General features: G+C 37.5%; 1 protein-coding gene across 1 annotated transcript; it reads right to left on the reverse strand.

The window, feature by feature from the left end:
• Positions 1-13,533: 13,533 nt before the first annotated feature.
• On the reverse strand, positions 13,534-38,485 carry LOC149289265 (beta-galactoside alpha-2,6-sialyltransferase 2-like). The gene is made up of 5 exons (XM_089490907.1): positions 37,576-38,485; positions 27,923-28,020; positions 23,561-23,662; positions 22,718-22,892; positions 13,534-13,796 (listed from the first exon to the last, which is right to left on the reverse strand). The coding sequence occupies exons 1-5, from the start codon at positions 38,483-38,485 to the stop codon at positions 13,534-13,536; spliced, it is 1,548 nt and encodes a 515-aa protein (XP_089347033.1).
• Between the last annotated feature and the right edge of the window lie 33,604 nt (positions 38,486-72,089).

Here is a 72,089-nt window from a genome sequence, read left to right on the forward strand (position 1 = left end):
CAAAAAAGTGAATTGGCAGTGGCTAACCTGAAATGACCACTTGAGGATTGGCAACAGTAGCTAACAGACCAGAATGCACCTGTGCAACCTGAGAACTTTAGCTGGGGTGGTAAAGAAGGCTACTGTTCTATGTACTCATGCCTCAAGAGGTTCCAGAGTAGACTGTTATTTAATCCCTCTCCCGCTGATTTTGTGTCCAATCCCGCCCGCTCCCGCAACATATGTGTCCAGTCCCGCCCGCTCCTGCCACATATGTGGTCAATCACGCCCACCCCCTTACGTGAACTGCATCTCTTTTCTTGTTCCGCCCAGGAACACAGCGGAGTCACGGGAAGTGACTCTGCTGTGTTCCTGGGCGGAGCAAGAGAAGAGACACTAAGTGAGCAGCGCGAAGGCAGCCTTGCGGTATTACGCGGCAGTACCGGGACCCCCAGGTACAGTGTCTGACCCGCAACACCAGCAAGACCGCCCACGCCAGCAGGTTTTTTGGTGGGTCCTCCCAATGCAGTCCTCTATTCCATGGTACAGGGCCAGTACTTAAGAAGCACTCCTGTCATCCACCAAAACATATCATATATTTTTTTAATTTAGAATGCCAATGTTGACATAGTTCTCTTTTGCACATTGCCCACATTTTATTTAGGATTCCGACTAACTTGTTACTAACATGTTACTTATTATTACTCTTTATTGCGCATGACCCAGCTTACTTGTATTACAAGTACAAAATTATATTCAAATACAAATATACAAATTCAAACAGGTAAGAAAACAAGATTCTAACTGAACAATAACCCAAGGTTCACCAGCTCTAGATATGCAATCTGCATGCGACTATGAACAATAGCCCAATGTTAGCATGTGTGTTACTATTGTATATTGAGGCCAAAAAGCAAGGAGTAAGAGAAAGAACAACAAAAAAAGATAAGAAAGAACAGAATAGAGAAAGAATAGCTGCATGAGCACCATGGAGTCAAAGAACAACAACCCCCATCACAACATATTACAGTTTTCACTGATTAACAAATAAAATGCATAAATTATAGCTATTTTTTATAAATTAATTCAGTTATGCTAAATTGTGTCAGATTTAAAAAAAAATAGAATATGAGATATATTTTCTACAAAAACATTAAATATGTATGGTTGACTAATGTAGGTTTACTTGAGTCAAAATTTCTGGAGAAAAGTACCGTATTTGCTCGATTATAAGACGACCCTGATTATAAGACGACCCCCCAAAATCTGAATATTAATTTATGAAAAAAAGCCTGAATATAAGACGACCCTATAGGAAAAAAGTTTTACCAGTAAATGTTAATTCATGTAAACTACGTGAAGAATTGTTTGTTAATAAAAGCTACGATTGGGAAAAATATTTAGTTTTTATTTCCTTTTTTTCAACCTGCCCCCCCCAGTTATGCACATCTTCCCCCAGGCTTGCCACTCTGCCCCAGAAATGCCTTATACCCCATATATGCCACTGTGCCCCATGATATGCCTTTTAACCCTCTAAATGCCACTGTGCCCATGATACACCTTTTAAACCTCTATATGCCACTGTGTCCCATGATATGCCTTTTGACCCCCTTTGTGCCACTCTGCCTCCAGAAATGCCTTAGTGGCATTTAGGTGGTTTAAAGGCATATTATGGGGCAGAGTGGCATATAGGGAGGTATAGGGCATTTCAGGAGGCAGAGTGGCCTATAGAGGGTTAAAAGGCATTTCTGGAGGCAGAGTGGCATTAAGGGGGTTAAAAGGCATTTCACAGAGCACTCTGCCTCCAGAAATGCCTTATGCCCTCCATTTAACACTCCCTCCCTCCTCCAAACTTACCGGTGCTTCTGAGTCCCCCGGTGCTTAGTCCGGGCAGCGTGTAAAGCTCTATGCGATTCGCGTAGAGCGGAAGTTGTCTACGCGAATCGCATAGAGCTTTACACACTGCCCGGATTGCCCGGACTAAGCATCGGGGGACTCAGAAGCACCGGTAAGTTGGGGGGGGGCATACACAGGAGGATCCAGGTCCCCTGCATCGCTGCAGGGGATCTGAATCTTAGTCTCATAGTCAGACCTATTTGAGGTCTGATTATAAGACGACCCCAATTATAAGACGAGGGGTATTTTTCAGAGCATTTGCTCTGGAAAAAACCTCGTCTTATAATCGAGCAAATACGGTATATAGGTTCGTCTATAGAAAAAAGACGGGTATTCTGCAAGGGCAACCATATATAGCAGTCTTTGGTCTTCTTTCACCACAAAAAACAGCAAAAAGCTCTCATTAATTATACTGGCAGCAGCAAGGAAGTCAGTTCTAATGAACTCTAATCCACCCTCTGCGGCCCTCCTTAAAACTAAATGATTCCACACCTGCATGAATTTTGTGGAATGTACCAAAGCCACAGAAATTAAAACCAAAATTTTTTTCAGCTTTGGCGACCCTATCTGAAAACCCCAGATAAAAGTACTCTTCTACAAATTCATAGCTCATTAGAAATACACATCATGGTATACCGTTCAGGTTCTGGCAAGGGAAGATCCACTGGGAAGGGATGTCGCTGCAGGGTCCTCATTATGAGCTGAGTGAAGACAAGGGAAGTTACTAACCTGAGGATAGAGTGAGGAAGAAAGTAAAGTATGGCAAATAAGGGGCATTGTCTATCTTGGTTTGTCCAGTTGTTTGACTTACTGTATTTGTTTTATTTGTTGTTTTTTTTAGTTTTTTCTTTCCTTTCTTATTATAATTAACCAGGTCTGACCATACTATTGGCAAGCATCCAAAATACTACTGGGCCAGTGTCATACATATAATTTACCTAAATGTAGTGATCTCATGGAACTTACAAACAGATTTTTAAGTCAACCGCTATTATATGTACATATATATTGGTGGATAACCTATTGATTTTGTTTGATGCCACTTATGATGGCATATATACCTTAAGTATTGCTGTAATAATGATCTAGGTTTCTGTGTGGAGGATACTTATGTATGGACATTTATCATCTTTTAAACATATGTATCAATAAACTCAGAAATAAAAATATTGGTATAAAAATATATATTGTTGATTAATGTTATGTTTTTTTGTAGGTATTGTGTCACTTATCTCACTGGCTATCCTTTCATATGAACGATATACTACTCTGACTTTGTACAACAAATGTGGACCTACATTTAAGAAAGCTTTGCTTGCTGTGGCCAGTTCCTGGATATATTCATTGATATGGACAATTCCACCTCTTCTTGGTTGGAGCAGTTATGGAAAGGAAGGGGCAGGAACAAGCTGTTCAGTACGTTGGACCTCAGAATCTGCTGAATCTGTTTCCTATATCATTTGCCTTTTTATCTTCTGCTTGGTCATCCCTGTACTGGTTATGGTATATTGCTATGGAAGACTGCTTTATGCCGTGAAGCAGGTAAAGTAATGCATCACCTAAGCATTCAATTGCAAATCAAATTCATCACGCTTAAAAATGAGGTAGATTAATACTACAGTATCTACATTTTCATTTACTCTTGCCTAGTGTTCTGTGACTTGTGACTAAGCTGCTGGCCATCCCGCGCGGAGATCCCTAGCGGCGTGTACTCACACGATCCTGGCAGGCTGCGCAATCCCAGACATCTGCGCCTTCCTGCCGACGGGGGAAATCTGTAGACGCGCCAGTGACACACACCTGGAGACGGGGCAAGTTGGGTGCCGGATTTAGAAAATCCGGGACTGCTCAGCACAGATACCCTTGTGTGGTCCTGCTATAGTGTTTGCTGCTTTGGATTTGTGTATGCTGTTCTTGATTTGCCTGACTACTCTCCTGCCTAGTGATTCTGCTACATTAATCTACCTGTGTACCATACCTGGACTCATCAACAACATATGCTTGTACATACAAATGCTTGAGATGGCTAAAATTGTACATGAAATGAGAAGTTTGCACTCCTTCGCTTTTAAAAGGAAAACCTTCCAAAAGGTACAAGATGTGCAAACCTTGCATTTTTCTTTAAATAATTGTTATATGGAGGAATTCTGAAATTAATGATACCCTAACATAGATAAACTACTGTTAGGGAGGAATGTAAAGAAATATTAAGTAACAATAGTAAGAACATTGTGGACACAGGGGCATAATTTGCCCAGTAAAATGTGTGCCTTGATACTCCTTTTCTATGTAGTTTTAAATGTTTTGGATTATTTAACACATGTGCTTTATAAACAATGAACGCATGTGTTATTTTGTTTGGTTTGAGACACCATATACACTTGTTTTTTGTTTATTTTGTATATTTTTGCTGATGTTTGTTATTATATGTTCAGATGCAATTTATTTCTACAATTGTGATACATTTCCATAGCGATTTTCTTTTTTTTCTTCTCCCTTACCAATGATCTCTGAGCAAAACCAAAAATATGAGTTTCACACATTAGTTATTTTTATAATTAGTGTCTGCCTGCCATAACTTCTTTGCTGACAGCTGCCATGTGCATTGAATGTTAAGTGTGTCACAGAATTTCACTGGACCCTGTAAGTGGCTAAATTAGAATAACAAAATCAAAATAATTATTAAAATCTTTAATCATAATGCCCATGGATGCTGAAATAGTTAAGCAGAGAGCAATTCTAGCTTTTAATTGCTTAGTTATTCAGCCTAATCAAGATAGTAGAAATTAAAATGACTGATGGTTAGAAATGGGGATACTCATAGGGTGCTTGCCCATAAGGACCTGGATTTAGAGATACTGGAGGTAGGTAGGGTTAAATTTTTTATGTTATATAGGAGTGGGGATAAAGGTATTGAAACTTGAACCAAACCAAACTATTGGAAAGAATAACTGAAAAGTCCTCACTAATCCGTTTAAACATAATCTTTAATCATATATTTAAAATCACTTAAATAAAAACAAATCTATTCCTATTAGTGACCTTCCCCCTATCGAAACACTAAATTGACAGTACTAACCGGAAAATAACTAGTATTAATGGGAAACTAACTTTTATTGACTGCATCTACTATAATAATCAGCCACTGAACTTCATGGGAATTGTAGAAATAGATTGGGGTTGTGGTGGCCTACACTACACAATAACTTTTTTCTTTACTGCAGCTATGATATACAGTTAGCCATTACAGGCTAAACACCATATGAACCGTAGACTGTGGTAGTTATGGTTAATCTCACGTTGCGCAGGATCATGCTGGTCTGTTAGCTACTAAAACCATGACCATGTAATTTTTCCTATTAATGAGTAACTAACATTTGCCTCCCACCAGGAAATCCCTTACCCGAACCAACAAAGGTGGGCAATTGGAAGGTATTGGGGTGGGAGAGGGGAAAGGTGGGGAGGTTATTTTTCCACTCCCGGGAAAAAATCGTGAGGTTTCGCCCCCCTCACGGCGTCGAATGACAACTCAGCGTTGTCAGATAGATGTAGGACTCTTGATCTGATGGCTGGTAGAGGTCTTCTGCTGCCACCTGGTGGCAATATTCAGTACTTCCTGGGCACGCACGAGTAAGGCAGAACCTCTTAAAGGCACCGCTTTCCAATTACCCAGCATGCTTAAGTAATTATATAAAGGCATTTGGCGCCTTTACTGGTTGCTCAGTTGTTTATGCCTTGTTAGTATTGCAACTTAGTGTCTTGATACCTACTTCCTGGCGTATGTTCCTTGTTCCTGCTCCCTGAACTAGTGATGGGAAGTTCGGATCATTAAAGTGAATCGGATCATTTCGATTCGTTCACTGAAATGATCCGATTCATGATCCGAATCTTCGGATCACTCAGTGTGCCTGCACGGAGTTACTTTTTTCCAGTAACTCCGTGCAGGCACACTAACGATTGGCCCCGCCCCTTTCATTATGAATCCTCCCCCCTGCCTCCAGTGATGTCAATGAAGGCAGAGAGTCGTTCAAAGATTCGGATCTTACAGGGATCCGAATCTTACAGTGATCCGGATCACTGTAAGATCCGGATCATTGTAAGATCCGGATCTTTGAACGACTCTCTACCTTCATTGGCATTCTAATCATTCAGAGAATATCACCATACTGTTATAAATAATACATTAATAATCACTGCCCCCAGGATTTACATTCCCCTTTACCTGCAACTGCACCTTAAGCTAACTTTATTAAATTAATTAAATTAACCCTCACCATTAAATTAACCCTAAACACCCCATCAACCATGACTGCCCCTAAAATTAACCCTTAACACCCCATCAACCATGACTGCCCCTAAAATTAACCCTTAACACCCCATTAACCATAACTGCCCCCAAATTAACCCTAAACACCCCATTAAGCATAACTGCCCTTAAATTAACCCTAAACACCCCATTAAGCATAACTGCCCCCAAATTAACCCTAAACACCCCATTAAGCATAACTGCCCCTAAATTATCCGTAAACACTCCATTAAGCATAACTGCCCCTAAATTAACACTAAAGACCCCATCAACCATACCAATTTATTAGGTAATTTATCTGGAGTACATGCAATTAATTTAGGGGCAGTTATGGTTAATGGAGTATTTAGGGTTAATTTCAGGGGCCGTTATGGTTAATGGGGTCTTTAGGGTTAATTTCAGGGGCCGTTATGGTTAATGGGATCTTTACGGTTAATTTCAGGGGCAGTTATGGTTGATGGGGTATAAGGGTTAATTTTATGCTGATGACTGAGGGTTAATTTAATTAATTTAATAAAGTTAACTGTAGGTGCAGTTATAGGTAAAAGGGGGCCAAGTCAGGGGAATCTAAATCCTGGGGGCAATGTGAACATTATTAATGTATTTACCGTATTTGCTCGATTATAAGACGAGGTTTTTTTCAGAGCAAATGCTCTGAAAAATACCCCTCGTCTTCTAATCGGGGTCGTCTTCTAATCAGACCTCAAATAGAGGTCTGATTATGAGACTAAGATCCAGATCCCCCGCACCGCTGCAGGGGACCTGGATCCTCCTGTCTCCCCCCCCCCACACTTACTTACCGGTGCTTCCTGCTGTATTGCCGGGGCAGCGGGTTGACGTCTACGCGATCCGCGTAGACAACGTCCGCTGCAGCCGGAAGGAGGTGTGGCTAGCAGCGGGGGTTGTCTGCGTCCGTCGCGGATACCTTCCCCGACTGTCAGAAATCAGAGTTCCCCGCACAGGTGCCGGAACTCTGATCTCTGACAGCCGGGAAAGGTATCCGCGACGGACGCAGACAACCCCCCGCTGCCAACTCCACCTCCTTCCGGCTGCAGCGGAAGGAGACGTCAACCCGCTGCCCCGGCAATACAGCAGGAATTTGGAAGCACCGGTAAGTGTGTGTGCGTGTGTGTGTTAAATGGGGGACATAGGGCATTTCTGGAATGCCTTATACCCCTATATGCCACTCTGGCACTTAGGGGGTTAAAAGGCATATTATGGGGCAGAGTGGCATATAGGGAGTTATAAGGCATTTCAGGAAGCAGAGTGGCGTTAAGGGGGCATTTAATAGAGCGCTCTGCCTCCTGAAATGCCTTATAGAGTGCGCTATACAATGCCTTTTAACTCCCTTAATGCCACTGCCTCCTGGAATGCCTTATACCTCCCTATATGCCACTCTGCCCCATAATATGCATTTTAACCCCCTAAATGCCAGAATGGGATATAGGGGTATAAGGCATTTCTGGAGGCAGAGTGGCACATAGGGGGTCAAAAGGCATACCATGGGGCACAGTGGCATATAGAGGGTTAAAAGGCATATCATGGGCCACAGTGCCATATTGGTGTGGCAAGCCTGGGGGCAGATGTGCGTAACTGGGGGACAGGTTGGAAAATACAAGGAAATAAAAACAAAAAAAATATTTTTCTCAATCATAGCTTTTATTTAAAAAAATAGTTTACATGAATTAACATTTACTGGTAAAACTTTTTTCCTTTAGGGTCGTCTTATATTCAGGCTTTTTCTTTTTTTCCTAAGTTAATATTCAGATTTTGGGGGGTCGTCTTATAATCAGGGTCGTCTTATAATCGAGCAAATACGGTATTTATAAAAGTATGGTATCAGTAATATTCTCTGAATGATTCGAATCTCTGTAAGATTCGGATCCTTGTAAGATCCGGATCCCTGTAAGATTCGAATCATTCGACTCTTCGGATCATTCGACTCTTCGGATCATTCGACTCTTTGAACGACTCTCTGACTCTATGAGTCATCGTTCCTGTGTGAATTAATGAGCTGTAACCTGACCCCAGAGTCTGTGTCTGAGTGCTCTGCAGATGACTCACAGGTCTAGGATCAGGTTACAGCTGCATGATTCACAGACTGAACCGCTACAAATGAATCGTTCAGTCTAGTGAACCGATTCATCCGGATCACTAAAAAGAACCGGATCAAATGAACGATTCGTTCATGATCCGGACATCACTACCCTGAACCCTTCGCCTCCTGATGTGCTCATTATTGTCTCTCTGGCTATCAACCTCAGCTTGTTTTTTACCATATATTTTACCACCAAGTCCCTCCTGCTTATGACATCGGTTTTGACTTCCCAGCTGATGAAAGTGATTAGTCTGAGCCCACTTACTTGACTCCCCAGTCCATTCAACTTCTGATATTTTGAGATTCTGGCGACTGACCCTGATTTGTCTGCCACAATGTCCTTGTCCACTTCCTCCCTCCGGCTGCTATCCTTGGGTTCTGATGCTGGCTTGTCTGTAATCACGCTTGGAGTGACCCAACCCTTTTGCCTTTCTCTGCTGCTCCTGTGGCTCAAAATTTTTCATTCATGCATTCTGCAACCGTGAAAAGTTTTTTGGAGTACTTAGAAAGAAAACTCTATACTTCAGCTAACAGATGAAGAATGCTAATGCCTTCCTTTAAACAAAAGGTCACACTCCCTGAACAACTGCTGCATATGTTATTAAAGCATTACATGAACAAATTTAGAAAAATGTAAAAAAAATTTTTAGCTCAAACTAAGTAATGTCAAGTGCACCATCATGGAGAAACCTTTTATACGGGGGCACCATTACGCAAGTTAATTATAGATTCTTAAGCACGTTATCAGTATGTTACTGAAATTATTAAGTATCTTCAAGCTAAAAATGTTTCTGTCCTTCAAGAAAAGTGCTGGATGCATGTGCATGAGTGAATTACATTATTCATCAGAATAAAATCATATTTGAGATCTTCTTTTGGACAATAAAGGTTATTGAATGTGGCTATACGTTGATTTGGAAATTAAATTAAAAAAAAACAGATTTCATTCAAGTAGTCGACAATTTTGGAGCAAGATAAAACTTTAGAAGAGGAAATTCAGGAAGGAATTGAATAATGTTATGCTTTTGACTATTATTTTTGGGTTTCTGCAATGGTGATTTTTCGTTCCATTTTATTCCAGTACTATAGATAATATTCTGTACTATGGTACTTTTTCAGATTTCATAAACGCCATAATTACCCTTTTGTTTCCATGTTAATGTTTTAACAGACATTAGGATTTCACCAGAGCTAAAATAAATATATTCAACGTTACCTTCTTGTTCATTATAACTAGTATTCTTGACATATGGTGCTGGCTCTGGGATGCTCTTCTCATTGCCTGCCCTATGGGCTAACTGCAGCTTCATCTTCCTGCTATGGTTACAGGATCCACTTTTAGATCTAATGGTGTGCTGTCTATACTCTATTCACATAGGCCAAAGGAGACAAGGAATTTTTAGGACAGAATTAGCCATGATTATTTATGAATATTGAAGAATATTCCATTGGCTGCTTTTGCACCACTTTTTACACTACTTTTTACTTCTGCCTTGCACACCCTCTATTCTTATACAGTTACAGAAAATGTCAATGAGTGCTAGATATGAAAATAACATTTAACAGAAGGAAAAGTTCACAATTGGTCATCATACATAAACTAATTTCACAGATAAGCTGTGAATTTAAAATATTCATAATTTAGTTTTGGTTCACGAGCTTGTTCTAATTGTGCTGCTGGAGATCAGAATGTTTAAGGTTTGGTAGAGGTTCTTTTGCAGGTCATGGTGGGTTTGAACAACTTCAAGGGCAGTTACTAATAATTACAAGGAAGACATTTCCTTTGCAAAAGCCAAGATTTGCACACCCTCTATTCTTGTACAGAAAATATGAAAATAACATTTAACAGATGGAAAAGACAAATTATGCACCTTATCTGAATATGAAAATACCATATATTCAGCTATATTTAGCTATGCAAAATATTGCAATACGTCTGTAGTTTACACCTAGTTTAGCACTATAGATGGATTAATATCACAATGTTTTGAAACTTTAGAAAGTTTATTTTATCCATTCTATTAACTCTCTGATAACCTAACAATACTCTTAATGTATCCTGTCTTCAGGTTGGAAAAATAAGAAAGATGGCTGCTCGCAAAAGGGAATACCATGTGCTTTTCATGGTGATAACTACTGTTATCTGCTACCTAATTTGCTGGATGCCTTACGGAGTAATTGCCCTGCTTGCAACATTTGGGCGTCCAGGAGTGGTAACCCCAGTGGCAAGTGTTATTCCTTCTATTTTGGCGAAGAGCAGTACGGTATGCAATCCAGTCATCTACATACTTATGAATAAGCAGGTATGTCATCTTCACATTTTTATGGATATTTTAATTACGTACAATTTCAAAACCCATATCTTGCTAAATGATTATGAACCAAAGTTTTGGCGGTTTTATTACTACTAAAAGTGAGAGCATTTTGTTTATTACTGCAAACAGAAAAAGGTAGTTTCTACTCACTTCTAACCCTGAGTTCACCTGCATGCTAAACATTATTTGGGGTTGGTGTTTGACAAAGCTGAAGCCTTAGGAAATTTATTTTGCGCCAAATACAAGATATTATGGAGACAAGGAGTTAGGAGACACACCTTGATTATTGTTATGAAAGCTGTAAGCGGTTCTAGCAGCATGCATTATGTGCGTATGGTTAATGCAAATATTAAAATATTTTGGAAAATTTAGAAAGTTCTAATCCTACGTGTAATCTTTGAATTTGGGACAGGGGTTTAATGTTACCCAAACATATGAAGTTAATGACTAATAAATAAAAAGGCTGTCATGGATACAATACAATTTTGTATTTTGGTATTATATGTTTAAAAACTGAGACAGATACGCCACCCAGTGGCTACATTGTATAAGACAAGCTATACTGTTACTCTTTAAAGCAGGAATAATTCATGCATGTGCATTCTATGTATATATACATGTACCTGGTGACCGCGTTAGTAGTTTTTATCACTATGATAGCTTAATGCCAGCCTAGCAATAATAGAGGGCAATTTTTAACCCCTTAAAACCTTCATGACGTTCCATAGCATCTTAAATACAAGTGCCCAAAAACCTACCACGACACCATGGAACGTCATGAAGAAAGTAGAGGTGTGTGCAGGGCACTGGCTGAGGTAGTCTACAGGAACCGCCATTCATCCTTCCCATGCCAGGCGATGGGGAATGACCTGTATGAAGTGTATTATGTCGTTTAACCCTTTATTTTCTATGTGCCTACCCTGTCCTACTCTGTGTGCTGTCATGGCATGAGCGTGCCATGTAGTGTGCCCTGTAAATTAGGCAATAACCTATACATGTAGGGTATTTCTGTAATCTAGCGAGGGAGCTGAATACATTTTGTGGGTTTTTAATTAAACATAATTTATTGGCGTTATCGCTAGATTCTAGAAAACAAGGTTTTCATGGTCGTATGGTAGTCTTTCTTTCACTCTACATTGTGGTGCTTTCGCAACTAAGGCACCTGTAGTGTGCAAAACTACCACTACATTTTCAAAATGCGTACTCCTTTTTTTATTGTACTGGCTTGTTCATGACGTTTATACAACATTTCAAACATATACAGTTCTTTGTTTTGGTGATAACTTGTTAATTGGATAAGCCTTCACTGTAACAGGTCAATTTTAGAACATACACAATTTTATTGTATTAATGATGTCTTGTTGATTGGATAGGGTTTCACTATCCCAGGTCCATCACTAAAATCTATTAAACCGGTACCCAAATTATTTCACTAATTTTTCCCAAGAGGTATAACTGACTGTATGTCAGAAAACATATACACATACAATACAAATAAAACAAATCATTTATTTACATGAAATAATCTTTACATTGTACATACATAAAAATATACAAAACTAAAATAGAAAAAGTGTTAAAATATGTACAAACACTGTTCAAAAATGGAATAAAATTTCAAAAATTGTATCGGATGGACAATAAGCCAAAAAGTTTTAAAAAAAAATCATTTACCAAAACCATCAAAGCTAGTAAAAAAATTAGCCTGGTTTCTAATTGAAAATATTAAGAATACAAAAAGAGCATTTAAAGTTCTTGATCAGTAATCCAAGAACAAAGTCTTTTATGGTGAAGTAAAGGTTTTTTGATGTACACGTTTTTTTTAAGAAAATCCCATAGAAAACAGAAGATTCCAGTGAAACATTGATACAAGTATAACACCCAAGCTGAGGCTCATGTTTGATGCAAGGTCACTCAGATGACTAAATACTATTCGATTTTATCTATGACTTGTATTATCTGAATGCCGCCTATGATAATATGGCCGCACAGTCACATGGCTGCCTTTTATTTTCGAAGTTCTTTTTACGGGTACGTGTTACTGCTGATTGTGTAAGAGCCTCAAAAAACAAAACGTGCTCAGCTGTGAATCCACATCCCCTCAAAAAAAAAAAATCACATATGAATTATCCGCATTAGAAAACTTTATGATTGCTAATTATAATGCTTTGGGTAAAACATAATATGATAATATTTTCTGATGTAAGCTTTTTTTCAAAAGGTATAATGACATTAAGGCTATCTGGATCTTATAATTATTCGAGTTACATCTGGCATATTACATGACACTGGCTAGATGTAAGAAGACTGCTTGTAATGATACGGGTGATCCACATGGTGGCGAGGAACAGTACAAATGTAATATTCATGTTAAATAATGCATTCGGAATTTCCCATATACATCTTCAGAACTTTGTATAGTATGTTTACTATACCATATATATATATGTATATACCATTTTATCTTTATTTCCTCTATCGTGCCCTTCTTTTACATATAATATGCAATATCTTCTTGAAACTATTATAATGAGCTACATAAACATTTCATGAATTTAACACATTCCAACTACAGAATATCAAGGTCACACATTCTGTGATAAATGTTGGTTCATGTCTAAAATACATAATGAGAGCTGACAACTTCCTAACAACATGGTAACAGTTATGGCACGTTATAGATAAATCAACGCCGAGATCCACATTATAATATTTTTTTCTGCCTAACTAGCAAACATTTGCAACTTTCCACACCCATCAGCTAAGCTTCACTTGATTTCAAACAACTTCTAAATAGTCAATGGCTTAGACAGACATTTCTGTGTCCGTTAAAAGTTAATGACCATCTTCAATGATCCCAATTATATTTTCAAGTATTTTTGTTGACAGAGCAGTAGCAACTTATTGCACATGATTTTCAAGAAAGTGACTCTGTGCCCTTAGGTAATTTGGTCATGTGAGGGACACTGTATTGAACCTAAGCCTGGCAAAGTGACTTTGCCTTTCCGGAGAAGACTTTCTTCCGAGCCTTGGTTTAACCTTTGAATAAACATTTTCTCGTAAAGCAGAGGATGATAGGCTCCCAGGGTGCACGCTGCATCATAGTATTGCTCATGATAATGACAAAGGTCTGTTTGTCTGAAGGATGGGATATATTCGTATACATGTACTTTATGGCACATTGACATCATTATAAGGATTCCTTAAAAAAAACAAAAAAAACCCCATTAATACTGCAGAAGCTAAAAAAAATAAAATATAATTAAGGCATATGCATTTTATATACATAGGTCCTATATGAGAAGTGAAATGTACAGCTCACATTTTTTTTTCTTAATCAATGGTGTCTTTGGAACTGTCTGGCATCATTTATCTATCTACCTATCTTTAGAATAATTGAAAAATAATACATAGAAAACCATACCGAACGTGATATAATTATCTAATTGATACAACAAGCATCAAACTCAGTTCGTTCCATACCAGGCTAAAGAACGAAAGTCCTTACAAGGAGGAGTGGGAGATTTCCTGAAACAAAATGTGTGCCTTTGTATTTTTACAGTCACCTCTCTGTTTGCCAAGCAGGGGTTCAGGATAATTGGCCTATAAAGTTCAATAGTCCAGATGCTAGATTATGCATTATTCAAATAAGGTAAATAGCATATAAACTCGTGCCAGGAGCCATTAGCAAAGCGTGGGAATGAGGAGATGGAAGGCACCAAAGGTCACAGCAAACATTTTATATTTATCGGCAGGAAATCTAATGACATTTTACGGATGCAGATAAAATCTAAGAAAAGTAATGTTTACCATCATTTCACAACATCCTAAAAATGTAGCAGCATAATTGAATAAGGAATGTTTAATACAACACAAAAAAAATATTGCTGTGTTCAATACAGTGAGAAGAATGCACTGTTACATTACAAGACAGAGAATTTGTACTCCAGTCAATAAAAACTCTACTGTTATTCCAGGCAGACCATGCAAGCTGAGTTTGGCGCAATCTACAGCCCGTCTGCTGCTCTTGGACGACAGCCTGCATAAAGCTGAAGTGCTAAAAGCTGTTCAATCACTCATTTGCATTGTATAAAGACACCATATAATCACTCAAAGCTCACAACATCACATCTATTCAATGTGTCTTTGAATTGAGGATAAATATATTAAAATTACTTAATAGAGGAGATATTAGGCGTTTATTCACACATTAATCATAAATGAAAGGCAGAATGAGACAAAAACAAAATGTAAATGTACTTTCCAGAGAGGGGAAAAGAAACAGATGCAGAATATTGAATGTAATTCAATATTTAAATGATTATGATGTCATAAAATTGTTTATAACTAATTGCCCTGTGTCTTTTCTTTCTACAGTTCTATAAGTGTTTTCTCCTGCTTTTCCACTGCCACCCTAAATCACCAGTAGAGGGGAAATCCCAATATCAATCTAATCTGACTGTTATCCAGCTGAATCAAAGACTCAATAGCACAGCGGGAGACCCTGCAGGCACAAGATTACCAGTGAACTCGGAAAAGGTGCCTTGTATTCCAAAGCCAGACAAGCAGACAACGTCCGACCCAACTCTGCCCCTTTCAAAAGAGAGCTCTATTTCTGCACCTAAAATAGCTCTGTGACAATGCATTCGTCCAGTTAGGTATTATAATTTGTGCGTTTCAAGAACCAAAGAGGTCCAAAAAGATACTGACTCAACATTGAGAACAACCATTATTTTATGGACATTCCAGGGAAATATAAAATGGTATAGTTCTCTGCAAGCTTTATGGATATTAATATGTGAGCTAATATGTTTTTGTTATGGTCAAAAATTGATAAGGCAAATAGAAATACAAAAAAGGGTTTTTATTGATAAAATCACAATTAGTTTGGAACAGTAAACAAACAGGAATGCCATGAATGGTACCTCATCTGGAATGAGTTTGTACACTTATGGGACAGACTGCGTCTAAGAAGCCTTTATATTGGCTCATGACTGTGAATGGCTGATGTGACATACTTTAACACTTTACTTAACTGATACTTGAAATGCAAATTGTATGTAAATCGTAATGGTGAGAAAATAATTATACCTGACATTTATGTTTAAGTCCACTGTGTAACCCAGACGTACTGGACCTCCCTTCCTAAGAGAGACAATACAGACATTCTGTTTTGTGTATGCGCTCCTCCCGCTGTACATACTAACATTAATGTTATGTAGTTTGTGTGCTACTGGTCAGGTTAAGAGCAACAACTTGTGTTCACAGTTAAAAGGTACATGAATACATCTACATAAACGCTTTATACAGAGGTGTCGGCAAACAGTAGATCAAGGAATAAACAGAACTGCCTGTGTGATTGGAAACTACATTCACCCCATACTCGGCTCCAAGTCATGGTAGTTATTAGACTTGTGCATTCGTCTTCGGGCGAACATGAAAACGAACACGAAGAGTGCGTTTTCGTGTTCGTTCCGAAGACATGAAGAAGAGAAGACAGTGCCGGTAAAACGTAGGCGAAGACGAAGACTCACACACGAAGAATCTTCGCCTTCGTCTACTATTCTCCCCGGTCCCTTCCCCATCTAACTTACCTTATCTTCACGGCATCGTGGGAGTTGACTGAAGTGGAAATCCGCAGGTTCGTCGTCAGGGGTTACAGGGCAGTGTGAGTGAGCCTATTGGTCACCTGCAGGGTCTTCCTCTGGCATCAACCAATTGGTTGATGCCAGAGGAAGACCCTGCAGGTGACCAATAGGGCTCACTCGCACGGCCTTTTTAACTCCTGATTTCCGCTCCCGTTAACCCCTGCGATGCTGCGTTGGATAACGGGAGCAGAAATCCGTAGGGTAAAGGGCTGTGCAAGCGACCAATAGGCTCACTCGCACGGCCCTTTACCACTAGTTGCTAGGCAGAAAAAAAAAATCAACCTGGGACCCTGCTGCAACAGTTAAAAGTCCGTGCCAGCGACCAACAAAGTCGCCGGTACGGACATTTAACTGACACAGCAGGGACACCAGTGGTCTCCCCCCTGTGTCAGTTAAATGTCAGTGCCAGCGACCAACAAAGTCGCCGGTACGGACATTTAACTTAGCATAAATAACTTACTATAACTTCGGACACAATGCTGCCCTCTGTTGGTTTTACATTAAGTAGCATATGCTTGAAATCCAAAGTTATTATGCTACTCAGTGTAAAACCAACAGAGGGCAGCATTCTGTCCGAAGATATATTAGCCATATGTGGCAGTGTGTTCATTTTCATTTATTAATTATTTAAATAAAATATATTCCCATGATCCGCTGGTCTCCCCGCTGCAACAGTTAAATGTCCGCACTCGCGGACATTAATTCTGTCGAACTTGAAAACTCTTTTTTTCTATTTATTTTGGGTTTTTTTTGTATTAAACTGTTAGACGAAAGCATCATGGGAATGTAAATTATTTGAATAAATGCAAATGAGCTCACTGCCACAGATGGCTAATATATGTTCGGACAGAATGCTGCCCTCTGTTGGTTTTACATTAAGTTGCATAATAACTTTGGATTTCTTTCAAGCATATGGAACAATGCTACTTAATGTAAAACCAACAGAGGGCAGCATTCTGTCTGAACATATATTAGCCATATATGTTCGGACAGAATGCTGCCCTCTGTTGGTTTTACATTAAGTAGCATGGTTCCATATGCTTGAAATCCAGTTATTTATTATGCTACTTAATGTAAAACCAACAGAGGGCAGCATTCTGTCCGAAGACATATGGCTAATATATGTTCGGACAGAATGCTGCCCTCTGTTGGTTTTACATTAAGTAGCATTGTTCCATATGCTTGAAAGAAATCCAAAGTTATTATGCTACTTAATGTAAAACCAACAGAGGGCAGCATTCTGTCCGAACATATATTAGCCATATGTGGCAGTGTGCTCATTTGCATTTATTCAAATAAAATATATTCCCATGATCCTTTCGTGTAATGGTTTAATACAAAAAAAACCCCAAAATAAATAGAAAAAAAGAGTTTGCAAGTTCGACAGAATTAATGTCTGCGAGTGCGGACATTTAACTGTTGCAGCGGTGAGACCAGCGGATCATGGGGATATATTTTATTTAAATAATTAATAGATGAAAATGAACACACTGCCACATATGGCTAATATATCTTCGGACAGAATGCTGCCCTCTGTTGGTTTTACTCTGAGTAGCATAATATTCTGCCCGAGAATATATTAGCTATATATGGTAGTGAGCTCATTGGTCCCCAGCAGGAGGCCCCCTGCTGGCGACCAATAGAGTTGCAGCAGAGCTGCTGCGGTACGCGTTAACCCCGTATTAACCCCTTAACCGGAAAAAAACGAAGAAAAAACGAATATTCGCCCGAAGAGAAGACGGAAACGGGCGAATATTCGCGGAATACGAAGATTTTTTTTTTGACGAAGACGAGCACGAAGAGCCCCCTGGTGCCCAAGTCTAGTAGTTATTCTGTGAATGTCCCTCAATATCTGAAGTAAAGAGATAGCTGTGCCATTTTTTCAGAGACCAGTGAAGCACACTATGTGGGGATGCATAAAGCAAGGGCAGTTGCACTGCACACAATGCTCAACATAAGCTGTCTTGCCTTTAAACATTTTGGTTTGAGTTGAAACACTCAGAGTGACTTGGCTGTGTTTTTGTATAAAAACTGTTTTTTTCATTTTTTTTGGGGGGGGGTTATATAAAAAGTGGCATGGCTGTTTTATACAGATACATGAATGCATTTTGAGTGGTTCAGTGCCACCTGTGGTAGGTGAGTGATGAAACCCTTCCAACCACACACTTCCACCTCGTGTCTGCAAGTCCCATCACCAACTACTTTATGCTATAGGAGTTCATGAAAATCATGTTGTTTTTGGTGTTCAAAAAACAACATGATTTTTGGTGATTTTTGGTTTTTGGTGTTCCTGATTTTATGGTTGACACAGAATAAGGCAAAATGTACATTTACATAATAGTATCACGGCCTTCCTTTAGCAGATATGAGACAAATTATCCATTTATTTTTTATCTTAAATTGAGGAATCGTGGATTCACTGTAAACATATATTTTTTTTGTACTGTACAATGTAGGTTAGGGTTTTCATTTCAATTTGTAAAGTACAGACAGAAAGCCTCATGGGCATTAACATCATTACCCTAATAACTGTGGACATTTTGGCTTATGTGCAGCAAAAGAAACACGTAGTCCATTGCTTTACAATTGGATACCTGGGAACACAGTCTTTCTTTGGGACACTATGATGCTCCCTCAAGAGAATAGTGATGTCATAATTATGTCATAACAGGAAACATGTCCTGGAAAACTTTGTGATTTCTTTGGGAAACGTGGAAAGGTGTGGGGATGTGCCTGGCACTATAGTGCCTAAAAGAACAATAAAGGTAAGGGAATGGTAATGCAAGCACAATCAAAAGTAAAATACAAGTAAACTTACACATAATGAAATGGGAGAATAAAGACTTATGCGTATGTAATTAGTTACCCATATATTTTATTAAAATATTTAGACTCAAAATTTTAAAGGACTCCATTTGAAAGTTATTTGTAGGAAACAAAAATGCAAAAATTTTTTATATATATATATATATATATATATATATATATATATATATATATATATATATATAGCCTCATGACGGGATTGCATAATAAATTATGTATCTCTAACTCATAAAACCTGATTTTCATTGGTCATAATTTAAGATGATCACTGTACACAATTGCAAAGTAATAAATGGGAAGATTAAACAATACAGTCTTTAATAAATGTAGAGTATTTAACTAAACAGAAAAATGTTTTTTGTTTTATTATTATTTGATTCAAGAGAAGCTGTAATTTAAGGAAGCTTTTATTCCTAGTAAAAACTTGGACTTTTTCCCTTATTTCTATTAGAATCTGTACCTGTTCTTAGTTCCTATGTTTAACAAAAAGAATCTTTAAAAAAGAATTCTAAATTAAAATAGTTATATTTACAAACCTGTACATGTATGCCCAATTTGCAGGCTGTTATTACCTCCCTCCCTCTGTCTCCCCATGCTATGCAGTGTTTTTGTGTGATCTAAAGAGACATGTCAAGGCTGGCGTCTTTTTGCCACAGAGATGTGCCGTCAGTGTTAAATCTGGAACTCTTTTGCTAGAGGAAAATTCACTGAGTGTGCTCCCAGTGCCTATGTATAAGTGTCCAGCGTGCCAGACAGTGCTGGAAGCCTGAAACTGGGCAACAGCCACCGGTACAGTAACAAAGAGGTATTTTAAAGGGACATTCTGCTCTTTTTTTCTGAAAAATACATAGATAATACCTGAAGGAAAAAGGAAAGGTGTTCTAACTCAATGGCCATATCAATTCTGGCTTGTATGTTCACACAACTTGTTACACTCCCCACACCGCTCTCTCTTTACTTCTTCGCTGCTGTATGGCATGAGCACAAATGTATATTATGGCTGCATGATAATGTACAGTTGTTAAAGTAATTCCTTCTTTACAGTCTGAAATACACCAGTATTCTAAATGTTAACATGTTTTGTACAGTTTCGAACAAACCTCTATTCCTGCATGTTTAAAAAACAAATCATTAATGTCATATTTTGTATGCATTTGTATATGTGAGACAGAAAATATAGTTTTGATGTATACATTGTCTTAAAATGTACATGTAATTTGACACATTAAACCAGAATTGTGGCATTATTTGTCATCAGTCTCCACTAAGCATAAAAATATATTTAATATTTTATATTCTTTGCAGCCTTCATATGAACACAGTATTGCTGTTTTTATTTATTTTTATTTGCATCATTTTAAATTATTACATAATTGTTTTTGTACTGTTTTTGTAAAAAAAAAATGTTTAATTTGGAACGACTGCAATTTGTTACATTGTTGACACATTTTTGTTTCTGTGTGACACTGACAATAATATAAGTAGTCTGAATGTTTGGCATTCATTTTTGTCCCATCTGCTACTACTTACTTACTGCATATTTAGTTGGTCCAAATTCAGGGCAAAAAGCCATAACATTAAACTATTGCATTTTTCCTTTTCCAAAATACGTTGAGAATATAAAAAGCTTAGATTAGTGTAAATTGTTGAAAATTATTATTTTTATAATATCACTATTTACAATGTCACTGAAAATACACTCTTACACAGAAAAGGGCTGGAATCCCTAAAGCCATATTGGCACACAAACGATATAATTTTGCATAATGAAATTAACAATCCCACGCACTTGGAGTGATTAAATTCTAAACTTACTTCTGGGTCATCCGACTCTTAAATATGTTCTGTGTATATATATATATATATATATATATATATATATATATATATATATATATATATATATATATACACACACACACTCACTTTCCACTTTATTAGATACACCTGTTCAACTGCTTGTTAACACAAATAGCTAATCAGCCAATCACATGGCAGCAACTCAATGCATTAAGGCATGTGGATGAGGTCAAGACAACTTGCTGAAGTTCAAACCAAGCATAAGAATGGGGAAGAAAGGGGACTTAACGTGGCATGGCTGTTGGTGCCAGACAGGCTGGTCTGAGTATTTCAGAAACTGCTGATCTACTGGGATCTTCACACACGACCATCTCTAGGGTTTACAGAGAATGGTGCGAAAAGAGAAAATATCCAGTGAGCAGCAGTTGCGTGGACGAAAATGGCTTGTTGATGTCAGAGTAGAATGGGCAGACTGGTTCGAGATGACAGAAAGGCAACAGTAACTCAAAGAACCACTCGTTACAACCAATGTATGCAGAATACCATCTCTGAATGCACAACACGTCGAACCTTGACGCAGATGGGCTACAGCAGCAGAAGACCACACCGGGTGCCGCTCCTGTCAACTAAGAACAGGAAACTGACACTACAATTGGCACAGGCTCACCAAAATTGGACAATGGAAGTCTGGAAGAACGTCGCCTGGTCTGATGAGTCTCGATTCCAGCTGCGGCATTCAGATGGGATTGATCCATCCTGCCTTGTATCAACGGTTCAGGATGGTGGTGTAATGGTGTGGGGGACATTTTCTTGGCACACTTTGGGCCCCTTAGTACCAATTGAGCATTGTTTAAACATGACAGCCTACCCGAGTATTGTTGCTGACCATGTCCATCCATTTATGACCACAGTGTACCCATAGTCTGATGGTTACTTCCAGCAGGATAATGCACCATGTCACAAAGCTCACATCATCTCAAACTGAATTCTTGAACATGACAATAAGCTCACTGTACTCCAATGGCCTCCACAGTCAACACATCTCAATCCAATTGAGCACCTTTAGAAAGCCGTGGAATGGGGGATTCGCATCACGGATGTGCAGCCGACAAATCTGCAGCAACCGCGTGATGCCATCATGTCCATATGGACCAAAATCTCTGAGGAATGTTTCCAGCACCTTGTAGAAAGTATGCCACGAAGAACGAAGGCAGCTCTGAAGGCAAAGGGGGTCCAACCTGGTACTAGCAAGGTGTAACTAATAAAGTGGCCAGTGAGTGTATATATACAGGTGAGGCCAAGCCGTTTTGCACAGTGTTTCACATTAAAATATTATACAGGGCTCAGGTGACTGCAGTGAGTGACTCCAGAAAAAATGCATGACTTTTCCTTAAATGAACCTCTATAGAACACACAGTGCTTTAATACAAGCTTTATTATTTATAAATATGAAGTTTCATTATTTATAGCAAAGGATGTGAAACGTTATCCTTGAGAGAAAACAGTGCTAAAGTTCTCTCTGCAACATTACTTAAGTACCGTTCACACAATAAACTTTCAGTATTACTGAGCACGTAAACTTTAATCTGTAACTTGGTTCTTTAAATCTTGCTGCATTTTAATGTACCCTTGGGCATTGTGACCTTGTTAAATGTTAATTGATGTCCATATGAAGGCCGGACTTTTCCATCTTTGCACTTGTTTCTGTGATGAAGAGCTTTAATTTTGTGCAGTATAATTACTTTTCAATCAATAGGAGCCATTTCAAATTGAACTCAAGGTTCCACCTAATAATAGTATTGTGCTTTAATTCAAGTATGTTACTAATCAATATGCTAAACACACCTACCAATAAAACCAGAGGAAGGGGGATTTGGCTGTATCTTCTCGTTGCTGTTTTCTTGAATGATTTTCCACAGTTCCCAGGTAAACTTTGGGTGAAGAATATAAAACGGCTGGTCTGGATTCTTTTTACGATGTTGCTCATATGGGGGGAACAGATTGTAGTCTGGTTTATGGTACCACTAAAATAACACAAGATATGGTCAGAAGAATACAATCAAATATTGTCTGGGTCACACAAATATTCAGCCAGGCATGAGGACGCTGACCTTTAGCAAGTTAATTAAATTACACACAACCTTATTTACATTAGGATCAACACATGCTTAACAAATAAACTGTAATTGACAACAATGAAGATGAGATTTTTTTTCCACTGAAGACATGAGTTCTGTAGGAGATGGTAGTTTTTTTGGTGATCAAAACTATGTCAAGTTGCCAAAACTTTTGTAGAGTGTAGCTGCATGTATCCAGTAGGCAGCTGCATGCTAAAGTATGGTTTCATAAGCTTTCTTCAGAAGGAAATATGAGATAGTATAAGTATATGCGCCCTACCTCATAAAGATCTTACCTTACTCTACCCTACAGTCTATAAATTTAGTGTGCTTAAGGAAGCATGTGGAAACATAGTTTGAGCTGGCTTATACCCCTCCACTCTTGACAAGCCACACCGGCTATATCATGCTTTTAAATACAATACATAAATGTGGGTTGAACATAAAGTTGTATTTTATTGCAGACCACAAACTGTTAATATATAACATAGCAATCAGTGTTGGTCCAAATATCTCAGATGATTAGGCTTTATATTAAGTTCTTATGTATATGTATACTGAGCACAATATCTTACCATGTGGAGATCTGCATAGTATGGCGAAGGATCCCAAGCAACTAAAGTGACATCTTTGTACAGGGAGCTGTCCTCGAAGTGATGGATTGGGTTGGTAAGAATCTGGGATTACAGAAATTAAGCATTGTTTGTATACTGTAGTGATGAATGTAGATGCTAGACAACTAAACCAGATATGAGTGTTCCAGGTCTCTATAGCTCATCAAAAAAGGTAAATATTTACAGTTGGAAAAGTATACATTGTTCTTTTTTTTATCACTAGTTTTAAAATTGTGTTACAGTGAAGGAACAAATTATTTGATCCCCTGCTGATTTTGTACGTTTGCCCACTGACAAAGACACGATCAGTCTATAATTTTAATGGTAGGTTTATTTGAACAGTGAGAGACAGAATAACAACAAAAAATCCAGAACAATGCATTTCAAATAAGTTTTGAATCGATTTCTACTAAGTAAACTAAGTATTTGATTTCCGTATCAATCAGCAAGATGTCTGACTCCCAGGTGTCTTTTATACAGGTAATGAGCTGACATTAGGAGCACTCTCTAAAAGGGAGTGCTCCTAATCTTAGTTTGTTACCTGAATAAAAGATACCTGTCCACAGAAGCAATCAATCAGATGCCAAACTATCCACCATGGCCAAGACCAAAGAGCTGTCCAAGGATGTCAGGGACAAGATTGTAGACCTACACAAGGCTGCAATGGGCTACAAGACCACCGCCAATTGTGTGATCATTCACAAATGGAAGAAACGCAAAATAACTGTCAATTTCCCTCGGTCTGGGGCTACATGCAAGATTTCACCTTGTGGAGTTTCAATGACCATGAGAACAGTGAGGAATCAGCCCAGAACTACATGGGAGGATCTTGTCAATGATCTCTGGGACCATAGTCACCAAGAAAACAATTGGTAACACACTACGCCGTGAAAGACTGAAATTCTGCAGCGCCCGCCAGGTCCCCCTGCTCAAGAAAGCACATGTACAGACCCGTCTGAAGTTTGCCAGGTGAAAGTGTTGTGGTCAGATGAGACCCAAAATCGAGCTATTTGGCCTATGACCTCAAGAACACCATCTGGCCTGTCAAACATGGAGGTGGAAACATTATGCTTTGGGGTGTTTTTCTTCTAAGGGGACAGGACAACTTCACCGCATCAAAGGGACGATCGATGGGGCCATGTACCATCAAATCTTGGGTGAGAACTTCCTTCCCTCAGCCGTCGTGGATGGGTATTCTAGCATGACAATGACCTGAAACACACGGCCAAGGCAACAAAGGAGTGGCTCAAGAAGAAGCACATTAAGGTCCTGGAGTGGCCTAGCCAGTCTCCAGACCTTAGTCCCATAGGAAATCTGTGGAAGGAGCTGAAGGTTTGAGTTGACAAATGTCAGCCTCAAAATCTTAATGACTTGGAGAGGATTTGCAAAGAGGAGTGGGACAAAATCCCTCCTGAGATGTGTGCAAACCTGGTGGCCAACTACAAGAAACATCTGACCTAGATTGCCAACAAGGGTTTTGCCACCAAATACTAAGTCATGTTTTGCAAAGGTGTCAAATACTTATTTCACTGAGTATAATGCAAATCAATTTATAACTTATTTCAAATGCGTTATTCTGGATTTTTTGTTGTTATTCTGTCTGTTCAAATAAACCCACCATTAACATTATAGACTGATTATGTCTTTGTCAGTGGGCAAACGTACAAAATCAGCAGGGGATAAAATAATTTTTTCCTTCACTGTACAGTGTTTATAATATTTTAATAATTCCCTCTGATTCTTCTGGTTTGTATTTTGTCACCTTAATGTATTTAGTTTCTGTTAATTTGACTTCACAGTAAAATCAGTACTGACTTCTCTTTCCATGTCAAACAGTGGGTAGCCTTATAGAGTCTTGGTTATCACAAATGGGCAATTTTCTTGTCTTTACCACTGAACCGTAAAATACCTCACTTTTCAGTAATAACTTGAATGGTATGATTTGTATCCATATTTTAAAATTTCAGTCAGTGTATTTAAAATACAATATTGGTTAAAATGTTCTTGTTTCTTAAATAAAGCAAATTATTGCCTGATACACACCGTACAGTGCCTGTGAAAGATTAACAAATAAGCAGGTTTTTTGCTACAAAATAGGTACATAATGCGGAAAATGCAGATGTGAGGGAGCATTGCTCTCTTCTACAACAAACAGACATTTCTAACATGTTTGTTAAATGTATTCCATTGTAGGTGGGTTTGATTAGAAACAGGCCTCAGATCTGCTTTATTTGATTGTCATTAATAATGGACAATGTGCAAAGCAGTGGCCACATGGAGTCAGTATTGTTCCATCATACAACACAGCTGATCATTTTACAGTCTTCTATACAATCGTATCAATATATTTTATTTTTTAGGTTTTTCACTTTAAAGCAATGGCACACAGCCTGATAATGATAATATGATAATAGGTTTTGCTAAGGGATTATCATTAGACTTTAGAAGGAATTTTTTCCCTAGTTTGTTGCAAAATTGAAAGGGGTTCAAACTGGATTTTTTTGCCTTCTTTTGGATCAACGGAAATTAACTGATGCGGGAAAGGCTGAACTGGATGGACGCGTGTCCTTTTTTCAGCCTATGTAACTACGTAATTATTTTGAGGATGATTAGATATGTTACAGATACAAAGTTAGGTCTGTGTCAGTATCCCAGTGAAGTAAAGTACCATGAGTCTTCCCCTAATGATATTATGTTTGGGGGTATATTTTCAAAAGCCGTTTGTGTATTGACTGTTATCTGCAGCCAAGTTTCACTGGCTTTTACATCTGAAATTTCACAGCTGCCACTTCTACAGAGAAAAGAATAAGCAGCAATTGCTGTTAGCAATCACACTCCTATCATGCCAAGTCATACTGTTGAATTTTTTTGTCTAATTGTGGTGTGTTACTTACTTTTAATAAAAGCGTGGTTAACACACCAAAATTGGACAAAAAATACAATAAAAATATTAATTTATATATGATTGTTGACAGCAATCACACTCCTATCATGCCCAGCCAACCAGTACATGCTGGTACATGCTGGAATCTGGGTATGCCTGAGATTGCTGTTAACAATCATAATATATATATATATATATATATATATATATTAACATTGTTAATGTGGGATGTGGGATTTTTTATTATTTGTAAAGGTGGGGGTTCGTTTTCGGCTAAGTGAACCCTGAATTTTCAGTTTTGGTCCAGAATTTTCATTTCAGTGCATCCCTAGGATAAATAGAACTATTTCATTTTTACTTATCCAGAATCCTGAATTTGTAGTCACAACACTTTCTAGGCCCAGAAATCAGTGAGAGGAAAAGTAAAGGTTTTGTGTAATTTACTTTATTTTTAATCTGCATATTTTATTAAAGGCCATATTTTCTCTCAGTGAAAAACGAGTGCGGCCCACGCACGTATACAATTCTGATGAAGTGGCCCACTGCAGAAAAAACTTGGACACCCCTGATCTATTACAAAAGACATGTAAATCACACAAAAAAGGTAAAAATATTGTCTCAATTGAAATCATTTCTTCAAAATGCTTTTTTTTAACTACCACAAACGGCACTCACTATACATTTCAAATGATGGGTAAATTACATTGAGCTACACATATATTTGAACATAAAAGGAGCTGTATATGTAATCAAGCCATTGTATAACATACATCACAGAAAGACATGCTACAATCAAGCGTATTTTTATATTCCTTTATGTGCTTCATAGTGATAGGCTGCCTGTTGCTACAGGTGAGTTTCACTTGACAGGTACTTGGGATCTTTTTCCTATTCACCTGGCCCTAAACCACCTCCTTTAATACCAGTTTACTGCTGGCATTGGGGCGAGACAGGTGATAGATTAGAAATGATTCGACAGATTATCTATTTTAGGGACTCGTGCATAATCTGTAGCTTGTATGGGGACATTTCTTAATTTCATTATCCAGGGAGATCTATCTACAGTAAGGTACTACAGCTTTTCTTGTGGCAGTAGCTAACTAGGGTTGGCAAGTCATATTGTATACTGATATCATGAACTTTACATATTTAACTTACCTTCAAACACCCTCCCCCCTGTTCAGGGAACACATGAATGGCAGAAGGGTATATAAGAGTGTTGTGTATATTCCTCCATTAGTTAAAACTCTGAAAAATCATGTATCTTAAGAACATCAGGTACTGCTGTAGCATAACAGGTAGATGGGTGAAATGCATTCACAAGGCTCATGGAGGTCCTAATTCAGTCCTATATTGAATATGCAATGTTAATATACAGTTCTTCTCTTTACATACGATTATTCTTTTCACACTAAGTACAAACAGAACAAAAAGCTTACCTGAGAATTTATAATCCGCATGGTGGTTTTGTTTCCAACATCTTTTTCATAATTACGTGTTGGGGCAGAATTAAACCTTAGCACAGCATCATGGGCATCTAAGGATACAAAAAAGATAGATATAAACTTGTAAAGCACTTAAGTGAGTGAAAAGTAATAAAATGAGAACACATGGGAATACAAGCACAGTGCATGATTTCCATTAACCCCCTTCAATGCTTAATGAACTGGCAATGCATCAGTATAATCCATTAACGACAGCTGTGATAGTCATACTGAGCTAGCTGCACTCATAATATACAAAAATCCTACTCAAAATAAACAAAGCTTGTTTAAAGAAAGTAACACTAAAAATATACATAACTCTTTGAATAAGGCAAAACACAAGTATTATTGTTACTTACGACAAGGGAAAAAGGAGCAGATATTTTATGTGGCTGACATTTATGAAAGCTAGTCGATCTACTGAAGGGCACAGCAAGGTACTTGTGTTGGACGCTTGTTACTTTGCCAAAAATCTGTTACTGGCATCCAGTATTTTAGATTTTCCACAAATGGAACATTAGCTTTTATGGGCCCCATTCGCTCAACTGTGAGTTTGTAGATGAGATCAATTATTCTAGCTTATACTGTAGCCTTCACCGTGCATTATGAAGGAAGGTCCAAACTAATGACATTTTCCTGCCAAAAGACCAGGATATTCGCATATAATATATAGTTTTCTTGAAGATCATCTCACCAATTTAATTATGCTTTACATAGGGCATTCAATGATACACAAGTCAGAGAATGGAAATTCTTTTGTTTTTATGTAAACTATCCCCTAAACAGTGAGGTCAGGAATGTCATCCATGGCAGCAGGTTCCGGACTTTTTATGATACGTGATGATCTCAACATCTCACTGTTTCATTGAGAAACAAAATGAAAATATATACACACCAGGATAAAGAGCCGATGTTTATGAACAGAATTTCATTTATAAAGCAGGATGAGGTTAAGGAGAATAATTCTAAAAGAGACTGCAGATTTGGAGAAGTAGGTATTCTCGTCATGATTGGGTAGACGTAAATATTCAAGTCAATATTCATAGTCTGGGAGCTGATTATATTTGTAGAACTGTATAATATCCTACACTGATAGCTAAGCTTTACACAGAGAGTACACAGGTACAGATACTATTCAGAAATTAGAAACACACACTGCAGTCATGTGAAAAGCCATGCAGAAGTTTCCCTTCATGGATTTTTTTAATTAGTTATCTCATTGTTTTAAATATATTTAGCAAATCACATCCGTTGTGTTCGCTTAACATATAAAATTTAAGGAAAACAAATAAGTACAACTGTTCAGGCTCATGCCACAAATTATAGGACATTATTATTTCTATTATTTTAAACTCTCTGTTTCTAGTATAGGGGCATCATAATGTGTAGGAAACTAGCTACAACTCATGTTATTGAAATTGCAGCTCTCCGATTTAATGAAGATAAACTGTATTGTACAATCAAAATGCTATAGCTGGGAGTGTATTCCAGTTTACTTCTGGAAATGTATTCTCTTAAGAAGATCAAAATAAGAAGTTAGCGTAGACCACGGGTTGTCAACCTTCGCCTCTCCAGGTGTTGTGGACTACATCTCCCATAATGCTCTTACAGTGATAATGCTGGCAAAGCATCAAGGGAGATGTAGTCCACAACACCTGGAGAGCCGAAAGTTGCCTACCCCTGGCGTAGACCATACTAATGCATCACCACTGGCAAGGAATCTCAGAACATTACAAATATTTTTAGCCATATTAAAAGGAAGTATTCTTCTGCACACTAACAGATTTAAAATACATTCTTCAAAGAAGCACTCTGAATTTAAACATCTTTACACCATATGCATAAAGAGGCCAAAGGCAGAAGATGCTTGGCTCAGTCGCCTAATTTTACAGTAATGGTAATGTGGAGAAAATGCATGGTTTGTGATGACCATACAAAAACTACATACAACAGAAAACAATATCTACTAGGGGATTCAAAAATGTGCGTAGACTATTAGTTCAAGTAAATTTACATATTTTTACATGTACATTTTGGACCATACAAACATGTAAGCGACCTTAAAACTCCTACTGCTTAGAGGGATAAGTACATTAAACAGAAATACATTGCTCTCCCTGTTCACCTAAGGAAAAAGTAGAACTCCAGCTGAAGTCATTGAAGCAGCATTTAATTCCACATATGCTAGCAAAACATCATTGTTCAAACAGCATACATGTGCAATAAGCATATTGAGGTATGCTCCCTGCTTTCAGTAGAAGCAGCTGGGGATAGAGTTAAATTATTAACTTGCATTAAATTAAAAATGGACCCCCATATGCATGAACCATGAAAACATGAATAACAGAGAATAACATCTGTGCCTAGAGCCAAACAGGTAGTTGCTCACATAATAAATGTTTATCATCAGATAAATGGTTGCACACTTATCATTAGTTATTAATTATGCTTCTAGCAAAATGGATGTACATAATCATGACTGTTTAATGATTAATTAATGATTTATTTATGTTTATTTCTCAGTCTACCATTTGTTAAATATTGTATAAGGCAAGATTTATTACATGCACTCATTCACACTCCTGGCAGATGTTAAATAACTTTTTTAAATGTCCTTCAATCTGCTGACTGTGTTGATTCAAAAAAAATGATCTGTCCATGTCTTCTAGAATTTATTTACCATTACTTCCCAGCATCTCAGCACAATAAAAATAGGTCCAGAGCTATTTTTTAATCACAGACCCTCGCTTGTATATACATGCTATTGTTTGAAGATGTCACTTCTGATCTGATCACAAAGCAATTGATTTAAACTGTTTCCAGCAAGCATTTTCCCACTTGCATACTTCACTTCGTAAGTACAGATATTTCTTAGAAAATAACTTTAGTTAGTGTATTGCCAGCAAGTATCAACGGATGCTAACACACATTGACAAAGCATGAAAGATTGTGGTTTATCTCTTTTTGCCGCATCTGATTCAAACACAGTAAAGGACGGCCATTAAATTATGCAGCACATGCAAGTAAATGTAATCAATTGTGGCGTTCTTGTATCATCGATAAGATACATAGTTTCGTCAGACATAGGAGAATCAGAAACTGTGGTGGGATAAAATAAATTTGTCTACTACCCATCCTGTGACTATTCTGTTTTCTATCCTTTACAATATTGAGATTACACTTTTATTGAAACAATTTTTCTTTTAGTAGATTTTGACCTAAATATATCCGCTTATACACACGGTGAAACAAATCTTTTGTACAGTTTCACAGAAGGGTGACCACACTCAATCTGCCTCAGTCCAGAACAGTGCAGTGTCCCAGAATCATAGCTCTCAGCAGAGCTTGTATCTGGCGGCAGCACTTTACAATGAAAATTTCTCAGTGGACAAGCTCAATTTTTTTCAGGCGGATGTAAAGTTGATGTCTGTCTCAAAAAATAATTGAGCCCGCCTGCTCAATAATTGTTGTTGGCAGCTCCAGCACCACTTAATAATGTTTGTGGGCAGCACAGGTGCGGCAGCAGGAGCCAAATAATCAAGGTGATGGGTTGTTTGGGACAAGGTTGTAAATGGGATGCTGTTTTTTGGGACATGGCAATTGGAAGCTGTTGGGGGACAAGGTTGGCAATAGGAAAAAGTTCAGGGGCAATGTTAGCAATGGGCAGCTGTTTAGGGACAAAGGTGGAACTGGGAAGCTGCTTGGGGACAAAGATGTCACTGTTAAGATGTTTGGGGAGAAAGATGACAATGATTGGCTGTTTGTAGACAAAGTTGGCACTGGCAAGTGACAAGCTGTTTGGGGCAAAGATGACACTGGGAAGCTGTTTGGGGACAGGGTAGCAGACGCAAGCTATTTGGGCACAACATTGTGTCAGGACTTACCCTCATGGCCGTCCCATGCTGCTCTGGTCCCATTACCCTTTGAGGTCTACTGCAGCGGGACTCCCTCTGGTGACCTTCCCGTCCTGCCACAAATGTTCTAAGGTAGTGGGCACCAGCTCCCAACCTGCTACCTCGCAGCCCTTGAGGAAGACCACACGCCTCCCTGTCACGTGATCGCTACTCACACTCTGGTGACCTCACATACCTCCTTTTTGCTCCAGGTTGGTGTAAGTTTGTGCTCCTGCTTGATTTTGATGTGTTTAACATGTTTTGACCTGGCTTGCCCTTGACTTCGCTTATTGGTTACTGATTTGGCTCCGCTCCTGGTTCTGTTGACCTGGCTTGTTATGACTTGGCTTCTAGATTCTGATTCGGCTCTGATATTGTCCTCTGATTCTGACCCGGCTCACTTGACCTTGTCTCCTGCGGTTCTCCTGCCTTAAGTTCACGCTGTGTTGTTGACTGAGGCCTGACCTACCCTGCTTTGTGGGATCCTTTTCTACAGACATTACACATTGGCACTGTTAAGCTGTTTGGGGCCGTATATGTGACTGGGAAGCTGGGGACAAATATTGCGTATACTTGCCATATGACCTGTCTTTTGTGGGACAGACACAATTTTGTGCACTCATAAGCCACCAGCTCACAGAAAGTAACCATCAGTAGCATGTATTTTTAATAATAAAATATCACATTAAAAAGGTATATTTTTTATGATAAAATATATATGTAATACTTTCTTTCTCAACCCATCTCTGTCTGGCAAATATACATATATTTTCTATCTGTGGCACATTTATATTTGTTGTAGGGCACCTTACATTTTTTTCTGTTACCCAATTCATTAATATCACATACATTCATGACCCTATTCATGTGCTTACTGCAGTGGAAGATAAGGCTAATGGCTGATTGTTTGTTAGGGCTGCTGGCGCGAACACTGTTAAGCCATTACATAAGGAATGCCTGATCGTGCAGTCACTGCTACTGGCCGATCACACACATTACAATCCCCAATGCAAATCTATGGAGACTTGCTTTGTGATCTCAGTGTGATTTGTGCAGGGGAATCGAGCATTTTTTGCACATCTTTCTCCACAAATCTATCTGCATTATTTTGGCCTCTTGTGCACTTCCGCAAAAGGCAGAGCCATAGGGACAACCTCTCCTTTGTTCCTCCTACTGGGGAATAGGGTGTGCCTGGATGCTCTGCCCTTTAGTGGAACTGCACCAGATGTAGTTGCATACTGTGGGGGAGCCTGGGAGGCAGGAGTGTAGCAGGTCAAGTAACGTAAGGTTTCATGACCCTATGGTTAAACACGAGACAGCTCACAGCCAGAGAGAAAGCTGTGTATGTGTGTGTATTGGCATGTATGTGTAAATGTTGGTTAGTGAACATGGATGTGTATGTGTGAGCATGGATTTGTATGTGCAAATGTATGTGAACATGTATGAGTGTGTGTTTGAGGATGAATATGTTTGTGTAAGCATGGTGTTTGTGAGTGTGTATGTGTGAGCGTGTATGTGTGTGTATGAGGATGGATGTATATGTGTGTGTATATGAACATGAATGTTTAAGTGTTTATGTGTTAGCATGGATGTATATGTGTTTGTGTGCAAGCATGAATGTATGCGTTTATGTGTGAGCATGCATGTGTATGTGTAAGTGTGTGACTTTGAGCATGGATGTGTGTGTAAGCATGGATATGTGTTTATGTGTGAGCATGGATCTGTATGTGTGTGAGTTTGAGCATGGATGTGTGTGTGAGCATGGATCTGTATGAGTATGGATACATTTATGCGTGAGCATGGCAGCACAGTACCTTGGCCCAGCCCTGTATTTACTTCCTACCCAGCTAGGTCTATGTGCGTTGAAAGGAAAACAGTTACCCAATGAGTATGAATCATTTAGCCTATATGATCAAAACAAAAAAATGTCTTGGACATCCAAATCTAAGCATTTGTATTTTAAATCGAGCTGTGACTTTGAATGAATTATGTATACTTCATGTGTACTAAAACACAGTATAACAGAATGTGAGGTAAACTGGATCTTTGAACCTTAGCTTGTTTTTCTGTAGCCTTTCAAGCTCCCTGATAATGATGGCAGCTCTAATCTATCACAGGCATTTAAGAGTGACTCATTTGTGTCAAGCGGAAAAAAAATAGACGCAAAAGTGCACATCCGGAGAAACCTCTAGATAGGATGGTTACTTGCTTCTTGCCCAGTGAGATATTTAGGTGTTCCAAAAACCATTTGGACACAATCAAATGGCAAACAAATTACAGTTTGGGTTGCGGCTTCCTTAAGGCTAAATGACAGGATTCTTTTATATGACTTATATAAATGTAGTAGAAATGATAAGCATTCAGGGCATGCCCATATCTGCAACAATCACTGTGACACAGCTGCATAACATGCATATTGGATTTTGGGGTATAAAATGACTAGATAGAGTGGGAATTCAAACAGAATATGTTATATATAACATATTACTTTTGCATTTTTGCTTTATAAAGTAACCTGTAATAGTTTCTTCATTTAGAAAAAACTCAGTAAATTTAGAATTAGCTCTAAATTTCATAAAAAATGTTTCCTGGTTCAGACTTCCTATGTGGTACATACCAATTTACCTATACTACCGTCAGTTTGGTACACACTATTACTATTGTTATTGTTTGTCCGATAAAGTCTACTAGATAAGAGCCACCTGTGATTTGTGAGTGGAAGAGCCTAGGCTGTGCGGGTCTTTGAGAGTTTTAATGGGGAGTGGGGTCAACTACCACACAGTTTTAAAGATATTCACACTTAAAACCAAGAAGGTCTAAAGTAAGAACCAACAATGCAAGGGAATTGATCAAAAAGGTCAACAACATGGGGGATGTTAACAGCATTGAACACAAGGAGAGTTCTGTGTTGCAGTTGAGAAAGAAGAATCAGAACATACAGAACCTCTGTGGAACCATGACTGCTTGGCCATGGTAGACAGATAGGAGACTAGAATGAAAGTCCGATAAATCTTTTATGAGTCAGCTTGACGATCTAATTTCTGTAAATTACATGTATATTAAATTAAATGTGTTACCCTTGGAATATCAGTTTAAATTCTTCAGCATTTTCCACATATACCTAAAATTGATGCCAGACCCCCCATGAAACGGACGAAAACAAAGGAGCTCTGCTTCCATGTCTTGCATCTTCTTGTTCTTCTGTTTTCTTTTGTCCTCTGCACCTTTGCAGATATAACCTCCCGGCGAAGTTCCGCCAAAATTGGAAGGTCAGGTAGAGGACCTCACTGGAAACTCCGCTATCTTGCCCTAAGATAACCCTGTATAAACGTCTGTCAAAATGGGGGAGCTTCCCATGACGTCCTCTCCTCCTGATTGGTGGATCGTGGAGATGTCATCAACGAAAGCTCCTCCATTTTGCCATAACATAACCTCGTGTGAACTTCTGCCAAAAGAGCTCCTGGAGAATCGGGAGAGGATGTCACTGGAAGCTCTGCCATTTTGTGCTATATTAACCTCTAGACTGTAAGCTTGGTTGAGCAGCTCCCTCCTCACCTGTTGTTTCTTTAAGTCAAATTATTATGTTAGATACTACTTGTTACCTGTCTACACATTGTACAGGACTACGGAATATGGGGTTATATAAAACAATTAATAATATGTGTGAACTTCTGCCAAAATGGCGTAGCTTCTGGTGATGTTGATGTCTTCACCCTGATAGCAGGATTGGAGGGAGAGGACATCACCAGTAGCTCCGCCACATTGGCGAAAATTTGCTGGGAGGTTATGTCTGCAGAGATGTGGACGATGAAAGAAGAGAAAAAAGAGATAATAGAAGAGAGGAGAAAGGAGAACAAGAATGTGCTTAACAAGAAGATGCGAGACACGGATGCGAAAGTGGTCCAATTGCACATGTCTAATTTCTATGTAAACCGTGGTATTTTAAGTAGAACTTCAAACACGTAGTACCAATTGTGCTTAAGTCAATATACTATTATGCTTGCCTTGATGGCTACATGTATGTTGAGAAGCCATGACTCAGCATGAGGAAAAACAACTGGCTGTCTTATGAATGTGCATATCAATTCCTGTGGAAGAGATTTTAAAAACTACCATTGTTGTTGGGTTCAACAAACAGGCAATGCAACTAGCAAACTGGTTATTGCAAAACAATGAAATAAACTTAAGTGATATTTATTGTAGCCAGTAAAATAAAAAAAGGAATTTGCCAAAGGATAAAAAAATGTTAAACACTGTAGAATGTTGGATCTCAGCCCCACAAAAAAGGATGGTAAAAAGAAAATAAAACATAAAAATTTGATTTGGCATATTATATCCCTTGAGAAGAAACCCTTTGGAGACCAGCCCCTGAAGCTATTTTTGCAGAAACAAATTTCGTGATTGGGGCTTTTTACAGCTGTGCAAGCACTTTTTCTGTGGCTTTTCAATTTCATTAGCCTTTTCAATGCCAGAAGCAGGCCAATAAATTGATATTTATTTTACAATCTTCAATAGAATAAAAACATTTAATACAGTCTTCTTTTTACTTACAGTGTAAGCTATCAATCTGAGTGCTTTCATAGCAAGTTACATAAACAAGAACTGTAATTAGGAACTCTGGCTATGGTTTTCATCACACTATCATTTTAGATAAATATGTTATATACATATTAGTGTTTTTAGCTTAATCTTAAATCTTAGACTGTACTCAATGGAAACAGCAAACTTTACTTTGGAAAATCCCCCCCCCCAACTGCTCCTTGTCACATGGGCCACATATTATGTGTGTGAGGTACATAATGTAATAGAATTAGACTATTTGTACAGATTTGTACAAGTTGCAAATTTAACAGATTTGGTAATTTTGTCATTTTGTACAACTCTCCAAAAAAATGTCCATCATTCCCCTTCTGCAATGATCCTATAGTGTTGTTTTCTTAGGTAGCAATGTATTTACCAAACCTCTTACCAGTTTTACCTCTCTCTCCTAAGATTTAAAGTCACAGATGTGTAATAACTTTTCTTACCTTAATTGTGATTTGTAAAACCAGAGAGCTGATTTTTTAAAATAATCTAGAATGCATGACTATCCCTTAATGGGGAAAGTGGGTAGAAAATACTGAAGAGTATTACCTGCCAAAACCAGACTGATGTCTCACAATCATAAAAGAAGGTAAGTTAAAATAAAATGGTAATGAGTATTGCACAACGTTTGTGCACATCTTATAATAGGCAGAACCAATGCTAATTGGATAACCATGTGCCAACATTCCAATAAGACCCAAGTAAGATAAGTAAATAAATATTTACTGTAATGAAAATTGCTAGGCATAGCGGGTACTACAAAATGTTACGGTTTATTTACTATACAAATTTAAACTTATCAGTTTATCTATACATATGGAGGGAAACAACCAGCATTGCATATGCATAAATGCCAATTTTCATCTAAATATAGGTGACCTACAACTGTTTAATGAAGAGAGCACTTTGTTTTGAGAAATCAAAATATAAAGAAAAAAATAGGGGGCTCATGACAAGGATTTTGGAAATACTTAACAAATAGCAGCAACTAAAATAAAATACACCGCCAATATCTGCAAAATTTAAAAACAATCCTGCTTTGAATTCACAAAAGTGCTAAGTATCCTACACACTTGTAGATGGAGACATGCAAACAAGGAAAAGGGATATGTACATAAAATGCAAACTTACCAATTTCTACTCCGAGGGAGGAGTTAAGTATTGCACCAGCAGATGAAACTACAGCACAAGATGAAAATCCTTGTTGATATAATTTGCTCAGTGGTATTCGTGGAAAATACTTTTCCCATCCCAAATTTGAAAAGGGAGCCTCCTTGCCATCCAATGTCCTCACATGAGCTCTCTTCTTTAATTCACAAAGGAGTTCTTGTGGAGTCAATTTCCTTGAGTTATGCTTGCCTGTGAAAGTAACTCCGAGCTTATTCGCCCTAAGGTATTCCCTCCTAGCTTTCTGCAGGTGAGGAGTTAACATCTTTGAAGACACATTACCCTTCCAAAGTTTCTGTAAAAAGGATTTGGACATGGATGATGAAAATCCATTCCAGTCGTCTGACTCATCAAACATATGTTGATTCTTTCGTGCATTCCTTCTGTTTTTTCTGAGATGTGCATGGGCACCTTGGCGATATCTTCCACCATTCCATACTGGCATCCTCCCAGCAGCTGAATGAATACTGGCATGAAAATTATCTTGGCTGGAATCTCCATGATACCTTCTAACTGGGGTTTCTAGTTTCCTTGAAATGATAAACTCATCTTCCCTCTCAAAATAATGCTCCATATCAACCATATTTTTAATACTATCCGGGCCTAATTTAAAAGAATCTACAACATCTTCATTAAGGAGGTCACTGTCGTCAATAGCATATGATAGTGATTGATCCTGGTGTGCTCCCATTATGGCCCTCTGCTTACCTTGAATTGGTAAAAGTTTTTTAGCATCTATGTAAGAAAAGGAACTTGGCACCGGTTCCACCGAGTTGCTGTCTGTAAAATAGATGAATATCACGAAAAAGAGGAGACCCCAAGCGCAGATACCACATAGCATAAGTTGTTTCCATTGTTTCAAGTTTGGTTTCATGGCTTGGCCTGCTCTGAGTTTTCTGGTACGTATCCTTTCAAGCTGAAGTAACTGTAATGAAAGTTACAAAATATGGTTAGACACACAATTGAGATACTCCATTGCCATATGCATATTTAATAGTAATGTGCGATGAGGCATGCAGAACAAATTAATGTATTGACATATGAAAACCACTATACAAGCCATTTAAAATACTATTACTCAAATCAAGTGATACGTTGGTGGCCTTTAATGTGCATTCCTTTACTCTAAATGAACTATAATCACCATGTTATGTTTTTAAGGATCTTAAACGCCTGTGTACTCAACTCCTAATTGACCAAATGTACTTGTTAATTTACAAATGAAATGAACATGATCATGCCAGAAGAGTGCAAATTAGTCCTAAACAAAGTGACTGTGTTGCAGTGCCATCTTAACACATAGGCAACACTGCGCATAGGCAACATAAGCGGTGGTCTGGGTAGCGGGTGCCCCTGAGCAGGGCTGGTTGTGGAGATCACAGCCTTGAAGACTGGCCCAGGAGAGGTGACCTCACCACCCGCACCTACGGGCTCCATGGTGAATCCCATCGCTGGCAACTGCCCAGGTTGCCTATGTGTTAAGATGGCACTGCAACACAGTCACTTTGTTTAGGACTAATTTGCACTCTTCTGGCATGATCATGGTTATTTCATTTGTAAATTAACAAGTATATTTGGTCAATTAGGAGTTGAGTACACAGGCGTTTAGCCCTGCTCAGGGGCACCCGCTACCCAGACCACCGCTTATGTTGCCTATGTGCAGTGTGCACCCAGGCACCATGAGCGCTGGTCTGGGTAGCAGGCGTCCGCTGAGCAGGGCCAGTTGGTAAGGTCGCAATCTCCCTCTAACCGACCCAACGCTAACCCTGTGCGAGGTATGTCACTCACAACCTCGGCTTCTATGAACTCTAATCACTATGTGGCGGAAATTGATGCAAAGTGCTGGGATATGATGTCTTATGAAGGTGCAAAGCGATTAGGGAGCACCAAAACAAAAGTCTGGCCTGACAGACCTTGCACTCCCATGCCAGGATGGAAGAAGGAAGATGGAAGAGGACAGAATAAAGGTAAGAAATAGGGAGAAAGAGTTATAGAAGATGTGTATATGGGTAGAGCATATGTGTGTAAGGGCATTGTACGTTTAAATGTGTGTGTATGGGCAGGCATGTGTAAGGGAAGTGAATATGTGTATGTAAGAGCAGTGCATGCGTATATGGGTGTGTAAGGGCAGCGTGTATGTGTATGGGTAGGTGTTTGGAAGGGCAACATATATGCATATATGTGTGTTTGTAAGCAGGCATCTGTAAGGGCCATGTATGTGTATATGTGTGTTTATTAGCAGGCTTTTGTAAATATGTGTATATGTGTGTGTAGGGGCAGTGTATATGCGTACATGTTTGTGTATGAGCAGGCATCTGTAAGGGAGGTGTATGTGTATGGGATGGCGTTTGTAAGGGTAATGTATGTGTATATATGTGTTTGTGTATGTGTGTGTGTATGAGCAGTGCATATGTGTGTGTAAGGGCAGTGTATGTTTACATGTGTGTGTATAGGCAGGCATGTGTAAGGGCAGCGTATATGTGTGTGTATGGGCAGTGTATGTGTGTGTATGGGCATCCACTGTTCAACATCATATCGCTGCCCACCAGACTGATAGCAGTTAGCCCTCCCCTGCTCTCCCTTACATGTGCACACACATACATACTTCTGTTGATTAACCCTCACATCATGGTTTTTTTTGTCGTGGGGGTAGGGGCCCCAGTGCATTGCTTTACCCAGGGCCTACAATGTTGTTAAGTCAGCCCTGCTGTGCTGCGAAACAAGGGTGACTACATCTGCCATGTTTTCCAGGACACAATATGTGGGATGTACAGGCTCATGGAAAGGACCCAATTAGTCAGTTACACATCCTCATAATGCAGGGCAGCAATTTTACCTGGGCTGGTCAGCAATATGTAAAAATTGTCATGAAAAACATGGCTGATGTGGTTACCATATACGAAACTCTAGCAAGATATTTATTTCAGCTTATTTCAGTTTTTTTGCCTAGTTTCAGTTTCTACTATAGTTTTAATATGAAAAAAACATTTGTTCAGCAAACAAACCTTATAGTCTAGTCTAAAAAGTTACACAAGGATTAAATGAATACTAAAACTTACACATAAGTAACATAAATATTAATGAAACAATATGTTCAGTAGCATAAATAAGGGCAATAACATTGTCGGCTGTAAGTAAACCTGTTTAGCATAAAAAAATGTACTCGTTTCAAAAAATCTACAATTTATCTTTGCTTACAGTGAAATACAAGCTGGAAGAAAGAGGACAAGAATGCAGCATTGTTATAATGCGATTATACTGTTATATATTGATGCTATTATACTTTATGTGGAAGTTGACATTTAGCTGGCTAAAATCAAGCCAGGTGAATGCTTTGCAATGCTGGTTCTCAATAAAAGGAAATATGGCATTACAATATTAACCCCTTAAGGACCAGGCTGTGTTTTACCTTTTGTACCATTGGGACCGAGGCTAAATTATTTAATTTCCCATAAAAAAAATAATAAAATATGATGAAAAATGTAAAAAGAAAACACATTTTCTGACTTTTACCCCAAAAATCTTTTACTCATCCAAAAAAAGCTAATGAAAAAACCTACTAAATATATTCTATTTGGCCTGAGTTTAGAAATACCCAATGTTTTTATGTTTTTTTGCTTTTTTCTGCACGTTATGGAGCATTAAGTACAAGTAGCGTTTTGCTATTTCAAAACCATTTTTTCCAAATCTGGTAATTCTTCCCCCCATGTGCCATTTCGGGTATCTTTGAAGCTGGCCAATGCAATTTACCCCATCAAATCATATATTTTTTAAAACTAGACACCCCAAGGTATTTCAAATGCTAGAATTTTAACTCTTTCCATGCACTAATTCTACCACCAGTCTTTGTCAAACTTTGTGGTAGTAATTTATTTTGTGTTTTTTATCGCTAAAATTGCTCTTCAGGTATGGATTTACAGCTCCTGGTATACATCACTTTCAAACAACACCCCAATATGTGTTCAGCAACATCTCCCGAGTACAGTGATACCCCCATGCATGGGTTTGTCGGGTTGTTTGGGAGGTAAAACGCCACATTTAGGAAGTGCACATTTTTTTACTTGGAACTTTTACATCTGGTCATTCTGCCCCCATGTCCTAATAGGACCATCTGTGAAGCTGGCTAATTCAATTTACCCCATCAAACCATATATTTTTGAAAACTAGACACCCCAAGGTATTTCAAATGCTAGTATTTTAACCCTTTCCATGCATGAGATTCTACCACCAGCCTTTGACACACTTTGTGTTAGTATTTTTTTTTTACATAAATTGTACTTTGGGTATACATTTATAGCTCCAGGTATACGTCACTATCAAACAACACCCTAATATGTGTTCAACAACATCTCTCGAGTACAGTGAATACCACCCATGCATGGGTTTGACTGCTGTTTGGGGTTAAAAGGCCACATTTGGGAAGTGCGCTTTTTTTTCAATATTTTGGTCAGTCTGTGCCTATGCCCTATCTTTGAGCCTGGCCACTACAATTTACCTCATAAAATATATTTTTGAAAACTAGACACCCCAAGGTACTTAAAATGGTAGTATTTAACCCTTTCCATGCATCAGATTCTACCACCAGCCTTTGCCACACTTTGTGGTAGTATTTATTTTTTTATTTTTTTCACACAAATTGTACTTTGGGTATAAATGTATAGCTCCAGGTATACGTCACTATCAAACAACACCCTAATATGTGTTCAGGAACATCTCCCGAGTTCAGTCATACCCCACATGTATGGGTTTGTCTGGTGTTTGGGGTTAAAATGCCACATTTTTCACCCCCAAGCTCCGGTTTTTAATGGGCTTATCAGACCATTCCCGGTGTTTCAAGTGCCAATTACCTGAGTCCGATCTCCTTCATGGCCTATGGTCCTGTAGCTCTATTGCCCCATTTTGGAACGCATTGCAATTATACATTACAGACACCCTGGGCATTCGTTTTGCAATCTCTGTAGAATGGGCAATTTTTGGTATACTTCCCTGACCATGTTCCTCCCACTGTAGCGAGAGCTAAATTTATCTTGCTCATTCTCTCAGCAGTGGCAAAATGGGCTATATTGTCACAATGGATTGCTCCCCAGCCGCCGACGCTACCTTTGGTCCTGTCGCGGTTGCGCTTTTTGTTTCAAATGGATTGGCTTGAGGCCGTTCTTCATAAAGAGAGCAAAGTTAAATTTTTGTTTAATCATTGGTCCCCGTATATTGCGACACTAGATAGCGATACCAGGCTGTCGTTATTTCAAACATTTAATACCACTGGGTGGTTTTGCCTTCAGGTCTTGAAAGGTACTCGCCCCATTCCAGGGTATTGATCTCATTGACGGACGGGGTGTGTACATGTTGTAACCAGTGTATTGTGGCTGTAAACGGTATTAACATCTTGATTCCATGATTGTCATCTGCCTAACTTTATTTTCGGTCACCCGGATTATTGTTTGCACTGTATGTGATACTGTATTGTGCATCACTTGAATTTGTATATGCCTATTTTGTCATCTTGTCTGTATACGACTTTGTCATTATGTTATATGCTTTGTCTTCTCCGTGTAATAAAGAAGTTTAAAAAAAATAAAAAAAAAACACATTTTGGAAGTGCGCTTTTTTCCCCCCCATTTCGGTCAGTCTGTGCCTATGCCCTATCTTTGAGCCCGGCCACTCCAATTTACCCCATCAAACCATTCATTTTTTTAAATTAGACACCCCTTGGGTATTTGAAATGCTTTTATTTAAATTTTTCCATGTCAGGATTTTTGGGAAGATACAGCGCTAATTTTAGCACTTGCTCATAATAATAAACTTTATTTATTTATTTATTTATTTTACTCTTTTTGGACTTTTTTTTTACATTTTGCTGGAACTGGATAGTTCCTCTAAGGCATAATAATTTTTAAATGTTACCATGTTTTTTTTAAGCTTTTTCTTTTTTTTCCTTTTTTTTAATTTATTTATTTATTTTTAAAAATATTTTACTAATCACATAGTGATTAGAAAGCTGGGCTCCATTGACTTGTATGGTTGAATGCAGTACCTGTTTCCGACCTGCAAGTGGAGCCAGAGTTCTCTAGAGGGTCTGGAGACCGTCTAGCGAACTTTTTCAACTTTATTATTTTTTTTCCCGGGCCGCCGCCATCTTTCGGATGGCGAAGATTGCGTGCAGCTGCGGCTGTGACCGCTCTCAAGAGCTGTCACAGCCCGCCCTGGAGTAAGTATTTGGCGTCGCTGGATGCCTCCTGATCGAGGCATTCCAGCGACACCATTGAAGTTTAGGAGGTGATCGTTGATCGCCTCCTAAACGCTTTTAAAACGGGCGTCCGCCGCCATACAATGTATGGAGGGGCCAGACATGGCCCATGATGCCGATCTCGGTGTTGCTGAATGCCTCGACATCGAGGCATTACAGCAACACCGTTTAAGCTTAGAAAGTGATCGTTGATCACTTTCTAAGCTTGTTTAAGTCTCATGACGTGTCAGGCACGTCATAAGTCGTTAAGTGACCGTTTTGCATGAAGTGCCTGACCCGGCAATGGACGTTAAGGGGTTAATAATATTAATATAGTAACAGTAACAATGCTTAAGCTCAACTGGCTCCATTTACATTACATTTATACAAAAATAGGGGATGCACAAACTAAAAAGCATAAAAGGCATACACATTCATTTTCCTGGGATGCTGCTAGAATAATAATGACCAATAAGTAGATAAAACAAAGAAAAAAATCAGCACATACCCAGCGAATACCATTCAAAAAACACCTAAGGCATAAATAATGGGGATTCTGGCTTTATAGGGAGATGGAATACCTAATATTTATGCTAATATGGTATTCACTGGGAATGTGCTGAATTCTTGCTTGGTTTTGTGTACTTATTGGTCATTATTATTCTAGCAGTAACCCGGGAATTTAAAAGTGTCTATGCCTTTTTTGCATTTTAGGTTGTGCTCTTCTCTATTTTATTTTTTTTGCTATGAATATTTACAGGTTCTCGCCAAACCTGAGGGTAGAGAAGCTTCTCCTTTCACACAAGTGCCTCAATAATGGTGTCCAGAAAAGGGTTTATATTGCTTGACAGTTTGTTTTGGGTTAAAATGAAAAGCAGTCCCGCTTAGTCAGCTTAGTTGGAAGCAATACAGCCATGAAAAATTAGATCGGAATTGCCAAACTTGGGGTACTTTGACATAGTGTCAGGCTAAGCAAAATGTTGAAACGGAATACCCAATATTTATGCATTGAATACGTGTTTATTGAATGGTATTCGCTGGGTATGTTCTGAATTCTTTCTTTGTTTTGTATGATATAATATACACATTCTATATTACATCCTGTTTCTCATCTTCTCATCTAGCCTTTGTATAACCCTGGGCCACCTGCTGATCGTGCTGCATTTACTTGAACAATTCCCACTCCATAAAATCTAATGATGAAAATATATTACATCTGCTAAACTCAAGGCGAACAGCTGTGGTGTTCCTTGACCTTCTCTCATACCACCCATACCATTATGCTTTCATTTTCCCCCAAGCTATCATAAGATAGCTCAGTTTAAAACACATTTTTCTCTGTTGTGTCTGCCAGATATTGTGGCTACACGTTAATAAAATACACAATTATGTTTCACATCCTATATTTTACCAAAATCTTGTCCCAAAAGTAAAAAGTATGGGTACGCTCAAATCCATAGATTATGGTGAGTGGCTCAAGAAAACTAGTTTGCTGTCGGAATAAAGTTTGTTAACCATGTATTATGATGCGGTCAGGTAAGGAAACCAGTATGCAGGGATAGAAGCGAGGAGTGTAACCTGATGTAGGCAAAGTCCAGCAACAGGTATCAGGTACAGAGTGGTCAGGTATCAAGCACGGTCCGGCAACAGGTATCAGGTTGAGAGTAATCAGGTATCAAGAAAGGTCCGGCAACAGGTATCAGGCAGAGAGTAATCAGGTGTCAAGCAAGGGTTCGGCAACAGGTATCAGGCAGAGAGTAATCAGGTATCAAGCAAGGGTTCGGCAACAGGTATCAGGCAGAGAAAAACCAGGTATCAAGCAAGGTCCGGCAACAGGTATCAGGCAATAGGTAACAGGTACACAGTGAGCTCAACCGTTAAAACAACCTTTTAAACGTGCCGCTTCTCCAAGCCCCGCCCCCAGCCGTGCCGATTTCCAATGGACATTCCGGCGTCTCCACAGGGGTATGAGAGAGGAAGGGGGGCGTGGCGTGCAGCACCATGAACGTCCTTCTCTCTGTGCGAACACCGCAAGGTATCGGTGCTGCAGCGATCCGGCTCACGAGGGGGATCAGGGACGCAGGACGGCCGAGGAGGTGAGTTTTGAGTACCCGCCAATCGCGGGTACTCAGGAGACAGGCTGCGCACGGGGCCGTTATACTATGCTAAAAATACCTTCAAATCTACTCCATTTTTTATGGACAAAGATTAATGCACTGATCAGCCTGTGCTCGTTAATTTTAATTTACCTTCTTTCGCGAATACAAAGTCTTATATTTCATCTAAAATGAATGAATATTATGCTTCTTGTGGATTTAAAATATATTGCAATATTCTTTATTTATCCAGCATATTTTTGTTTGCTCTCCTGAAATCTTATAAATCATTATTGACCGTTTTAAGATTTCCAGACATAATGTTATTCAAAGCTGAGTAGGGCTTGTCATCGCAAACTGTGGATGAAGTATGTCACAGAAAATGATTTGTAAAAGAGTCAAGAACAAGTTGTTAAGTTAAACTGACATAAACACAACTATCACTATATCAACAAAGTAAAAATCCTTGAGTCACATCACTAAATCCAGCCTAGATTTGTACAGCAACTGATATGCTGAAACACTTTCAAACATAAGTACATATGACATTAAACATAAACACTTCTGATCTTCTTTTATAATCTGCATTTTTTGTTTTCCTACTTAACCCTTAATCTTCAAAATGCACTTATTTTTCAAGGCAAGGTTTACTTGGACCTATTATAAAACTAGTACATTTGAGACCTCATTATTTCACAAAATAGGGTACATCAAGGTGAATTTAATACAAAGAGGTTATATAAAAAAATTCTGGTGTGAAGTTTAAAAGTGGTCTTGACACCAAAGGAAATTATATAGACAAGACCATTATTCAAAATGTGCACCATAATCAACTTTTATAAAACATACGGTATATTATATTTTTATTTTATTTATATAGCTCCAACAGAATTGGAAGTTCGGGAAAGACCTCACCGTAACACACTACCATTTTGGTTTGCCAGGTTATGTCCGTGGAGATGAGGACAAAGAAAGAAAATACTAGACTACACATTGAAGATTGAAGATAGAAGATGCAAAAGCAGAAGTGGTCAGCAGAGAAGGTAGGGACACATTTAGAGAGTTTGAGAAAGAGAGTGGACATCTTGCCAATCACTGCATCTACAGTTCTCAACATTGCCTGTTTCTTTGCGATTCTTCAATTGAGCTAGAACAGATCTCTTGAAACCCCCTGTGTTAAAATGTGTTCCTAGGGAAACCCTTGCTGATGCAGTACCTTCTGTCTTGTTGCTGTACTCAGTCTTGCCATGCTGTATGACTTTTGACATGTAACTGTCTTGTTAGTGAGTTTAGCTGTTCCTGACCCAGATTTATTCCTCCTACAAAGCTGTTTCCGTTTCAGTTAATTATTGTGTTTCAACCCACATATTAAATTAATGATAGTTAACATCTGTTTGGTATAATTGTTTAATCATAAACCTAACTATATGCCTGCAAAATCCCTGACTTTGTGCAAGTGAACCTCAAAGAATGTATGTTGATTTGAACTCAAAGGGGGGGGGGTCACACCAAATATGGATTTGATTTAGATTTTTTCTTCTGTACATTCACTTTGCATTTTGTTAAATGTATTTTGTTAAATGATTAAAAAAAACTATTAATGTGTCTATTACAGAGACATTCAAAAAGTGGTGGTCAATGTTTCAGCTAACCCTTGCAGTCTTTGTGTGTATAAAGAGATATATAGTTATATATGTATATTTCATTATGTAGTATTTGCTGTACTCCTAATTTCATTTACATATATAATATGGACATATGGAATGCTGTATGAATATATTGTGTATTCATTTCTTAAATAAATATGGTATTTTTTTATATTTTACACTCTCAAACCATTCATACAAATGAATAAATTTTTGGCTGCAAGTTGCTGTACTTTTGCCTTAACTGTAAGGTTATGCTGTCATTGCCTTCAGGTAGTTTCAATAAATTACACTGTTCAATGTTTCCCAGTGGAACTATTGACTGTAAGCAGATGCCTGCCAAGCCACAGGAAAAACATTGAGATATACTGTACATATAGTTTTCTTTTTTTTATGCCCACATAAATCTGCGTCTTTAGGTTAAATGGCTGCATACAAAATGTCTGCATTTGTGGCGGAATATATATCTTTAAAGTCAAGGTTAACAAAAACTGTACTCCAAGAAGACATATAACAAGAGTAGTCAACATGTGGAATTCCAGCTGTTTTTTTTTAAACTATATACATAATCATACTAAGCAATAGAAACACATTAAACTGTAAAATGTTAAAAAAACACTCACTTATATGAAACAAGGCATCTACTTATTTATTATTGCAAGTTCAAAAAAATACAAAATATTTGTATTTCAATCAGCAGTACTTGGCTTCATGAAAGACTGTTTAATAGTTATATATGGTTTAAGTTCAAGAATCATCCACATATGCAAACCCATCATAGATTGCATATTGTATATAACCTTGTCATGTAGCCCTAAAAACCATGACACTAAGAAGTACCTTTTAAGAATGTTGAGGGAGCAAAAGGAATGTGATTCACGTACCCCACCACCACCTTTATTCTAATTTGTAGAAACATTCAAGCTTTATCATACCTTTCTGACTTTATCCCCAGTTTTGTATGTACAAGTTAAATTCCATAAACTTGTGTCGTTTATGCTACGTTATATAAGCATGCTATCATATTTTTTTTCTCTAAAACATGCTGTGGGAGATTATCCAACTGCAAAATTAACCATGAGAAATAAAGTGGCAGGGCTATGACAAGCCTTCACATTTAGCTGGTGAGACACCAAAGGAAACTACATATGGGTCTGGTTATTTAGAGACCATATACATTTTCAGGCTTCTGTTAATCTGGTCAAGATGTAACTTTTACAGTGCTTTCTATATGTGTTCCAGACTCGATTGCTCTCAATTGCTATGTTATAGAAGCCCCAAACACAACAGAAGGAACCATCTGACTGCAGATACTCCCGCTTTGATGGTAAGGGAGAATGTGGGGCGTGAAAGGGTTAATGATAAAAAACAGCCCTCAGGCTTACTTGTAGCTCTGTCACGAGCAAGTTCTATTTAAAAATACCTAAAAAGGCTTTGGTAAGCCCTTGAATAGCTTGAACACTATAAAAAACACATTTGCTCAAAAAAGTAAAAGTTTTGAATCAGTAAAACTGTAACATGATAACGGATATCCCAAAAAGCTAAGAATTCAAAATTTAATCACAAAAGTTGATTTAGATTTAATCTGAGAACGATAGTCACAGTGCTTTAATACAAGAATAACGGTTACAGAGAACTTATAAGAAATTAATAGAAATGAGTCTTAAAATAAATAGGGATAAAAAACCCCCCAGAAAAACAAAAGTAAAATAACCTTTGGGAATCTCCCAATGTTATAGTCCTTTGTCAAAAGATGTTCAATAAAGGGAATTCTAATTTGTATTCTCAGGTTCCCATTCATTTAGGAATTCATCTTCCTTTGTCTCTGGGAGACCACCCATTTGATGTCACATGGCAGCGGAGTGTGTAGCCCAGACACTTCACGACATTCCTAATGAGGTGGGTCGTAAACCCTGGCAGCAAACTCTTGCCTGATATGTTAATACATCATATTCCCATGCTATGGTACACTGTACATTAATAACACTGAGATGATCACGTTCCCCATGCTATTACAAAGCACCCCTTACCTACCTGTCATATAGTCGCCCATTGTTCCTAGGCCCTGTTTAACCCTCTCCTGCCATGTTTCCTATAATTCTGAAAGTAAGGTCACGGAAAATCTTTATGTCATGATTCTACTGTGGAAACTTAACCATATTCCTCAAATCATAACTCTAAAGATGTTAGGTGCTGTGTCCCCTATACTCCAGTACCTGGTCCCCTGTAAGATTTTATGGCACCGACGACAAGACATCTGACATCCATTGTAGATGCCCTGCTTGGACCCTCTTAATGCTCCACTAACTTTATGGTGAGCTCTGGCCAGGATTCCAGATAACATTTATGCCATCTTTTTATGCCTTGTTAACCCTTAAGATAAGCAGTCCCAAATATTTTTTTTGCTACAATACTTTACATTGTAGCAAAGTGTCATTTTTTCAGTGTTGTCACATGAAAAGTTATAACAAAATATTTACAAAAATGTGAGGGGTGTACTCACTTTTGTGAAATACTGTAGGTAGTTAAAACTCATGGGGATGTTGAAATGGGAGCTTAAAATATAGCTGGTAAATAAGAATTTGAGCAAGAACAATGAAGAATATATATTCTTGGTTAGTGAGTGTGGTATGTTTTGATATATGAGTAAACAAGATAACAATATTTACACAAAAATAAAATCAAGAAATAATAATTTACAAAATATAATATAATGTAGGATATTACACTGATATGATTCATGTATCACCTTTATAGTTATACTGAATGTATGATGTATTGATCTTTATTCTTTTTTTGTTGTGAAATAATATACATTTTATTGCAAGCTCACTCAATTGATGCTCTCTTCTTCTTACATACCATGCAGAATGTGTGTGTTAATGTTATTTCACTGTTACCCCCCCATTGTATTAGCTCTACGAAATTTTGCTAGCGCTCTATAAAGTGCAATGGATTGTTTTAAAAACAATCATTTGGAGATTAGTAATCAGTCATATATATTTTCAGTAATTGAGTGAAAAGGAAACTATAGTTCTAGTATATGTTCATCCTTCCTAAAAAATTGTGCATCGCTTCACAAATGTATATTTGTCTCTCACAGTGTGACAGATGGTACAATGCAATAAGTGTAAGTACACTGCTGGTTATCTGCTGAATTGTGGCTTCCATAATGTTATTGTGCAGTTGGTATTTCTGGAAACAAATGTTAGTAAAGTGTATAAGAGGAAATAGTGTGTGCAAACCAAAATGGCTTCCGACTGCTGGAAAATAGCACAATTTTCTTGATGGATATGACAATATTACAGTGCCTTTTCTTGGTTCAAAATAACAATGCATTTGACACAGTGTAGAAACAAAAAAGCAATATAACCCATTTTATAAGTAGATTAAAAGTGTTTATAGTTTGCATATGCTGAATTGTATCCATAATTCATGCTGACTATTTGACAGACTATGAAATTGGCTTTACACATTATTACTGTCTACTCCCTGACCTATCTTAGGCCAGTGCCAAGGAGTGGAAAGGTATGGGCAGTGAACATACTTTGGCTCTCCTTTACTACACTTGTGTTTTACACATGGGCCAGGGTTCTGCAAAGGGATTTTGAGCTAGGGTCTAACTCAGGGGTGGGCAATTAATTTTCCCATGGGGCCACATGAGAAATTGGAATGGTTTTAGAGGGCCAGACCTCTACAAACTACAAACTCCGAAGCCTTGTCCATTTTGTTAACTTATGTGCTGTTTAATAAAGTTATTCAAGCCTACGTCATTGGTAGAGGTGCTTGAATAAGTAAGGCCTGAATAACTATTAGCACAGCACAGAAGTGAACAAAATGAACAAGGCTTCGGAGTGCATACCGTATTTTTCGCTCTATAAGACGCACCTGCTGATAAGACGCACCTAGATTTTAGAGGAGAAAAAAAAGGAAAAAATATTTTGAGCTAAAAAATGGGCTAAAATATTTATTACAATAACTGAATAAGCTATGAACACAGTAAGACACACGCAGTAAGACACACACAGACACAGTAAGACACACACAGACACAGTAAGACACACACAGACACAGTGAGACACACACAGACACAGTAAGACACACACAGACACAGTAAGACACACACAGACACAGTGAGACACACACAGACACAGTGAGACACACACAGACACAGTGAGACACACACAGACACAGTAAGACACACACAGACACAGTGAGACACACACAGACACAGTAAGACACACACAGACACAGTGAGACACACACAGACACAGTGAGACACACACAGACACAGTAAGATACACACACACAGTAAGATACACACACAAACACAGTAAGACACACACACACAGTAAGACCTCCCTCCCTAACCCCCCTTCTCAGTATCTCCCCTCTAACTCCCTAACCCCCCCTTCTCAGTATCTCCCCTCTAACTCCCTAACCCCCCCTTCTCAGGATCTCCCCCCCCGCCCCGGTCACTTACCTTAAACTCCTGTGTTGGAAGCGTGAGGCGTTTGTCTCGGGTGCCGGCGCTTCACTGCTGATCGCCGGCGTCTGACGTCATATGCCGGCGCCCAGCGTAAAGCGCCGGCACCCGAGACAAACGCTTCCAACACAGGAGTTTAAGGTAAGTGACCGGGGCGGGGGGGGACACCGGACTCATTGGTGAGTCACCAGGACACTCTTTGCGGGCCGGTCCGAGCTATTCAGCGGGCCGGATGTGGCCCGCGGGCCGTGCTTTGCCCAGGTCTGGTCTAACTACTAACCATATGGCTATGTATATGCATTGTTCAGTCACGTTTCCAAAGGCTTCCTGCTGTAATTTATTGGCACAAGGCTATATGACACAATTATGTGTGTACCAAGTGTACCAAGTGTGTGTACCAAGTATTCTGTTACTAAATGTACTGTTAATATTTGTTTTGATATTAAATATAGATTTAACACCGTATGGACAATGGCTGTTTCAACATTTTTACAGTGCTTGTGTTTAGCTGTAATTTTCTTCTTTCACATTTACTGAACCCACACACATTATATATTGTTTTTTTCAGGACAAGAATGGCTTTCTTTAGATACCATTTTGATCATATCAGCTAATTCACTGGTCATTCTGCCCCATGTCCAATTTGGGTATTTCAAATGCTAGTATTTTAACTCTTTCCATACACTTATTCTACTACCAGCCACTGGTATTGTTTTTAGCAGTATATATATATATATATTTTTTTTTTACACACATTATAATTCAGGTATGAATTTACTGTCTCTGGCACATGCCACAACTAAACAATGGCTCAATATGTATTTAGCAACACCTTCTAAGTGCAGTAAAACCCCCCATGCATAGGTTGGTCGGGTTATTGGGGTTAAAAGGCCACATTTCGGAGGTGCAAATTTTTTTGAAATCAGGTCAGTCTGTGCCCATGCCCTATCTGGGACATCTTTGAACCTGGTCTATTCAATTTACCCCACCCAACCATACATTTTTGAAAACTATACACCCCATAGGTATTTCAAATGATAGTATTGTAACTCTTTCCATGCCAGGATTTTTGTAAAGATACAGCACTATATTTTACATTTTGCTGATGGTTCCCCTGATTTTGACATCACTGGATAATAATTTTTACATTTTACTACATTTTTATTTCATTTTTAAACTATTTTTCTTTCTTTATCTTTTTTAGTTCAAATAATTGCCAGGTATTTAATTGAGTGAGATAGCAAAGACTGGACTTTGGTGAAAAGACCTGTTGAGTTCCTCAACTAAAATGGCATGTTTTTGGTTTTAGGATCTAATTTTTGCTAGAATAAAAAAAAAAAAAAAAAAAAAAATCAATAAAATAAAAATTATGTGATTTTATCTCTATGCATAAAATCCTGATAAACATGGAAATAACTATAGTTTTTGCTTTATGACTGGTATACAGATATATTCCATTAAAGTATTTTCTAGAAAAACAAAAAGAACATATCTGCACATTAATTACACAAGGGAAAAATTTCTCAACCTTCTATGGATTGATAGCGTCTTTAGAAATTGCTGTAATTGTTTTATCTGTGTCTAGTGACTACTTTTTGCAGATATTGGAACATCAAGCACATATCCTGTTGGAGTTATTTTCTTTATTGACTGGAATGATCTGAAAACTAAATTGCTGCTTTTATTGCATTCCTGTTCTGTGTCACTGAGCATGACTCAGCTCTCAACTGACTTTGTCCATCTGCCCGACTGTAATTAACTACACCGAAATTGTGCAACAGCCTTGATGTGTGCATCAGAAAACACCGACAATACATCTGCATGGTAAATATACTTTTTAAAAAAAAAATAAAAAAATATTACTTTATTAAAAGAAACCATTTCCCAGTCGACTAAAACACCATATAGATTGGCATATTTAAGCCTAGGCGGCCAAGCAACTGGCACCCACAATTTAAAAGATCTGTATGACAAATCCACTGCAGGGCACCCCCTAATATGATGTCATATCATGGCACTGCATAGAGTGCAGCCGTGCAACGGAACAGGTCACAGAAATGTCCTGTGAAGGATAAGAACGGGTCTCTGCTCTGTCTACTATCCACAAATATATGTGAGTCCCCCTCAGCATAATAAAGCAAGGGGGGAAAGCAGGCTTCGTAATGCATCACCAAATGCATGGACATGTTACCCTAAAATCTGGCGATTCTCACTGTGAGTGTGGGCCATAATAAAAAAAAACAGTACAGTGTAATTTTATATTGCCAATTGGTATTTGTTGACCATCATAAGAGTTATATTGTACCATATCTGTTCAGTAAATGTTATTAATTTAAACTTATTTATTTAATTTATAAGTTACAGTGAGGTTTTTTTTCAGATTTCAAGTTTTTCCAGTTGACATACAGTTTAAAAATGTGTGAAATAAATATTCTTGCCAACATTATTTTGCTCATGTTGTGTTTGGAGTTTCTTTGACATCTGATGTACTGTATATAGCTAATTACACTGTCTATCTATGTAATGGAAGCATATGTAGGATGTAACTTATTTCTATTCAGCTTTGAAAGCACATAAAGGCAAAAAAGATTCAATTGCTTAAAATGCCAGCATATATACCCAGTATGTCAACTCATAGAGGGCATGAAGACCCTTTAATCTGCTTGGTCTATACTTTTGCAGATACCAGATAGAGCTTTAGAAATAGAATTTGATGGCATCTAAGAACATATTGGCCCTTCTATAACGGGCTCACTTTTTCCGGCTATGAAACCACAAACTTTATAAGGTCCTCAGCCATGTCTTATATTCAGCATAGCCTTGTGCTTTTCCCATGCATGTTTAAATTATTTTAACTTTCAATAACCTCTACCACGTCTGCTTTCTCCTTCATGTCTTAACATGGATTTATTAGAAATCTGTACTGCTAAAAATGTAGTTGCTTTCACAGCAGCATTCTGGAAAGTTCCAGCTTTCTGTGGGAAATCTGCTAAATGCAGCAATTTTTGTGTCTGGGTAGTTGTAAAACATTTAGATACCTACAGGTATTCTACTCATGGTGTTTTTTTTTATATCAACAAATGCAAGTAGATACAGTTAAATATTTTTAACAGCAGTTCTCTTTGTTTCCAGCTACCACTCAATACACTTTTGGATCTATTTACTAAGAACTATTAATTCACTCTTAACACTTGTAAAACTTGTATACTGACTTCTAAATAATTACATTTAAAATTAAAGAACAACAGGGATGCCCAGGACCATAGTTTCCATTAATGTCTAGTAGTGGTGTGCACAGAAATCTTATGCCGTACAAAACTGACATTGTTTCAAGATAATTTTGGCACAGTCTCATGTCTAATAAAACTGCGTCCCTTTGTCCCTTTCACTGTGCTACAAATCTCTCCCCCATGTAGTTCAGGTATAGATCAAATAAGCAACACGTGGAAACACAGCATTGCAGGTATAGACCAACTGAATAAGACATACAAGCCCGGTATTTGCACCTATAGATTAAAAAAATAACACATGGAAACATAACAATGCAGGTACAGAACAACTGAATAATGCACAAACCCAATGTTGCAGGTATAGATCAACTAAAAAAACACATGCAAACTCAGCATTGAAGGTAAGGGTGAAATAAATACTAAATTGTGGGCATGCATCACAGATCTAACACTCCAAACGCCATCCCTTTCACCTAGGTTGCACCCACAGGACTTTCCCACCACCCAGAATGCATACATAGGCCTTGCCCCAGCACTCATATTGCACAAATAAGAACTTGCCCCAGCACCCATATTACACACAGCCATGGTATTTGCTCAGATTGCATCTGCAAGAGCTACCCATTAACTTCTTCATCTCTTTTCTTTCTCGTTATCTCCCTTTTATCTCTAGCACCCCCATTTCCCTTTATCTCTCCCCTTCTCATTATGTCATCTCCTCTTCCTTTTTATTTGTCCTATCTCTCCACTTTATTTTTATCTCTCCTTGCTCTCTTCATCTCCCCATCCTTTCTCTCTCCTAATTGTGATTGAGCAGAGGATGAGGTTTTGAGGGGGTATAGTGGAGTCCCCTTATCCTGCTGAAGCTATTTAATTACACCCCACTCTACCGCAAAATTGGTGGGAAAAAGGTGGGAATTATTCCTTTTTTCTATTCTGTTTTTTTTTAGAAATGTATTTATTTATATGTTGTTTGCTGTTGGAAGAAGGGCTTGTATGTCACCTCAACATTGGAGATAAATAGTGAAATACAGTACATGGACAAAAGTATTGGGACACCTGACCATTACAACAACAGGGACTTTGATGGCATCATATTTGAAATACCTAGACATGACTATGAAGTTGGTCCCACCTTCTGAAGCTAGAACAGCTTCCTCTGCTCCAGGAAAACTTTCCACAAAAAGATAACTTCACATATACAACCAACTGGACCTATCTAGTTAAAGCATGCAACGGTATATAAGTGAATCCTAAACAGGTCCTTCCTTTATAATGTCATTAAAGGCATTGGTTGCTCACTGTGGAGTTATGTTTACTAAGCAGAGAGGTTCTTGTTCTTTGCACTATGAAGGGCAAACTCCAGTGAGAATCTCCAAAACAAACAGTCGGCCCTGTAAGATGCATAGTAAAATCTGTAGGTTCTGCCGTTTGTAATGCATAATAAAGTTGCTGAATTGTAAGCAAAACTTCCCTGCAAGGTTTTTGTGTGTTGTGGATTATGCTTTTGATACAAGGCGACAGCAAAAAGTTTCATTAAAATCGATGAAATAATTACAATTGATTGCACGAAATATGCAGTGACAAAACACTCAATACCCAATAGCTACTATGGTGAGCTTCCAACCATTAAACATTTTGCCTTTAAGAGAACAGTGATGTTATCAAGTCTGAACCCTGATGCAACCCATCTATTAGCACACTAATCTGGTACACAATGTTTTAAAACAAACTGACATGTTACTTGGTAATGTGCAATTAATTATTTTATGTTTTAGATATTGCTTGACACTGTACATTTGTATTTACTGTTCCTTTAATTTATGTTTATGCTCAGAATTTAGGTTGCGAATTTTGAGATTATGAGAATTATTTTCAGTAGTGTGTGCTGAAGTGGGGACAAGTGGAACTTCTATCCACTTACAAGGACCTGCAGTTACCCTGCTGACCACTCTCTAGCAACTTCGTCCTTTTTTTAAGGTCTGAGTAAAGAACACTCCACTTCTCTCAGGCTTGATGAGACCACAAGCTTAAAGAATAGCCGGAGTACCACTAGCCCATTCCTAAAGGTTAAAGAGGCCCGCAAATTCTTTCCGTACCAGGCCCCACAGATCCTAAAGGTAGCCCAGATTACTTCGGTGGTTTTGATAGCAACCCTAAAAAATTGTGCCTTTTGAGTTAGATTTCTTGTTTACGGTTAATGGATTTACTGCATTGCAAGAATGTTCTGCTAGTTTAGAAACAAAATACTACCCACCCCATGGACATAGTGAGAGGTGTGTATCAAAGGAAGGCACGACAAAGAATATAATACAAATAGCAAATAGCTGAATGGAGAGAACTTCAATGAAAGAAGGCATTGAAAACAATCAGAGCAAACACACTGGAGTAAGTTCTTAATGGACAGCATGGGGTCTGAGTTAAGAAATAAGAGCTCGAATTGGGGATTTGGGAAACAGAGGAGAGGTTGAATGTCAAAACAGTGAGAATTAAAAGGATGAAAAAGGAAGGTAAGAAAAGAATTTTGAGAGCTGCAAGATCATACAAAATACAAAAGGACTTATTACATGTTTGATCTGTTTGAATCTTAGTATACCCAATACATTATAATATAACTTAACAAAAATATCAGACTGTAGTTAAGAAAATCCACATAAAATAAAACAATGAACAGACCTAGTGATGGTGAAAAAGCTTACAAACTCATCTTGTATTGTTATTGTATTGTTGTTTTATTATAAAAAAACAAAATATATAGAAGACATTTCCCCCATGTTTGTTATTACTAGAGGCAAGAAAAAGAGAAGTAAGGCTATTATCAAGTCCAGGTTAAAGCAACTATGGATAACAAGGAAACATAAGTTAACAAAAAACAAAAAATGATGGTCTAAATATACGGAATATATATTACATTTACATCGGATTTACAAGGGATTTAGCACTATTTGAGACATGTAACTTGAAGCTCAGCTTCACATACACATATTCGAGGGGTCAGCTTTATCTTGTCTGATAAATCTCGTTAGCAAGTAAAATGTAAAAGGTAGCAAGGAGGTGAATCAGTGGGACTGCGCTGCATTTTTAACCCAATGAAACTCTCATGCAATTTAACCCCTTGATGACAATTGCCGGTCCGGGCACGTCACGGAAAAACATGTCGTTAACGACAAATGATGTGCCAGGACCGTCATTTGTTAAAACGGGTAAAAAAAATCTTAATTTTAAATTTTTTTACCCAAACGGCGTTGCTGTAATGCCTCGACCTCGAGGCATTCAGCAACGCCATGATCGGATTCAGGGGCCATGTCTGGCCCCTCCCCGGGGCGTCAACATCCGCCATACAATGTATGGTGGCGGACGCCCGTTTTAAAAGCGTTTAGGAGGCGATCAACGATCACCTCCTAAACTTAAATGGTGTCGCTGGAATGCATCCAGCGACACCAAACACTTACCTCTTGATGGACTGTGACCGCTCCGGAGAGCGGTCACAGCCGCAGCTGCCGGTGATCTTCGCCATCAGCAAGATGGCGGCGGCCCGGGAAAAAAAATAATAAAGATGAAAAGGTTCGCTAGACGGTCTCCTGACCCTCTAGAGAACTCTGGCTCCACTTGCAGGTTGATTACAGGTACTGCATTCAACCATGCAAGTCAATGGAGCCCAGCTTTCTAATCACAGTGTGATTAGAAAAAATAAATTAAAAATAAAATAAAATTAATAATAATTAGAAAAAAAATAGTAAAAAAAACAGTAAAATGTAAAAATAATTTCCCTCTGATGTCACTATCAGGGGAAACTTCAAGTTGAAAAAAAATGTTAAAAATGTTTTAAAAAAGGCAAAAAAAAAATTAAAATATATATATAAAAATATATTTTTGTGAGCAAGTCCTAAAATTAGCACATTAGCTTAAAACAATTCTCACATGGAAAGAGTTAAAATACTGGCATATTAAATGCCCATGGGGTGTCTACTTTTAAAAAATGTATGATTTGATGGGGTAAATTGAATTGGCCAGATTCAACAATGTCCCAATTAACACGGGGGGGGGAAGGATGGCCACACATCTAATTTCCAATTAGAAAAATGCACACGTACCAAATGTGGCCTTTTAGTTCCCCCCAAAAATGACAAACCCATGCATGTGGGGTATCACTGTACTCAGGAGATTTCGCTGAACACATATTGGGGTGTCGTGTGACAGCGGCATATACCAGGAGCTGTAAATTCATACATAAAGTAGGTGTGTGTGGGAAAAATACACACACAAAAATACTACTGCAAACTTTGAAAAAATGCTGGTGGTAAAATGTGTGCATGCAAAGAGTTAAAATACCAGCATTTAAAATACCCTGGGGTGTCTAGTTTTCAAAAATATATGGTTTTGTTGGGCACACTGAAATGGCCCGGCTCAAAGATGTACCAAATAGGGCATGGGCAGTGGATCCCCAAATGCCAAAGTTCAACATTGAAAAATGTGCATGCCCCAAATGTGGCCCTTTTGCCCCCAAACAGCCAGGCAAAATCATTCATGTGGGGTATCACTGCGCTCATGAGATGTTGCTGAACACATATTGGGGTGTTTTGTGATAGTGACATATACGAGAACTTTTTAATTCATACCTGAAGTAAAATGTGTGTGAAAAAACAAATGCAAAAAAATGACTACCACAAAGTTTGACAAAGACTGGTGGTAGATATGGTGCATGGAAAGAGTTAAAATACTAGCATTTGAAATACCTTGGGGTGTCTAGTTTTCAAAAATATATGGCTTTATTGGGCATACTGAAATGGCCCGGCTCAAAGATGTACCAAATAGGGCATGGGCAGTGGATCCCCAAATGCCAAAGTTCAACATTGAAAATGCGCATGCCCCAAATGTGGCCCTTTTGCCCCCAAACAGCCAGGCAAAATCATTCATGTGAGGTATCACTGTACCTGATATGTTGCTAAACACATATTGGGGTGTTTTATGATAGTGACATATACCAGAACCTGTTTATTCATACCTAAAGTAAAATGTGTGTGAAAAAACAAATGCAAAAAAAATGACTACCATAAAGTTTGACAAAGGCTGATGGTAGAATTAGTGCTTGAAAAGGGTTAAAATACTAGCATTTGGAATACCCTGGGCTGTCTAGTTTTCAAAAATATATGACTTGATGGGGGTAAATTGCATTGGCCGGCTTCAGATACCTGAAATGGCACATGGAGGGAAGAATTACCAGATTTGGAAAAAATGGCTTTGAAATAGCAAAACGCTACCTGTACTTTTTGCCCCATAATGTGTAGAAAAAAGCAAAAAAACATAAAAACATTGGGTATTTCTAAACTCAGGACAAATAGTAGAATCTATTTAGCAGGTTTTTTCATTACCTTTTATAGATGAGTAAAAGATTTTTCAACTAAAAGTTTTCTAAATTTTTCACCATATTTTATACTTTTTTTAATAGTAAATAATATGATACAATCAAAACAATGTCATCTAAAGAAAGCCCTTCTTGTCCTGAAAAAAACAATATCTAATGTGTGTGGGTTCAGTAAACGGGAAAGAAGAAAATTACAACTAAACACGAGCAGCGCAGAAATGTTAAAACGCCCATTGTCACGAAGGGTACAAAAAGTAAAATCAGCCTTTGTCACGAAGGGGTTAAAGCATTCTCTTGACACCATCAATGAGGCACTTGTGTGGTAGGAGGGGCATAGCAAAAAATATACAGAAAAGGGAGCGTACAACCTAAAAAGCATAAAAGGCACGCCAATAGGATACATTTTCTAGATGTAGTATCTGTGATAAGAATTTATAGAATTGTGCCATGACACATTATGTACCTTCAAGGACTGGTTACCTCAATATGCCAATATATTGCAAAAACACAACCATTGTCCCAGATCATAAAACAATATTGATATTTGTTTAGGCCAAGAGTGCTTACATGATATAACCATGAAGTTTTATACCTGTTTTCTTTTCGAATTTATGTTTTACTCTCCGACGTGGAGTTCCAGATGTGTCTACTAAACAGACCCAAATAATGGTTGGTATCAGTAATTTTACATGTGATTTCTTGGTTTTCTGAGGGATAACATGAAGGTATGGAACCATAAAACATAATTTACAGAAAAGGTGCAAATAGATATGTCTTGAGAAATTAACAGTTTTTTTAATAACTTTTTAGTTCAATTAAAATTGTGCTATGTATACTAAAAGAAAAAATACACATTTGAACTAAATGGGAAAGTCAAATATCTTGTGATTTTGCCAGTATACACGGTTTAAAATAATAATTAAACAATTATGTGATTCAGTTCAGGAATCGGTACTGATCAATTAAAAAATAAATACATGTAGCAAGGAGCAATTGTGACAGAATTGTGTAGTTAGCAGCAATGGTATAAAAATGAGAATTTCCTCTTGGGACCTCCTGGTTCAAAACAATATATGTTAACATCTGGGGAGTTAAAATGTATATTTGGTCAGCATTTATTATTTTATTTTTTTTACTATTTCTTATGTTCTATATCTATAACGCAAACTTGTTCTTTGTATTTGACATTCATTTTTGTTCTATGTACATTGGCATTACCTGCTGGTCATTAAATGTAATGTTTGGTGTATCTTCTATTGAATGGGGATGTCATAATTATGCTATTTCTATTATTTATTGTGTTATATAGCACCACCATATCCCATTGCGCTGTACAATGGGTAGACAGGACATAACAAGTAGTATATAATATAACAATACAGAAACAACAGGTCAGGAGAACCTGCTCAAATGAGCTTACAATCTAGAGGCTACGTTACAATTTTGCAAATATACAAAATTAAAAAAATATATACTACATTTTTGACTTCTTTTGCTAGATATTAAATAAATCTGCTCTTGGCTTAATTTTAATTAAATTTTAATTTATAACATTTTAATTTAGATTTTTTATTCTTCAGAAGCATTCTTGAGGGAGCGGATAGAAAGAGAACCATAGTCATATGAAACAGAGACATATTTAGCTTCATCTCTATAAATGTTGGTGATTTTGCAAAGAAGTTACTTTCACATCCAATTACTTTTTGTAAAATTAATTGTGTTGCAAATATTAAGGAATAAGCCCTATTGCAATGATTTTACTAGCAAACAGAACTTTTTTTTACTTTAGTGTCCTTATATTGTGCAAGAATATGTTTCAAAGTCAGGCGACATGATTTTTTTTTTCTTAGTGTGTATAGTGAGCAATGAGAACAGATGATAATTCCACTTGTTAAGGCATCTATGGATACTTCAGCTATTCTTCAAAGTCAGGTTCAATATATTTCCAGACATGATCATAAAGCATATCAAAAAATTTTACTCTTTCAACACATAAAGCCAAGGTCTTTTCACTCTGGACAGAAGGGATGGATGAATTATATAAATTATACACTTTCACTTCTTAGCTAAGTTATAATTTTTTTCTAATTCTTAAAATTCATATGGTATAATAGATATCAGGCCTGGACTGGCCATCGGGCATTTGTCCGGTGGGCCGGGTCACGGCAGGTTCAGACTGACTTAGGCGCTGATGGAGCTGCAGCACCTGCCCCATAAGCCCGCTGGGGGGGGGGGTTTGTTGGTTTTTTTTTTACTTTATTTAACATCCTCCATGTTAACCCCTTCAATCCCAGGGGTTTTTGGTACCTCAAAGCCCAGAGCAATTTTGCCATTTTTGGGGTATGTCGGTTTAGCGATGATTCTCTTTTCCTGTGAATAGTGTACCCATGTAAACTATATATTGTTTTTTCAAGGAGAGATAGAGCTTTCGTTTGATACCATAGTTGGATGATTAGCTGAAAATTTAGAATGAGAAATTTAGTAAAAACTAGCGAAGATTAGAAAAATAAACTAATTTTTTTTTTTACATTTTCCCTCTGAATCCTCACAAAATTAGGTAAAGTGATGGAAAATCCCCTCCAAGTTTATTAATTCAGGTGTCCTGATTTCAGAAATACCTAATTTATATAGATTTTCCAGACTTTCCCAGCACCAGGGAGCATACTATAAGGTGTACAATTTTGTATAATTTTTATGCCTATGGTTTAACGGGTTTGGGGGTTGTGAACGGGGGCAGGAGGGTTATACTGGCTAGATGTTATGCTAGGGCAATGGGAAGTAAGGTTTTTGAATATTTTTTTTATTATCTTTTTTTATATATTTTTATTTTATTTTAATTTTTTACATTTTTTTTTTATTTTTTATATATTATTTTTACACAGAAATGGTTAGAGGTCCTCCTAGGGACCTCCTGAACATGCCAGTGATGTCACAATGACATCACAGCTCACATTATAATTTTTTTTAAATTATTTATATTATTATTTTAATGATTTATTTAATATTATTTTTTAAATGAATTAACTTTTTTATGCTTTTCTCTTTCAGGACGGGAGGGGGAGTGAGAGAGATGGTTTCTCACTCCCCTCCCCGTGATCCCCCTGCACCGATCACACTGTGATCTCTATGCAGGTCCTCACAGACCTGCATAGAGATCGCAGCGTCTCTGTGCCTCATCGGAAGGCAGGATATCGCGCGATCGGGCACTTTCAACTGTAACAGCTTACCGGCTTTCATGCCGGAAGCTGTTACGGGAGATCGGGCAGCAGAAAGCCGGCGATGCCAGCTACTGCTGCCAGGGAGGAGTCCAGGCTGTCAAACAACAGAATGATCCAGGTTCCCTGCAGCAGTGCGGGGGATCTGGATCTTAGTCTCATAGTCAGACCTCTATTTGAGGTCTGATTATAAGACAACCCCGATTAGAAGACGAGGGGTATTTTTCAGAGCATTTGCTCTGAAAAAAACCTCGTCTTATAATCGAGCAAATACGGTAGATGGTATTTGGTGTATTACCGAAGAGGTGGTTCCTCAATAAATTTTGGAACAGATAAATTCAAGGAATATTATAGTTGGAAGGTGCAGCTTTAATTTACAATGTCCAAGACTCAAGCTGTGAGTAAGCTTTGTGTATGAGAAAGATAAGGATCTCGATTTAGGATGCACATTTTTTTACTGCTTCATGATTGAATTATTTTACATATCATGGAATATATTAGATATTAACAGCACAAAAAAAGAAATATTAAAAAACACAAAGAATGCAAATAACGAATGATTAAAATACCAACATGCTGCGACAGGCAGACAGCAGCATACCGCTTTTACTTAGTAAATGTGTTACAGGCTAATGTGTTACAGAATACTCATTATTATGCTTAAAAAGTGCTTTTTTCCGTATAGAAAAATCATTTGACAATCAATAGATTGGTTTAATATAGTTCTTTTTCATATATTAAGAATAATGGGTTGTACAGTATATATATATATATATATATATATATATATATATACTATATATAGTGCAATAGTATCTAAACAAAATATATATAATATGATGTACAATCTACTTTTGGAGGTTGTGGGAAGCACAAGGAGGTGCAGGGACATTGACGCTGATAGGCTCAAGCACGCTCCTCGCCTTGAATTGCCTGTGACAGCTGCACCATTACATTTTTTTTTTCAGAGTAGGAAACTATAAGGTAGGCTTCGGAAAAATCTGCTTTAATCCCGTATAAAAAAAGTATTTATAAATAACGTGCTTTGTTCACAATTATACAAAAATTTTGAAAAGCTCTGTACTTTTTTGATAGAAACTAATTATGCAAAGGCAGGAAATGCAAAGTAAACAAAAAATGAAAAAAAAGGTTTTATATTTACTCTACCAACTACTTTTATATCCTGCCAAAAAGCCTTGAAATTCAATTTGGATACCGCTATGGGCAGCAACATTCCCAAACTGTGGTCAATTGGGGGCAATGTTACTGCCAAACATATCCAACAAAGAAATGTGTCGGGCTTGTTAAATGCTTGGTGTCGCTTCTATTATTCATAAAGTGGCTCAATAAAACCAAACAGGACTGTTCCTGTGAGTTGCCAAAAATGTTATTTTCAACCATTAATTACGTGTAAAATATACCAAGCAGTAACTTGAAAAATCTATGAGATACCTTTTGTTCACCATGAAGTAAATATTGTATGGAACTTGCATTGTAATTGTTAAAGTGATGTATAATTGTACCAGAACAGGCTCATTACATAGTTTTTCTTGCAATTTCTTAAGTATGCTGGCTAGCTTTAATTTTTTTTCTTAAAATTAAAAAACAATGGAAAGTTTAAGGAAAGGAAACCAACTTCTTTGTAAGAAATTGATATTGATCTTTACCTTCAGACCTCACTGCTCTACATCCTTACTTTATCATTTTAAATGGTATTTGCTACAAATGTACCTTTTTATTAATACCCTGATCTATGTTTCACAAAGAAAGAAAACAAAGTTTAAAATGGCCTACGTGTTTTTAATGATGTCCTGATAGGCTATTTATTGTATGACTAAACAGACGACCCATTGACAAAGTTGAACATTATATTTCTGTTGTATTGTCCAAATTTATATCTCCTTTAAAGAATCAGGGCCTCTTGGGGCTAAAGGGGGCTTTAAGGGTTTTATGCAGTTATCTCTGAACTAAAGCCTCATTCACCACAGTTTCTACTATTGCTTCAATGTGTACAGTTAATAGAACTGGGAAACCTAGTTATCTATGGCATTATACTGTCAGCAGGCACCAAATGAAAACAAAGAATTCTGAGGGTATCCTGAAAGTTGGCAAGATATGACTCCTGCCTGCCGGGTCTTGGGGTTCACCGTCTTCCAAAAACCATTCATGTATACTGTAATTTACTATTATTTTGATCTTCTCAATGAGGCTGATATCTACAGCTAAGAATCCCATAAAATTACATACCATTTTCACATAGCACTAATAGGTGTCTTGTAAAGGTATATAATTCAAAACATTAAACATAGGTATGCTTTTCAAGTGTATACCTGTAAGCACTTTTGTTGTGTCCAGTTCTTGTTCTTTTATCTTCCTTTCTTTCAATTGCACCTTTATTCAGGTCCTAAAACTGAAATGCATACCAAAATGTCAGCTTAACAATGTTGTCATTCTATTTAAACAAGGCAAAACAGCACTATTCCCCAAGGTCTATCTCACTGCATCTCTCTCATTGTCACTGTCTATCTCTTTCTAATCTAAGCAGTGTTTTTGGAAGATGCTTTATTGCATTGAACATCTCTCGGATCGGTTAGTAATTTTCCTTTCTATTGCTCCTGATCTTAGATTTACCTAATCCTTGTTATACAGGAATTTAGACCTTGAGCCATGTATATGGTGACAATGTGTTCTCTGTTAAACCCAGTCACCAGGAATGAATTAAGAGTGCCTGTAGTAAAATTTGATGGCATATAAAAAAACATTTGGCCCATCCTCTTATTCCTGGAAAGACTCAGACCTTAATCAGTCCTTGGACTCATCTTAGATTCAGGATAGATCAATGCTTGCCCCATGTATGTTTAAATTCCCTCACTGTTTCAGCCACTAATAACCTATTTTGTCCACATGCTTTTCTAGTAGCTTAATAAGGCAATTCCAGGAAGCATACTTAAGTACATTTCCTGCTTTCAGTTGAAGCAGTCAGGGTGATCTGCACCCAGTAAAATGTCTTGCAGTTCATGCCAGACTACATTTTGCATTTACATGTACTTAAAAATGGAGTATCTGGTGCGTAAACAGATATAAGATTAAAATGCTACTCTTTGTCTTGTTTCTTTCAAAATATACTGCAAATATAATGCATTTGATATTAATTGAGGATTTAAAAACCTCTTTACATTACTTTGTCTGCATTTTATTTAACATATGTATATTATACCATATATACCGTAACAATGCCCATACAAGTGATTTGCTTCGAGTGTAGTGATCTTTCCTTCCTTGGGAGTTACTGACTACTGTACCGCTATATATACGGCATAAGAATAATGTGTGAACCAGGAATTTATTTGGTTCCACTCCATAAAAAATGTTATATTGCCTTGGTGTTTATGAGAGAAGGATATGTTTATTTCGCTGACAGCATTGTTTAAATGGTAATATACATTTTCAAACAGTTTAGAAATGACCTCATATAAAAGAATCCCAAAGAGTCCAATAAATTAGTCCAATATTCTTCCTATGTGCCTATGAACAAAAACAAACACTTGAATACATTGCACTTTGATACTTACCATTCGTAATTATTTGATCACATACACTTTAAAAAGGAGAAACCAGACCAGCATTCCAGAACATTGTTTGATAAATTAATTATACAGTATTTAGGTTTCTGACATTCTGGAATATGACCAAAAGCATGTTCACTTGTACATCTGTAAATACTTTTTTTTTTTCAAGTAAGGGGAAATAGGTGCACAGCAGCTTTAGAGACCCAAATCACAGAACCCTTGAGTTAAATTAAAAAAAAAATCTATTTTGCATTTTGTATGAAAAAAATTGTGTCAAAAGGTATAAAGTGAAAAATGCATAGCACTTTGAAATGCAAAGTTACAAAGTATAAAACATGAAATTCAAAAGACTACTTTTTTGAGGAACACTGGATTACAAATATTGTATGGGCATAATGGAAAGAATTTAGTTTTATGAATCACAGAATTTGAAAAGAAAATTATAATCAATGGCTTATACATGAAAATACGCATTCAGAAGTAGAAAGCGCGTAAATAATTATATAGAACTACACTTATTACAGATGAGATTTAGGTATTGCTTTATGGGGAAAAAAAGCTGAAAATAGTACAAAGAATGTAATCAACATTAAAATGTGGCAGAAATAACACTTTGGAAAGAGACATAATTCACTAAAGCTGATTGATCACAAAAACTTAAGTATTTTTTATTTTATAATTATTTTAAATCATTTGGGATTTGTGGCAAAACTTTTTTATTTGAGTAGAATTCAGTTTTTAGGACATGCATTCAAGAATGTCAACTTTCATATGTCAAGCCTGAAGCAAAACATCCTAAAACATTCCAGACATTTATGGCATCATATGGGTCAAGAAAAACAATCTGATAAGGTATATCAGTGAGACCTTATGTAAACATTTGGTAATACAACATGAATCCATAATTAATCCCATTTTCTTGGTACTAAATTTGCTAACCATCTTGATTTCAAATATATTTTTCTCATATGTACTTTGAAGTCCATTTTCAGTACTTTTGCTTTATAGTGAGAGTCTAGTCCGAAAGAAAATGTATTTCCATTTTCGTGGTTGAGGAGTGTATGGGACACTTAAGTATCCATTTAATGTATGTCTCCCTCATTGCTAAGTTACTGGTTGCTGTTGATTGGTTCACACAGTCTTTGTGGAGACGGGGATGAGGAGGGACAGAGCTTATTTTTAAAATACCTCAAAAACAATTAACCAATAGCTAATATGGTGTCCTGTTTTAGACACCTGTAATGTTGAGGGTTATGCTATAGAAAGGTTTAACAATTTATTTATGAATTTATGTAAAAGCTGTAATGACATAATTGTTATTAAGAATAAATACAAAATAAAAATGATGCATTTATGAATTTGTTTAAAACCACATCTCAAATCCACTTCACCCTCATCCCAAACAAGGAACAGAGATATAACGCTTCACAAGACAAGACTAATGAGAACAGATCTGTATGGTTTTACCCTCCTATGGTTCATTGATTTTTTAATATTTTTCTGGGTGTCCCCTTCACTCATTTGCCTTTTCAGTAATAGCTTAGGCAGAAATTATTCAACCTTAAATATAAATTTTACGGTTCTGAACATGGACCTGTTAGTCAAATTGCTCCTCCTAGACTGTTAAGTGCACAGCCAAACATTTATATATGTATTTATCTGGTTAGGACCTAATAGAGCCAATAACATGTAGACAACTGGGAATCAGATGTTTGAACTGCAACTTTACATGACCTCCATGAAAATGGTTGGGTGTTACCCATTGCATTTATTGGAGTCAATGGTTCACATATGGGGAAAATGTGTTAGATTAAGGTACACAGTGGAAGCATAAGGAAAGAGGTACAACATTATTGAATAAGTTTGACTTCCCATGTGATTTTAACACTGAAAGGGCCATATCAATAAATTACGGATTGCTAGAAAACCAAATATATTGATCTTAAAATGACACTAAGGTTTTTTTTATAATTTTTTACATTATATTAAAAGTAATAATTGTATAGGCGTTATCTTAAGCATTTAAAAGGGAAAAAAAGCCCTTCTATAGGTTGGAGAAAAGGGCTTCCTCATTCTACTCTTCTCCACCTCTCCTGGATTTCTGGGGACCCCTGTTTTTTGAATATTGTTTATGCTTATTTCACTTTTTGATTATTATTATTATTTTAATGTGTTAGAGGGGGAATTAAATGCGTGAATTGCAATCAAGGTCACTCAAGTTGTAAGTACAGACTGCCTCTGTTAGCAACACACAACAACTCTCAAGCAATCTGTATATTAACAAATATGCTGGTTGCTTTGTGAGTTGTAGGATGCACAAAATCACATCCCTTCAGTTAGATCACACCTTTTGTCCTCCCATGTAGAACTCTGTGCAACATTGTTTCACACAAATCTTAACAACTAAAAATCATATAGTATATATGGAAATAATCAATTCTTGCCAAAACTCGAATTAAAGTGGTTTGTAGCCTAATTATAACTCAAGAAAATAAATTAAAGAGAGAAAATATGAGTGCTTGTGTGTTTTGGGCGATTACGCCTCTGATTAATTGCTACTTACTTTTCCCTTCTCAGTATTGAACACTACTCATCATTTTTACCATTCATACAGAATACCTGTTCCTGCTATAAATTGATAAAATGCATATAATGTGCAGTACGTACACCAGCTTCCTTATGATTGCTGCTTAATATAAAAGAGAAAAATAAAATAAAGAGATTGCACTTAGAGAATACAATCAGTATTCTGCCATTGGTTGCATAAAGAATAAATAACATCCATTACGTTTAAAACTATCTTTCCAAAAATGAATATATATTAAAGTAATTTGCAAGAACTTTAACATGCATTCTTTTACCTGGAAGAAGAACAACAAAAAAATTAACCTTGACAAAAAGCTGGAGTGAACACCCCAATGACTGTCAGGAAATGGCTGTTACTGAAATCAATAGGAGAGCATTCTGTGTATGTGTGGAGGGCATGTAAACCCCTGGAACTCTTGAGTGAGTCAGCACTAGAGCTGGCTGGCAGTGAGTTTCCCGTGCATTTGCTATGCATGAAATGGGTTAGTGTGAAAAACATCTCCTGGAGGGCATTAAGCTGGATTGAACGGAAAAAGAGCAAATTTATACAGAGTGTATACAGAGTGTTCTGATGAATCTCTCTATGCACCTGAATACAAAAAATAAAAGTAATTGCCTGGTAATACGTAGTGATCATATGAATTAAAGTCCATTTGATGCCTACAGAGTACCCTTTGAGAGTATATTTACTTAAACCAAGCCAAGTAAATGGCATTGGTACTTTTATTATTTCTATCTAGTAGAAAAAGAAAATCTAGAATAAGTGGCAGAAGTGGGCAATCCACTTCCAGCTTCAGATACCAACCAAGCTAGGAAGTAACCAGGGCTTGGTTTGGATCTAAAAGTTACAGCAGAAGCTGAGCTAAGAATACTAAAGCAATGTTGTTTATACAAATGAAAACACCTACATTCAAAAAAATTAATCTCCTACAGCGTTTTTTCCCCTGGAAGAATATATTTAGTAATAGATAGCAATTTCTCAAACCATTATGGACTTTGATTTGGCTCCTGATTTCTCTTTCACATCTAATGATGAATTCATAAGTACCGCACATCAAATGATGAAAATAATTAGCAGTTGTATTACGTCATAGCTACCTTAACAGTACAAATTGTACTACCTAAGTAACATAGGTATGTAATGCTATATATATAATAATAATACATGTTTGTACTATATAAGTAATATAGTGATTTGGTGATCACTGGGGATATTTTGTATCCTTACATATTGCAGAAGACACAGGGTTCCTGATGGTTGCTGTTTTATCAAAGCAGCCAATATGGACCAAACCTACAACTAAAAGCATAAACAGTTTATCATGAAGATAAATTATATATATATATATATATACATATATATATATATATATATATATATATATATAAACTTAATACATGTCATAAGTTTTGTAAAGAAATTACATTTATGATAAATATATCACAAGTATATCTATAATTAAATGCCATTTGAAGGAATAGTCTAGTCTCTAAGTGTTTTTATTTTTGTCCTCTGTGTGGACATCTTAAACACTAAATATCGTATGTATGGGGGGACACAATCAATTCTTGCCAGAACTAGAATTACAGTGGTGTAAAGCCTAATTGGGATTGAGAAAGAAAGAAAGAAAGAAAGAAAAGAGAGAAAAAAATGAGAGCTTGTGTGTCTTAGATTACTCCTCTGATGAATTGCTGGCATGAAAGCAGCACTCTCTGGTTATTTGTACCTTTTCCTTCTCAGTATTGAAAATTTGTCATTATTTTTACCACTCAGTCAGTATATAAGCACCTGGTTCTCCTACTAAACTGATAAAATGCATTTATTGTGCAATACGTAAACCAGCTCCCTTATGATTGCTGCTCTATGTAGAAAAGAAAAAGAAAAAACATGACTGCTTCAAGGCTGAATATACTCTCGGCTTGAAACAGCCAATCACTGGCATTACAGTGAAATCAATGGAAGCATAAAATCCATAGAAAATGTACTCCAACATGCGTTTAACAAAAAAGTAGGGCTGGCGTTCTCTTATAATATAAGGAAGAACTTAGCACAAGCTAA

This window comes from Sceloporus occidentalis, unplaced genomic scaffold (genome assembly GCF_023333645.1).
Source record: "Sceloporus occidentalis isolate IW3139 unplaced genomic scaffold, rSceOcc1.0.p SCAF_47, whole genome shotgun sequence".
NCBI classification, from domain to species: Eukaryota; Metazoa; Chordata; class Lepidosauria; order Squamata; family Phrynosomatidae; genus Sceloporus; species Sceloporus occidentalis.

Coding starts and splice junctions, on each gene's coding strand:
- LOC149289265 (XM_089490907.1), bottom strand. CDS start 38,485: ATGAAACCAAACTTGAAACAATGGAAACAACTTATGCTATGTGGTATC. Junction 23,663..27,922: donor TGCGGATTATAAATTCTCAG/GTAAGCTTTTTG, acceptor CTGTAATCCCAG/ATTCTTACCAACCCAATCCA. Junction 22,893..23,560: donor ACTATGCAGATCTCCACATG/GTAAGATATTGT, acceptor GTGTTATTTTAG/TGGTACCATAAACCAGACTA.